This window comes from Arvicola amphibius, chromosome 15 (genome assembly GCF_903992535.2).
Source record: "Arvicola amphibius chromosome 15, mArvAmp1.2, whole genome shotgun sequence".
Classification (NCBI taxonomy): Eukaryota; Metazoa; Chordata; class Mammalia; order Rodentia; family Cricetidae; genus Arvicola; species Arvicola amphibius.
In genome coordinates this window covers 2,308,408-2,380,496 of record NC_052061.1, presented here as the reverse complement: position 1 = coordinate 2,380,496, position 72,089 = coordinate 2,308,408, and positions in this window count along the sequence as shown.

Genomic DNA, 72,089 nt, shown 5'->3' with positions numbered 1-72,089 from the left:
TTTCAACCCCTTTTTGAATTCTTGCTGTGCTTTTGTAATCTGTTTTCGTATTCATTTCTTTGTTCTTCATGCTGTTCCTTTCTTCCAAAAAGCCCTCCTGGTAGCTCTGACAAGTCAAGAGAGGATATTCGTTCCCTGGGTTTGTAAAGTAGCCTTGGGTAAAAATGTTCAAAGAGGCCCCAAAAGAAAGTAAAAAGCCAGTGGAACACGTGCTAAGATGTTGTGTTTTTCTCATGTTTACTATCACTGCATTTCAAAGGCAGACTAAATTGCTTGAGCTACAGCTCATGTTCAAATGCTTGGAAGAGTCTCTAATGTTCAGACAGTTGGAAGACAGCATATATATATATAAATATATGAAGTTACATAGGTCTTGTGCCATCTATGACTGAAGCCTCAAGATAAAGAACACTAAACTGAGAACATTTTGTATAAAAGATTTTGTTTAGATGAACAAAAGATCACAACAAACTTCAGATTGAAAGTTATTATAAATATGATAAAATCCAAAATAATTTTACATTTTAAAAATTACTTATGTTTGGGTTTGTTTGTCTGCATAATTGTATGTTCTGTATACATGTGTAGGTACATTAATTCCTTTGATTGCATATGCAAAAGAGAGTTTAAGGGATACCTTCCTCTATCACTCTTTCTTATTTTTAATTTTCTTTTATACAGGCTCTCTGTTTGATCCTATATTTACTATTTTAGTTATACTGGTTCTCTGGTAATATCCTAAATTCCCCTCTCTCAGCTCACACCCTCCATTCATGGCTGAATAATTCATCACTCTGCCTGGATTTTTATATGGGAACTGTTAGGAAGTCATTCACACATCAGGATGACTACCAATAACAATTGTAATGACATATAATATACCATGTAGTTCAGATATAATCTCTTAGCTAGTTCTAAAACTTATTTAGAGTGTTTCAACAACTAAATAGGAGTGAAAAGCTGGACTATTAGGGAAGAAAAACCATATTTCAAAATACTGTCCAGTAGAGAGGAAAATATCTTACTTTGTAAGTTGTATAAAAAACAAGACTCTCTGACTACAGTATTCAGCCCCCTGGTGACAATGATCTTCCTTTGTGTGTTATTGAATGCATCTCTTCCTAAAGTAATTCTGCTCAGCAAACAAAACACAGTCTTGTAGAACTTCACTCTCATTACACAATACAAAACCATTCTAGATACTGTATTGTTCTAATTCTCAACTATGCTGAAGGGAAAATTTATTATTATGATTCTCATAGTACCTGACTGTCTGAATACTATACAGGAGGAGTTTCATCCGATGGTCAGCTATCAAATGTAATTGGTTGCTTTTAATATACCCATGAGTGTACAGATTTATCCACTGTACATATGAAAATACTAAAACATAGATGAATAAATAACCTCAAGCACAAGCTGATGAAACTGGCATACTCACTATGGGTATCTGATTTAGTATATACTCTTAGTCATTATACTATGATTTCCCATTACTATTTTAACCCATTGGAAAAGAGGGTGATTTTTCTTTATGAGTAGGAAAAGACCCAGCATTTTAGAATTAATTCTCCCTTTCAATTTAAATCTCCCTTTGAATATTATTTATCAGATGATCTCATTACTTTTTGGTGGTCTTTAAATTTTTTCTCACTTTATCAGAACAGAAATATTTGGTTTCATTCCAGGGCATTGACCTATCTATCCTCAGGATCTTGGCCACTCAAGCAGGTCAGGGATGGACTGCATCTCATGGAGTAGATAGTAAATCCAGAGAGATACTGATTGATTACTCCCATAAGCTTTGTGCCACTAGACCACTCGCTTATCTTGTAGGTCGCCAGTATAAATGGAAGGCTGGCATCTGGGTTGGTGCTTACCTTTCTCTTTTGGAGTATAAAGTGTACCTTTTAGTATTATGAACACTAGTCATTAAGTGTGGAGGCTCTAGGTAGACACAGCTTGACTTCTCCTTCTTCAAGGTGTTACGTAGGTATTGGTCTTCAGTGTTGTCTCCATTAGTTTGTGGAAAGCAGGCAAACATCCTTGGCATTAGCTTTGGCTGTTTCAAGAACCTTTGGCCAACAACTTGATAGATGTAACCCACTCCTGGTAGTGAGGAGAAAAGAGGTGTCCTCAGTATTTTTGATTCCATTTAGAATCTTTTCTTTTATACTTGCATGTATTTTTCAGAATCTTTTTACTGTAATACGTTTCCTTAGAACCCCTCAAATGACCCTTAGTCTCAGCTTTCCTCCCCCAATTCTCTCCCTTTTTCCTCTCTTCCTTCCCTGTGTTTGAACTTCCTGTTCCAGTCATAGCCTTCCATCCATCTATAAGTATCTAAGTATTTATATTCTGTTCCTCTTCTTTCTATTGCTCACAGCACCTTCTTCTATACTTAAACTCTGTGGTTGTCTGGGTTGTGCTCACTTATAAAAGACTTAACAGCTAACACCAATATATAAGCAAATAGGTGTCATATTTGTCTTTTTTGGGTCCAAAATGTATTATTCTATTTCAATCCATTTACCGAAAATGTATAATTTCATTTAAACAGTTCAATAATATTTCTTTGTATATTTTACTGCATTTTTTCTCATTTGTTTATTAAAAATTTCCATTCTCTCCCCTTCCCCTCCACCCCATACCCCCCACTCCCTCCCTCTCCAGGCCAAAGAGCCATCAGGGTTTCCCTACAACTATGTTAAGTCCAAGGTCCTCCCAACTCCCCCCAGGTCCAGGAAGGTGAGCAACCAAAACTGACAAGGCTCACACAGAGCCCATCCTTTGTCATAGAGTCCAAGCCCATTGCCATTGTCCTTGGCTTCTCAGTCAGCCTCTACCATCAGCCACATTCAGAGAGTCCAGTTTGGTTGGATGATCCATTAGTCCCATTCCAACTGGACTTGGTGATCTCCCGTTAGTTCTGTCCCACCGTCTCAGTGGGTGAACGCACCCCTCATGGTTCTGACTTTCTTTCTCATGTTCTCCCTCCTTCTGCTCTTCATCAGGACCTTGGGAGCTCAGTCCGGTGTTCCAATATGGGGCTCAGTCTCTATCTCCATCCATCGCCAGGTGAAGGTTCTATGGTAATATGCAAGATATTCATGAGTATGACTATAGGATCTGGCCTTTTCTGGCTCCCTCTCCTCAGCTGCCCAAGGAACTAGCTGGGGGCATCTCCTGGATACCTGGGAATCCCTCTAGTGTCAAGTCTCTTGACAACCCTAAGATTGGCTCCCTTAATTAAGATATATGCTTCCCTGCTCCCATATCCACCCTTCCTGTATCCCAAGCATCCCATTCCCCCAAGCTCTCCCCAATCCTCCCCTTCACGCTTTTCTCCCCCCATCTCCCCTTGCCCCCATCCCAGGATTCATTCATTGATAGTCACCTAGGCTGTTTCTGATTTCTGGGTATTATGCATATAGCAGCAATGATCATAGTTGAGCACATGTAACAGCATTCTGCTCTACTCAAATATCATTGTATTGTTAGGACATCATCCGAGAAGCTTTCTCCAAAGTAGTTGGGAACAAAGTTAGAGATTTACAACTGGAAAATGTGTAGAGTGTGAGAGACAGTGTAACATTCAATTATAAACAAAATGCCTCCATCAAATCCCTCCCTTCAGTGCTTAAGAAACACTGCAGAAGAGAAGGCAGAGAGATAGTAAGAACCAGAGGAGATGGAGGACACCAAGAAAGCAAGGGCTTCTAAACACTGCAGACCAAAGCACAAATGATCTTACAGAAACTGCCAGCATGCACAGTCTTCACATGTCTAAGCCAGATTGAAATTCTTAAGTATACGACCATGATGTATCTGAACTATTTGAGACTTGAGTGTGTTCATCTTTAGTAAGTGGGGAGGCAGGAAAAGGTTTGAATTTGTGAATCAAAGCTTAATCATTCATCCAGAAATATAGCTCATTGGCAAAGCTCTTGCCTCAGCTGTTCATAGCTTTGGGGTTAATTTTCAATACTGTCTCTACAAAAGTTTGATATGGCTTTTGATTTTCTACTAAATAGCCTTGATGCTTGATCTAAGTTAGCTTTGTTTTTGGTCTGGTGTGTGTGTGTGTGTGTGTGTGTGTGTGTGTGTGTGTGTGTGTATGCATATTTATTCTTTTGGTTATTGACTTTATTTAGTTTTACCCTGATATTTGAGATTGGCATGGTTTCTCTAATCAGAATGTAGTCTCTATTTAGTTCTTTCTTCCTCTGTTTTTATTGAGATACACATGGATCCTTCATATTTCTGTTTGTTTTAAGGATTAGACTGTGATTATTTTTAAAGAAAGAAATACCAACAAAGCAGCAATTTAAAGATAGTGACACCATTTTCCATGACTATGGGAAACTATGGCAGTCTGGTGTCTGAACTGATTGCCAACTGCTTTTAGATAAAGAATGGACATTTTTCTGACTCATATTCTCTTTTCTTCCATGGTGTTTGATCTGACTACAAATTTCCCCGAACCTTGTAGAACCTTCAAGATCACATGTCACATTAGGTTCTGATTTCATTGATTCACTTATGTATCTGTAGCATGGGTTTTAGGTCTCTTTCCCAATCACTCTATCTAGCAATGATTCTTATTTCCTTTCCTTTCAACAATTTACCTCATATACTGCATCCAAGTTGGGAAAAAAATAGTGTCTTCCAATTGGTCATTTAGGTGAGTACAGTTGACAATTGCTATGTTGATGGTGTCCAAGTTTGCTACCACTGTTCTAGCCACTTGGGTCGTTCTCTCTTTCTCTTAACCTTTGTCACATTGCCCTCTATGCCTTGGGGGTGATCCTTACTCCCTACCCCAATGGCTTACAGACTTCACCACAGCATTTTACTCATTTCCTAGGAGATGGTATCCCTGGAGCCATATGCTTTTGTAGATCTCTGTGGGTTGACTTGATATTTGATTTGGTTTCCTCCTGTGTTTCATTCCTTCATTATACAGAACATACATTTGTCCATTAGGTTCGATTTTAAGTGTCTAAATATTCATTTTCTATTGGTAGCACCATTTGGAGAGATTGGGGAACCTCTACAATGTAAGGCCAAGTCAACCTAGAGGAACTAAGCCACTGGTGTTGGAATTTGAAGTTTATTGCTCATCTGATCTTCTATTCTCAGTCTCATCTTCCCTTTGTGCAAGAAGCCACATACTCTGGACATCGGAGCTGGTATCTTCTGTCACTGCTATGCCTTCTTCTTCATGGTGAAATATACCTTTAGATGAAAATGATCTCTTCTTTCAGCAACTTTTTTTGTCATGTATTCTGTCATAGCAATGAGAAGAGATCTCTGAAGAATGTTAATAAATGCTACTAGGACCTATTTTAAGTATCCATCAGTCCCATCATTAGGTATTAATTCCCCTGTGTAAGTTTTTCATAGATTTCCTTATAGTATGTTTGTTTCCACCGACTTATATTCATCCCAAGATTATCTTAAGAATTAATAAAACTTGGCAGGAATAATAATTGATATATTTTGCATATAGCACAATTGGACACTCTATGAAAATTTTGTAAACCCAACTTTGAATGCCTCATAGATGAGAATTTGGAGCTCTTAATAAATCCAAACTCACAGATTAGTTGACTCACAGTCAGCTTTCAAAAACAAGTCTTTCTAGTTTCTAAAGTGTTGATTATTAACTTAATATCAAAATTGTGATTTTTTTCCTCTGTTAACAGGGGTCTTAATATAGATACATGCTGTTTAGAACCTAAAAGTCACAGGGAGAAAAATCACTACTGAATTCCCAGCAGCCTTTACAGTGCCTGAACCATCACAGGTGCTTAACAAACACTTACTGGCTAAGCAAACGACATGGTAGTATAATAATAAGCTAGATTAGAAGTGAATTCGGTGAGCTTCCAATCTGTCAGTTTCCTGTTATTCCTGGAATTGGATTAACTTGTCATGAAGGATCTGGAAACAGTGGAATGTTTCTCACAGAAAGCTTGTCAGAAAAGCCAACTTTCAGCCCAAGACTTAGAGTCAGGGAATTGGCATCTAGTAATTTGTATGCAAATTTAAGGAGGACTGGCCTGTCAGAGGGAGTTCACTAAAGCTGAATGGCTTTGAACATCCTCACAGGCACAGGACAGATTCCTGTCCCCTTTACTTTCTACTTCCGTAGTAAAATACTGTGTGGTTTATTACTAGAACTGAGTTACAATCCTTTATGAGCAAAGACAGTGCTTGAAAACATGGAGAACCATCTTTTTTTAAAAAAACAAAAAGTTCTGTATTCTTTGTGATTTAGCCAAGGTATAACTTGCAGTGTTCTATCCTGATAGTGACATAAGACATTACGTAGGGTCAGTGCAGTGTCAATGGGGATTTTCTCTGAATACATTTTACCCCATCTCCCTTCTTCCAGGTTAACAAAATATTAATATCATGTACATGTGTGAGCATGGTATGTTAGAAAAAAACTTAACAAGTATTTTTTAATCTAAAAAATTTTAACAAGTTGTCATTGTAAAAGCTCAAATATTTCAATATATATATAATGTTATTATTGCTGTTATTTCTTCCACTTCTTTAATTATGTCATTAAATAGACATTTATTTAACCAATAAATCTAATTTTTGATTCAATATATTGATTTGCTGTATTTTTTATAATATCTGAGCAATCAGAGAAAATTCATGAAGTTAAATGCTGCTTGAAAGTTGTGGTCATTTTTGTTAGTATTAGAATAATACAAAATAGAGGACAAGAAGAGATGATTCTTTATCATGGATTCAGTACTTTTAAGGGAAAGGGAAGAGTAATTTCTTTTAAAATTCTCAGTAAACAACCACACAAAATTAGGGTGATAGGGGGTTGAAGCAAGCATAAGAAATATTTTATATCAATGCTCAGTTGATCTATTCTGATTCATAAAGGAGTATTGTTAGCTCTGGGAAAAACTGAATTCAATTCTGGTTACATTTTTTAAAGCATCATAGACATATTATAATTTTTTTCAACAAGGATGAATCAAAATAATAAAGGCAGCTTGGAAGAATGATATAAGGTTGTGATCATACTTCAAATGGGAAGGGAATATTCCAGAGATATGAACGTCTGGGTCTACTATGGAAAGAGGAATTCGACATCCTATGAATGACCTCATGCTATTGACATCTGTGGCTAAATGAAATTTGTCTGCAATAAAACTATCTAAAAGTGTTTTATTTATGTAAGAAGTAAAATGTTCTAATGTTCTAATGGTCCTTCATCCCTGGAGCCAGGGTTAGATGTTCAAAAGATGATCAGAAATTATACAAGTGTAAGCCTGTTATTTATTTAGTTTTCTCACTGGCCCTTGGTTTTTGACTATGAGATATTAACCTTCTCAATTCTTAGAATAGCTAGAGTTACAATACTACAGAAAGTGAATAGAAGACTCAAGGCTTTACTGTTTTTCCTGCCTTAAACATGATTGCATATTTTTCTAAATTTAATAGTTATATTGTACTTTCACAATTTTCAGCATATCTGAATCAAAACTTTGCTATTTTTTAAAGTTAACTATCTTTTAAATATAATAAATTAACCTGAAATAGAAACTCTCACATCAATGCATTGGAAACATTAACAAATATCAACCAAAAGTTAAACACGTTTTTACACTTAATGGTTATTCTTATTAATGTACATAGACTACTTGTGAAAAAATGTAAAAGAAAGTAAATTTCACAAAAATTCATTTGATTTCATTATTATTCTATCACCATAGAGAAGTTCATCTGAGAATGGTGGTACACACCTGTAACCCCAGCTCTGTGGATGATCAGGTAAGAGCATCGTGACTTCAATGTCTGAATGGGTATAAAACCAAGACTTGTCTCAAAAACAAACAAACAAACAAAAAAAAAAACAAAGAAAAGAAAAAAGAAAAAAAAATATTGTTCAGTTTCCAGTAAAATATTGTGAGATTTGAAGCTGGAAAGATGGCTCAACAGTTAATGCTTGCTCTCTTCCAGAGGACCTGATTGGAGTCCCCAGCATTCATGTACCCAAAAGTCTACAACTCCAGCCTCAAAAAACCCAACACCTCATTATCTCCACGGTCACTTGTGTATTCATGGCATGCACATAAATACATATAAGTAAAGAAAAACAAATAATTCTAAGATTGAGGGGAATATAATTCTGATCCCTGCTGAACCAGGATCTGGCTAGTGTCTTCTCTAACTTCCTCTGCTGCCCTTAACTTTCACAACAAACCCTGCTGATGAGTTTGGTCTGTCTTGAGCAAGTCTCTGCTCCATCCCTTGCACCATCATACGCGGCTGAACAGATCAGCCATTACTATCCCTTCTATGGTGGGATTTTTTTGGTGTGCCAGGAATGCATTTTGTGGTACCTTTTACTCCCTCCCCAAATTCCAACATTCATTCCACTTATAACATTGTTATTGACCAAAATCTTGGATCCTATTCTCCTGTGTCTAGATAAACTACATGGGAACCTACAGTAAAATGACTCAGTAGTGATGGATTTGAGGCGAATCCATCCTGTGCAACACAGGAACACAGCCCTTAGTTAAAATGTAAATCTCACGTCCACGTGGACCTTGTTTTTCCAGTCATGTGCTGTGTATGGGAAACAGGCAAAATGATTAATGATAGTGTTTTCGGGAAGAAGGGGATTGATGTGTTAGTGTTGAACATTGCGGTGATCAGTTCTTTTTGTTTGTTTGTTTGTTTGTTTGTTTTTGTTTTTGTTTTTGTTTTCCGAGACAGGGTTTCCCTGTAGTTTCTAGAGCCTGTCCTGGAACTAGCTCTTGTAGACCAGGCTGGCCTCGAACTCAGAGATCCGCCTGCCTCTGCCTCCCGAGTGCTGGGATTAAAGGCGTGCGCCACCACCACCCGGCTGCGGTGATCAGTTCTAAAGTTGACGTGTGTCTGTGATTTTTGCCTCATTATTAAGTTGTCATTTTTTTAAGTGAGTGTGTGCATGTGTGTTTCTGGGGAGGTGTACAATTATATAAATACATTAATCCTTGCCTCTGAAAATCTGAATAGGAGTCCATGGATTCTAACAGTGGGTTCTAGATCAATCTTTGAACCTTCCCCCCCGCCCCCACTGTTGATGTTTAAATACCCAACACAAAGGAATTGGGATGTATTATTTGCAAGTTTTACGTGTCTTTTACTATGGAGATAGAAAATAAAGCAGGTGACTCAGAACAGTTCCCCACTCCTTTTCTATTCTGAAGATGAAAACAACTGCAAATATCCCAAAGCCTGTTTTAATACACACTGTTGATCATTTAGATGACTACTCTAAACTTAACTTCTATAATAATTTTGATTAAATGGACAGTCATAATTTTCTTTTTTATATTGGAATGCTTTTGTTTTTATTGACCATATATAGCGATGTATCTATATCTCTAGAGAATATGTTGAAGAAAAACAGTGGGAATTGAATTAAGCTTATTTTAAAAATGCAGATATACACGTATGCATTTCAAAAATGCTCCTTGAGACTCTCTGATAGCTGAGACAAATTAATGTATATGGTATTGCTCTTTAGTAGTTCAGAAAATGGGATTTGAGATTAGTTTAAGCAAGGTGATAAAGACCTTTCAACCTTTTACTTTTTTGTTTTATGCAGTTTTATTTTTAATAATCATCCTTGGACTCACAATATACCCTAGACAGATATCTACCTGTTTGATATAATGAAGCAATGCTATTACTTGGCTACAACAGCTTCGCAGTGTAATAATAAGCCAAATAACGTCTTATTCACTGCAAATATCTATGTCGGAAGGGGAGAGAGAATTACATAGACTGGAGTTATTTCCCACCCCTCAGACTTCCATATCTGGGTGTCTTTTTTCATAGTTTAAGCTATAAATTGAATGGCATAATTTGATGTGGACACAGAACTACGTATTAGTTTTTATTTTAACAAAATCATTAAACATCACCTAGGTTGAAAAATGAATCACAAGGCCCTAAGCCTGCCTTAGAAGATTGCACTTCATAAACTGAATTGCTCACATGGGCAACATTTTGGTGGAAGTTATAGATTTTCTAGCATATCTCTGATAGATAGGACTAATATAACTTCAATAAAAACTCTGGATATGTCAATATAAAAATTTTCCCTACCATTGAAAGATGTAAGATACTCCAGCTAATAAATCGGACGACAACCTATTCCTTAAGGTACACTAACGTACATATTGGGTTACAACAAGCAACAAAATCATTGAGGCAATAAAGCTCAGTCACAGAGGGGTTATTGGGGAAGGTTTCTCTATGCTGCAGGAGCCCAGCATGATGACTGTGGACACGAAACACCCGTAGAATATTAATTCCTGGTAATTGAATCAGCACATAGCTGAGTGTAAGGCTTTAGCATTACAGAAATGCTGCACTTGTATTTCAGTACCTCACTTCTATTTATGACACTCCATATGAGCTATAATCACATGAAACACTGACCGGATACTTTCCGTTATGGGCCCTTAGTTGGGAAACTTATTAGTAAGGTACTTTGTCTCTAGCAGTTTCTTCACATGTATGAGATGGAATATCAAATATCGGAGTAGGTGACAGAAGTGGTTGCTGGCAGGAGGTGGGTCTGGGGCAATCACATTAAAGCTCATGTGTGTAGTAGATTTTAAAAAAAAACTACTAAAGAAAGTTTGTTTTGCATACTTTTTTTGTTTTGTATGTTTCTCTGTAACTTTGGAGCATGTCCTGGAAATCGCTCTGTAGACCAGGCTGGTCAGGGACTCACGGAGATCCAGCTGCCTCTGCCTCCTGAGTACTGTGATTAAAGATGTTTGCCACCACTGCCCAGCCTCTATTTTACATATTAACCAACAAGTCTTGGTTGCTGTGGATTGTTCATTCCTCACTACTGTTATTTGCAAATGGAGGGTGGTAATGAGTACTTCTTAGGGAGCTACGATGGCTACAGATTGAAGCATGGATCTTTTTCTGAAAACTGAAGAGATGGCATCACACACGAAGAGCCTTGTTTCCTTTGACATATCCCACTATCACTGCCTTAGTTGTAATCCCTTGCTTTCTCCTTTATCTGATTTATTTCGGGGGTGCAGGTCACCTCCTTTTCTCTTTGTGCTACACAGGGTTCCCCAGAGAAACAGAAACACTAAAATTTTACCGGCAACTTATCCTTATTCAGATTGATTTCAAAGAATCATGTCATGATTTTATTTTAAGAAATTGGCTCATGTGATGTTGGAAGCTAACGAGTCCAAAATTAGTTCCTTCAGCCTAAAGGCTTTCTGTTGGTAAACTGTCTTCTTGCTCAAAGGATCAGTCCTGTGTCATCATAGGCAAGCCTTCATCTGTCTAGATTACTTGTGACTTACAGGCTAACCTCCAAAAGATGAAACTGAAATAATATTCAAGTGGTTTGACTGGGTGAAGGCCTGTCATCAAGGGAGACATTCAGCTATCTTCCAAGTCTGTTCACTCAATTGTGACTCATAGTCCAAGATAACCTTATGCACAATAATAACTGGCAGTGTATCTTGGTATGCAGACTCTATATCATTCCATGTAAAGTTAACCAATACACATCTCTTCTACCAAAACCTGTTGTTCCATCTCCATATCAGATGTTCTATTGTTTGGAATCACATTGCATAGTGACCAGTCTTCACATATATTGGGGGTTATAATTTCTAATTTTGAATAATTGATTAGTAGTCAATTATTCTTTTGACTACTAATAACTAAAAATATAATTGATGTTGTATAGATAATATTTATTTTTAATATTATCTGTAAGCAGTAGAAGTAAATAGGTTTTCAGAGGTTCAAATTTATAACATCTCATATATTTTAATGCCTAAAAATACTGCGTTTTAGTCATGTTAAAAGGATTTTTATAACTTTCATGTAACCATCTTGCCAGAGGTAATTTATCTAGTATCCAGGCAAAAGCAACTGTTGTGTCAAAACCCTAACCTACATGCTTTCAACATGATGGGTGTTTTGTGATGGCTAGCTTAGCAATCCATTCTGTTCATTTAAAAATTAATCAGCTGCCTTAATATGCTTCTAGACACTGAAATGAATATTTGACTTATATTTATTCTCTTTAATTTTTCATGTTATTTAATGCATTTTTGCCTAATCTCTTTATTTGAAAATCGAACTTTCAAGGAGTATCTTTTAGGGAGGTTGTGAAGGTTAATCTTTGAAACAAAAGGCACAAAACTTGAGCCCAGAATATGGTGTCTTTATCTCCTTAACATAGTGTTCTTTTTCTGGTAACATCTTTTAGCTTTTTTTCTTGTTTTCATGATTTTTTTTTCTTTGAGTTACAGATATCTGGGGAAATGTAGGAAAAACTCACAAATTATGAGCGTATTTCTAGATTTAACCTAAGAAAGAACTCTCAACCTGGGCATTGTTTCTGGCAACCCCTCTGACCTGGCAACACCAGTCACCAATGAAGCAGCGTGCCTATCTTGTACTTCAGTTAAAGTTTCTGTTTCAGGATATGGAATCTTCTCTCAATATTTTAAGTTCAGTTAAGGAACAGAATCTATTTCACTGTCGTAGGCATTGAAAGACAACTGATTGGGAGAAATGTCCAGAGCACATGGGACTCAAGAATCAAGATACAACAACCTCTGGGATTCTAACTTAGAGATGAAGAGAGAAATCCCAACCAAACATGTCATGAATACATGGCTGTTAAATGCAAGATTTAAAATAGTGTGAATAGTTATGAAATCATAAACGCAGAAGTGGGTTTCCATCTGTGAGAAGTGTGATAGGGTCCCTTAAAGATGTCCATTTCATAATGTTCCAAAAACTGTGAATGTATTGCCTCATGAAAACAAATAGGCAATGCAGTTTATGGACATAATTGCATTATAGAACTTGACCTGGGGTCTTTGTTCATGATTATCTAGGGAAGTCTAACAGAAATGCAAAGGTCTTTCTAAAAGAGCATAAGTCTAGCAGACAGTTGATGCTACAGTATTTATTGTATACAGAGGTGAGGATTATAGCCCAAGTATGCAGGCAGCCTCTCAGAAGATGGTATAGACAAAAGACATCGATTTCTGTTAGCACTTGTCTTTGAGCTCATAGACTTCTGGCCTACCAAATTTGCATGTAGTAAGTTGAATTATTTTAAATCAGTTGACTTGTGATAATTCATAGTAACAGCAATAAAAATATGCTATTTATTTCATCTCTGTAACAATGCAACAAAATATCTGAATCTATTTTTGTCTCATAGCTTCAGAAGTTTTAGTCCACAGTCACCTGGTCTTGTTTTTGGTATGTGGCAGCATAATCCATCACTGTAGGAGAGTATTATAGACGGTGGGTAAAACCTTTTTGCTTCAAAGTAACTCAAAGGTATAAACACAGAGGAAGAAATAAGAGCAACAAAATCCTGTTAAGGGTATTTGCTTAACCACTTTCCAATAACATTAATGCTTGGGCCTATTCTAGAGACTGTTTCCCTTGTGGCAGGCAGGAAGGGATGGAGGTGTTGAGTAGAAGCTGAGAGAAGAAAAACCAACCATTTTCCTACTTTACCACATGTTAGTGTCGCTAGACTCTGGGATGGTGTGACACTGATTTTGATGTGGGATGTCCTTCTGCATACGTGCTGTCTCTGTTAGCTAAGGAATAAAGCTGTTTCGGCCAATGACTTAGCAGAGTAAAATCAGGTGGGAAACATGAGCAGAGATACAGAGACATAGAAGGTGGAGACAAGTCAGATACAAACCAGCTGACACGTAGAAAATGAGGTAAGCCCACAGCCACATGGCCATACATAAACCCGTAGAAATAGGTTAGCTTAAAATTTAAGAGCTAACTAGGAAGATGACTGAGCCATTGGCCAAACAGTGTTGTAATTAATGTAGTTTCTATGTGATTAGTTGGGCTAGGCGGCCAGGAAATGAAAGTGCAGTCTCTGTCTACATGATTTAGATATTTCTTCCTGTTTACTTAACTTTTTATTCTGGAAATTTACTCAAAGATATACCCAGAATATCCTGCCGCAATTTCTGAAACAATTTTCAATCTAGTTAACCATGCTCAAGATTAACCATCACAAGGCTGATTCTGGTGATACACAGGTATAAACATTCAACCTAATTTAAAATTTTTGTTTGTTAGTAGTGCCATCGGATCATGTTCAGGAGGGAAAAGCAAAGTTAAACTACCTTATACAATAATTTTCCTAAATTTCTCTTCCTTTTGGCACTTTTCACACCTGTCTATATGAGAAAAATAATTATTATTTTGAATCTTGTAGACACAAAAGGTGTAAAGCATTATTCATAGCACGTAGAAAAAATGAAGGTGGGAAGCAGAAAAATAGAGGGAGATACAATGCTAACACTTATTAAATACATACCAATTCTGCAACTTCTATTGTGTTTAATTAAAAACAATATTACTTTCCACAAAATTTACTGTATTTCTACTGTTAAGTCCTGAATAATAACAAAGTTTTTCTTTAACGAAATAATTCTTTCTCCTTCCAAGTAGATTTTGTATATATGTCTTCAATGTTCTTTTAGCAAAAGAAAAAAAAATATAAAGGAGACTAATACTGTTGCATACTTTCTCTGTTGGAAAGATGATCAAATCCTGTGATACCAAAACTTCCTTAAACTTACTCTAATATGATTTAGAAGGACAGAAATATCAGGCAAATGAGAAAACTCTGTGAGTAGAAGTATTTTCTACCAAGACAAAGGTTTCACTGTAGTTCCAGTGACCCACACACAGCGTGGAAGGACAGAACTGACACCTATAAGTTGCCCTTTGACGTCCACAGTCATGCCACACTCAAGCAAGCTAACACACACACACACACACACAGAGAGAGAGAAAGAGAGAGAGAGAGAGAGAGAGAGAGAGAGAGAGAGAGAGAGAGAAACATAAATAATAAATAAACTTAACTTTAAAAATTCTAAGGAGAGTCTACTCCTAAAAGAGTGTTAGGCACACTGAGTATGTCTAAGAAAAAAGCAAGGCATAATTGCTGAGGGAGTTCTAATTCTATTAAACTCGATGTCTTCACCAGGACAATTAACCTTGTCAACACTCATCAGAGTGCCTACAAAGTGGAGGAAGGTGGTTAATGACAGGCCATGGTGATCGAAAAGTGGGCCACCTCCATCTACTTAATGGTATGGCTTCCTGTCATGGTAGGGAATAGTGTGAATTGCCGGATATTAGAATAGTCATCTGCCAAGAGGAAGGATTGAGTGGTAAAATCCCCTAAAGTGGCGATCTAATGCTACTGTTTGTGTTCAAGTTACAGCAAAAACTTTACAAAACAAATAGAATTATCTCCCTGCTTACATAAAAGATACTCCACCATGGAAATTTGTCATTGGCTTATTATATATACAGACCCAGTAAATGCATTTTGTGCACAGACATATCAGATATTAATGCATAGGTCTTAATTAATTATTAACCAATATCAAAGCACTTTTACTAAGTGAATAATTAGTTTCTGCCACTTGCCTTTAATTTTCCTGTGTCCTTCCCATTTCACAGTCATTTTTAAATGTTATTTATGTTCAGTAGTTTCAAAGTTTGCTCTTAGTGACTTTGGTCTTTGCTAAAATTACATGGGTTTGGACTCTATCAGTTTATTTGATGCCAGAGCCTAAAGTTTTTAAATCTCTAGGCAAATCTACCTAGATAGGCTTGTCCTGTATATGCATATTGTGTATGGAATATATATATGTTTGCATGTCTCAATATACTTGCTGTAGTTGTGAATCATCATGCTGATGGCCACTGTCCTTCAGGCTGAAACTAAGTGACCTTGTACAGGAAAAGACACAGATAACTGAGATACAGGGATAACACAAAGTTAAAGTTTATATCTACTAAGAAAGGACATGAAGAACCAAGGTTGCAATTTAAAGCCTCATGTATCTTTCAAAGTGAGAAATGGATATGGAATTTTACTGAAGCAGGCAGAGCTTCCAAATTGAAAAAAATAAACTGCTAGACCTATCTACAGATTTTTTCAGCATTATATGTGTATATGTGTATGCCAGCATCTTCTTCTTTGCCATATAAACAACACATTATCTTTGCATAAAAGGAACTTTTCATATATGTAGTAGTAATTTCTTGCATATATTTCTTATGTTTGTTTTATGGATCTGAGTCTTGAAATGTATTTGTGAACTACAAATGCACTTTGCCCAGTGAAATAAAAAAGCAGTCAAACAGAATGGATGAAGGGAGGAAGGAAGGAAGGAAGGAAGGAAGGAAGGAAGGAAGGAAGGAAGGAAGGAAAGAAGGACTAATTTTGGCAATGGCAGCTTTGGATTAAATTTAAATATTATCAGTTCCTCGTCATTATATGAATAAAGCAAATGTATTATAATATAATACACTTATATTTTATAGTAGTGTTGTTCTATTCATACTTTCACATCTTCATTTTCCTGTTCTGTTTTTCTCCTTATCTCCAATATTGTTCAAATCTCATAAAGATTTCATGGGGTAAAGTTTAGTCTTTATAGCAGATGGTTACTTATCAACCCAAGGTGAATAAGAATGCACACTGAATGTGGGTGTTCATTAGTGTGCGATAGTACCTCTGACTTCTGCTGTGATTTGAATGAATTAATATGCAGCTGTTTCTGCCTCTGTGTCTGACATATCCTGGACAGGTGGTATTTGGCAATTAATTTAGCATTTGATTTGGACACATACAATGCTGTATAGATAATAGACTTATGTATATCGATTGACAATGTAACTGTTACTCTTGAGAAACTCAGAATATTAACAGGAAAAAATAAGATGTAGTCTAATAAGTAAATTCACTGTGTGCATACTATAAAAATAAGATGACATTCACTGGGAGCTACTACCTGCATTCTTTGATAATGTGGACCAGACCACTTTAATCGTCATTTCTCAACAGTGTCTCATGTGTTTATTTATAGTTAGAGTCCAAAAGACCTCACTGTGGCACACCCAGTACTCCACAATTTTCTCCATTCAGTTTTATCATTCTGATCGTCTACTCATCTTTTCTGCTCAGGCAAATCTCACGTGTTGATATTTCCAAGAAACTATACATCTTCCCTTTCCTCGGGCTCTATATCAATTATGCCTCTTCTGGGTGTACCCATCTTTGTGTGTTGATTTTACTAGCAGGGTCAAAACACAAATTAGTTTAATTTTTATTTTATATTACTTCTTTTATTATTTTAAAATTTTCTCTTCAAGATAGGGTTTCTCTGAGTAACAGTAACAGTGACTCTCCTGGAACTAGCTCTCGTGGACCAGGCTGGCCTCGAACCCACAGGGTTCCACCTGCCTCTGTCTCCCAAGTGCCGGGATTACAAGCATGTACCACCACTGCCTGGCTTAATTTTTATTTTAATTTATGGTCTTGGGCAGAAGAAGTTCTTATGAGACAGAGCTTCACATGATGTCATTTGGAAAGTTGCTAGAATAAAAATCATTAAGAAGATACTGGTGCTTCAGTGGAGAGGTAAAGATGAAGAAAGGCAGAAATGGTAACCTTCCTGATGTATATTACAGAATCTAGCAAGCGAATTCTGATATAAGATCTATGTTTATACAATAGATATACTATGTTTATATACTATGTTTATACAATAGATATACTAAGAAAGAGGAATGGGAGATAAAGGTTTAATCTTGTGTGTAAAGTAGATAAGGTATCTATATAAGGAAATCAACAAGTCCAGGGTCAGAAGTTCTATGATTCATGAGTTCTAGGAATAGAGAATTTGGAAAGACTATTAGTTAAGTTGTAGAGACATAGCATAGAGAGTCATGGTCATGGATCATGAAAATCTATCAATAAATCAAAGACTACAGAAAAGGAAAAAGGGGGTGTCCTAGAAGCATACATCTCGGGGGGAGATGCGAATGGAACATGTTTATGCTTTGTAGAGGTCTTGTCTACAGAGTCAGAGAAGACGAAAAAAATCTCCAATTAAATATCAGTATCCTGTGGGGACATGTCACAGATAAGAGGCTAAAGTCACATGACAGATAAAAAAACTGTTCTCAAAGAGCATTTATGGAATAGTTAGATAATTCTGTGTGATATTATAGGCATACATATTTGTTTTTTGTATGTGGTGTTTAGCCAATAAATTCTTTTTCCAAGTAAGCCCTATAAGCGCCAAAGTTACTCTGCCTGGAAAACACCTTAGAAATATTATCTGACCTATGATGTGTCATCGAAGTCATAAGATCTCATTATTCTACAATGAAGACCCTGCTCATTTTTTTTCTAAAAAAGCTCAAACCCAACTCTTTCTACACATGAGGCGCCTGAGTAGACAGACTCCACTGTTTTGATGTTTGTTTGCTTGTTTGTTTGTTTGATTTTCTGTCTACTAGCAAAATGCTGGAACAAAGAAGTCTCCATGAAAACTGAAGAGGACAGAGTTTGAAAAGCTCATAGTAATCAAATTTATAATCATCATCATCATCATCATCATCATCATCATCATCATCATCATAGATTCCTGATCTTCTGGTTAAAAATGGGTGGGATCTTCCAAAAATAAATGACACCAGACTCCAAAATACTTTATCAAGACAAAAAGTTCTGCTTCTGCAGAAGGATGCACAGGTACCCTCCCGAAAACAAATTTGAGTTTGTACTGCAAAGGGTTCTGTACCTCACTATGAGTAGTCAAACCTTGGCCTCAAATTCTTCCATTGTTGGCTAATTCAAAATGGAACAGCTAACAAACAAAGGGATTATGTTTGGGGAGAGGATGCAATCTTGAACATATATTTTGATCTTATAAAAATGTCAACTGGGAGCATATTTGAAAGATGGGGTCTTTACAAATTTCTTTAAAAATATAGAGCACATTTTATCACATTCCCCACACATAGGAGCTAAATATTCTTGCTGTTATCTCACTCCATACATTTCTTCACCTATTTCCTTTGTTAACACCTTTGTAATAAACTCACAAATGCAAACATAAGTATTTCCACAAGTTTTGAGAGTCACTTAAGAAAACAATACTTCCAATTATGTTTTTAAGGGAACTCTGAATTATATAGCACATGCAGAGGTATTAATTATATTTCCATTTAACTTCTAAAGTATCTGCATATATGTGTGTATGTCTGTGTGTGTCTGTGACTGGGAGAGATTCAATCTTAGGGATGACCTTGATCTGTGGTATCTGATTGTCAATGGGTAATATTGATAGACCTGAATTTGGACTAGAACATCATTCCTGCAGAACTCTGCTTCTTAATTGTCGGGAGAAAACCCTGTATTATTTAAGAACTTTTTTATGATGCAGGTAGTTTGTTTCAATAGCTATAAAAACAAATTCCTCCATTTATGGACTAGCTCTAAAAGAGTTTACATTCTAGGCTCAGAGGGATTGTCTAGAACAACAAATATCACCCAGAAAAAGCCTAGAGTATTTTGGAGGTTGCACGAGGATACACTGAGGAACCTTCACAATTTATACTAATTCTCTTACAGGGAGATTCTTAATTCTCAGGGGAGAAATGTGTGAGGAACACCATGACCAACAGTTTGTAATTTTTTAATTTCATTTTACATACTAACACTAGTTCCCCCTCCTTCGCCTTATCTTCCCCTTGCCACCCCCAACCTACTTCACAAAGCAGGTAAGACCCTCCTAGGGGAGTCAAAAAAGTCTGGCATACAAAATTGAGGCAAGATAAAGACCTTCCCCTTGTATCAGGACTCAGCAAGGTATCCAACCATAGGGAATGGACTCCAAAAAGCCAGTTCATGCACCTGAGAAAAGTCCTGGTCCTACTTCTAGCCTTCCCTCCCCAACCGATCAAGCCTCATTACTGTGACCACATTTAGAAGGTCTATTTCTGTCTCTTCCAGACTCCCTAGCTATCAGTCCAGAGTTTGTGAGCTTCTGCTAGGTCGAGTCAGCTGTCTCGGTGTTTTCCCACATAATGACATAAACCCTTCTTTCTCATGTGACCTTCCCCCCTCCCCAAACTCTAGAAGCTCAGCCCAGTGCTTGGCTGTGGGTCTCTGTATCTGCTTTCTTCAGTTATTGAATGTAGGTTCTATGGCGACAATTAGGGTAGTCACTAATCTGACTATAGGTGAAGACCCATTCAGGCTTCCTTTCCACTATTGTTAGGAGTCTTCGCTGGCTCATCCTTGTGGATTCCTGGGAATTTGCCAACCACCAGGTTTCTTCCTAACCCAGTAATGGCTCTCTACATCAAGATGTCTCTTTCATTGCTCTCCAACTCCATTTCTTCCCCAACTTACCCTTCTGGATCCCTCATGTTCCCATCCCCAATCCTCTCCCATTTAGCCCCACTCCCAGTTTACCCAGGGGATCTTAACTATTTCTTTTTCCTGGGACTCTTCAGGTGTGCCCCACTTAGGGTCCTCCTTTTGTTTTTAAATTTTTACCTAACGTCTATGGGGTTGTGGATTCTAGCCTGGTTTTTTATTATTTATGTCTGGTACCTACTTATGAGTGAGTGCATAGCATGTTTGTTTTTCTGAGCCTTGGATACCTCACTCAAGATATTTTTTTTCTAGTTCCATCCATTTGCTTGCAAATTTCAAGATGTCATTGCTTTTTACTGCTGAGTAATACTCCATTGTGTAAATGTACCACATTTTCTTTATCCATTCTTCAGTTGAGGGGCATCTAGGTTGTTTCTAGGTTCCAACACTTACATATAATGCTGCTATGAACATAGTTGAGCAAATATCCTTGTGGTATGATTGTGCATCCTTTGGGTATATGCACAAGAGCAGCATTGCTGAGTCTTAAAGTAGATTGATTCCCAATTTTCTGAGAAACTGCCATACTGATTTCCAAAGTGGCTGTACAAGTTTGTAGTCCCACCAGCAATGGAGGAGTACTTCCCTGACTTCATATTATAACAAGCATGAATTGTCATCAGTGCTTTTGAACTTAGCCATTCTGCCAGGAGTAAAATGGTATCTTAGTGTTGTTTTGATTTACATTTCTTTGATGAATAGGATGTTAAGCATTTTCTTAAATGTCTTTCAGCCATTTGAGTTTCTTCTGTTGATAATTCTTATTTAGATCTGTACACCATTTTTAAAATACTTTTTTTGTTATTTTGTGTCTAGCTTCTTGAGTTCTTTACATATTTTGGAGATCAGTCCTCTGTCATATGTGTGGATGGTGAAAAAATTTTCCCAATCTGTATTGTTCTGTCTTATTGAGCATGTCCTTTGCAGTATAGAAGCTTCTAAGTTTCAGGAGGTCTCATTTATTTATTGTTGATCTTAGCGTCTGGGCTACTCATGTTATATTTAGGAAGTGGTCTCCTATGCCTGTGCATTCAGGGCTACTTCCTATTTTTTCTTTTATCAGGTTCAATATAATTGGATTTACACTGAGGTCTTTTATCTATTTGGACTTTAGTTTTGTGCATGGGAATAGATATGAATCAATTTGCATTCTTTTACCTGTCAAAATCTAGTAATGCCAGCACCATTTGCTGAAGATGCTTTCTTTTTTTTTTCCAATGTACACTTTCACCTTCTTGGTCAAAACTGGGTGTTCATAGGTTTGTGGACTAACTAATATCAGGGTCTTAAATTTGATTTCATTGATCCACATGTCTGTTTTTATGCCAATACCAAGCCTTTGTCTTTATTACTATAGCTTTGTAGTAGATCTTGAAGTCAGGGATGGGATGGTGATGCCTCAGGAAGTTCCTTTATTGTACAGGATTGTTTTGGTTATCATGGCTTTTTAATACTTGGGAATCTGTGAACTTAAAGGCTCTAAGGCCTTTATGAGTAAAGATCCCTTAAATTCCCACAGACAGACAATTTTTCTTGTTGTTCAGTTCGATTAACAGACATAGATTAAGATACAAACTCAAGAGCTAGGTGGAAAATTTCGTGTATCCAATTCTTAGACATTCAAATGCTTACATGTATATTTGTAATCTCACACATTATATGACAAGAAGCAATGGGAATGTAAGAAGACCTAAAAATGGGGACATTTGATACAGGGTCATTAATATTTGAGTTTCTTTTAAGGGCGAGGCCTCCTAGTCTTCCCTGTCCAATTTAGCACTTCCACTGGCATTGGTGTAAGCTGATGCTTAAGCAGTCATCATGGTAAGATAATCGTTTCTTTGGTTCTGAGATTGTATTTTTAATTACAACATGCCTCCCCTTCCCTTTCCTTCCTCGAAAGCCTACCACACACACTCTCTGCTCCCCTTCACATTCATGGCCCCTTTCTTTCATAATTCAGTAAGACTTTGTGAATGTAGCTTCTGACATTAAGAGGGCTATATGAAAGAATTTGGAAAAAGGTAAAGGAAGGAAAAATGATGCCATTATTTCATAATCTCAAATATAAAAAGTAATAAAAAATTTCACCTAAAACCCAAGTAGAACTCAGCTATGGTCAGGGGGAGGGATGGGTGGGGCATATATAAAGCGGGCCAGCCTCACAGTCTCAAATTGCCACAAATACAACCTGAATGAAGATAATCGGGGTTCCTTTCTATCACCCACCAAACAAAAGCAAGCCCTCTCTAGTGGAAGATTGTATCATTTATTCTTTCTTACCTTTTCCCAAACCCATAGAAGCATTCTATGAATAATCACCAGGCGAACTTTCTCTGCTTCCTAATGTGGAGAACCACTGGAGGATCTGCCTTACTGATGAGACTAGCTGGATAACCTACAAAATCATGTTTATAAATCCCAGAAGAGAGCTAGGAATGCGAGGAAATCAAATGAACTAAAATTGAGAGACTTTTCGGCTCCATCCTACCAGAGAACTAACTTATGGCTCCTGTCACTCTGTGTGGAGCAGTGGGAGAGAAAAGAAAAAAAAGAGAGAGAGAGAGAGAGAAACTGGTATAGATGGAATGGGGCAGATAGATTGAATTAAATGAATGTAAAATTTAAGGGTGGACTGACATGGGCATTTAGAACTCCTGGGAGGCTCAGACAGAGGAGAAAATGTGAACAGACCTGCTAACCGCTGTCTCTTTGTGCTTCCCAGAAAGGAGTGAGACAGATACTCAGTTTCAGGCATGGATTGGATTTAAGACTACTGTCCCTGCATTTGCCGACCTTAACAGCACTGTGGAGTGTCAAGACTTTATTCTCGGAACCTTCTGCCTCTCCTATGCTTCAGGGTCTGGCATTCCTCTGGTTTCTTCAGTGTTTCTTGTTCTGCCATTCATGGCCAGGCACTGAGTTGATCATCACCACTCATACACCGTGTGGTCATGGTCCCACCCTTCAATTATCTGAAAACTAAAACAACATTCTTAGAGAAAATAAAATTTATTTTTATGTGCTAACTGCAAGTATTTTCAAATAATAATTATGAAAGCCGTGCAAATATAAGACTCAGAGAAACAAATTGTTCCTGAGTTATAAAACTCTTTATGTGTAGTTTCTCTACACTTAAATTTTTTTTGGAGAAAAAAATATCCACAGTAGGTACTTTCTTCCTTAAAAGAGTTCCAGATCCAAACCAGGGAAGAGTTATTAAAGTGATAAAATTAACGGTCAGCTTGGGAAAATAAAATCATTGCAAAATATTAATGCCATAATACACATTTAATCACAAAACTACCCAGTCTGCCTCTCCTCTGGTAAATACCTTCATCTCAAAGTGAATAAAACAGTTTAATTGAAAAAAACACATTTAGCATTCATATGCTTGGGGGGCTCTTTTCTCTCCCTTTTATGAACTAATGCAGAATTTGAGCCAAATTAGTCTATCTTTTCGATTTGCACAGATTATTCTGCATATCCCTAGTAAAAATATATATATATATATATACACGCCAGAGCTAAGTAAAAGGGAGGGAGGGGGAAGGCTGCTGAATGTCTCATGATCAGCATTTCTACCTCTTCTTGCATGTAAATACAAATGACACCCTGTCTGTGATTATGGACGATAGGTCTTACACACTTGAACAGTCTTGGCTTCTTCATGCTAATTTCTGCCCTGTGTGAAATCCCATAAATGTCACATCTGCTGCAGTCCTTTCCCCTAGTCTAGCATCTGTTTTCCATGGAACTGAAAGATCATTGTTATCAAATGACAGAAATGCATGTGTGAGGAAGGAATTTGGAAACCATAATCCCTTCAAGTAAACAGATAAGGGTATCTATCCATTAAAACAGAAGAGAACTTGGTTTCAGACCGAGTAACTTTGAAAACATGGTGTCACTATGTAGCCCTCATTGGCTTGGGAATTAATTAGGAGACCAGGCCCACAATGCAATTTTAAACTATGAAGAATTCCTAGGTACAAAGGAGCATTGTGTATTCCCTGTGTGCTTGTCCGATGAGTCTAGGCATTCTTTTGGTCGGCCTAGAGTAAAAGAATTTAAAAACTGATTTTATTGGAAGGTTGAGATCATTTTATTTTAGCTTAAAATAAAAGAAAGCAAAACAAGCACACAAACAAAAAGCATCTCTAAAATAGACTAGGTGTAAATCTAGGCAGCTTCCTGGAGGAGGGAGGTAGAGAGAAGAGGGAGAAAGACACAGCCATGCCACTCGGTAAGTTGGCATGGATGTCGGTCACATGTGGATAACTGCCACATGGATGGAAGGGGATCCCTGCAGAAAGTGAAGCTCAAAGTGTTAGGGAAGGCATACTTAGTCAAAACATAGGAGGAAAAAGGAAGATCATGGTTTTCTGAGTGGTTTCAAGAGGGGGTCAGGCTTAACATCTGTGTGACTCCATGACTGTAGTCCTTTGAGAAACTGCACCCAAGCCTGGGTATTCTGGGAGAAATAAGCATTTTATTTCATCGAAGAGATAATTACTAATACTCTCTCCTTAGGAAAGTTCAGAATGGTTCTGAGCCATTGAGGAATGGTTTTACTACAGCTGATTGACCAACTAAACTAGACTATCAAGTCTCCATCTAGGTCAAAGATTTTTTTTCTTCTAACCAGAAGTTTGTCCTGAGTGGGTCTTCTACTTGGTGACAAGAGGCTAAGACCTGCTTCATGGGAAAGTCTGAAGGACTAGGCAGACTAAGCCTTTTCAAGGACTAAGGAAGGTCACTGACATCATCTTACAATATTGACATTCTAACTGAAAGGTCAGCAAGCTCTTTTCTTTCCCACACATTCATCTAAATGTAATCTGTAAATAAAATAGTACATATTTAAGCTGTATCCACTAATAATTTTATATACTTACACAATGCCAAATAATTGACACAGTCAAGTTCATTAGCACATTGGTCGACTCACGTGCTGATCATTTTTAAAATGAAAATTCTTTTATGTTTGTTTTTTTTTTAAAGGAAAATTCTTAAATCTATTATTTCGGCACTTTTAAACTAAACAATTCAAAATGTCAAATAGTTATAGTATCGACAGTGGTGCATGTTAGAACCTCAGAAATCTGTGGTCATAGAACTGTTAAATTTGTACCATTGAGCAGGTTTTAAACAAGCAATACATGGTTTTCTGCAGTAGATATGATGTAAAAGATCCTCCTGGGATGAATGTTAGTAAACTTTGGTCAGTCCTGTCAGTTCTGCGGGCTTCTGCTTAGAAGATAAGGCAAGGATATTCTGTCACCAATCAACTATGTGGGACTAGACTGAACCCTGAACTCAGGAAATAAACAGCCGTAGATTTTTCTCTAAACAGGACCATTCTATTTAATTTCCTTTCCCTAAATGTAAACCTTTCCTCCTCCCCTACTGCGTCACCTTTCTTAGCCCAATAAATAGGGATATTTTACAATCAGGAAGGAGATGATCAAGCAATTAGGACGTTTAGCTGTCGTTAGCCACTGACGCTGCTGCTTCCTGCTACTCCACAATCCCCAGCTCTGTGGACGAAATAGCTGAAAACAATCACTGCAAGGGAGAACCCTAAGTAAAATCAGATATAAGCAGCTCAAATCCTGAGCAGCTCTGAGCCTTCATGAATAATTCTTGAGCAGCGGTGTGAATACTGCTCGCTCAACTCGCAGGCTCTTTCAAGTTGTTAGTTTCATGTTTTATTTAAGCCCAACATAAATGTTAACGCAGTCTTCATCAGATTCCTTTTATCTAACTTCGAAGACTGATGTGTTGATGCTGTAATGTGAGAAGAGGGCCTTGGGGAGAGAAGTTAAATGCCCATCCAGGTATTCTGAGAGGAGTCATAGAGAAATTTCTTTTCCAGGAACTCAGTTGTAATTTTTTTAATTTTTATTTTATTTTTATGTTTGGGTCTCAGAATGCTATCTTGGCATACACATCTGCCGATTATCGTTAATTGGTTTTCAAATGTTCCAATTGGATTTCTTAGTTAAGTTTTGTAGAGGGAGAAGCAATGAAACACTGGAATCAATTATTCTCTGAAAACATTTTGCTGCAAAGGTTAGTCAAAGAGATGCCATTCAAAGCTCACTATTTCAGTGTCTCCATTTCGAAAGAAAAGTGCAGTATAACGCTGTCATCTTCATTATCATTTTTTGCTATTATGTGTAGAATATTCCACAACAGTTATGATTACTTTATAATTCAATTAATCAATACTCAAGAGATAGTTAAGTCTTTGTGTCTTGCATACATTGGATCTCATGTCAGTTGTAGTAAATCAGTTGTTTATTGCTGGAAGCTGCTTTGAGGTAAAATATTCCATTTGGTAATGAGGGTATCTAAGTTACTCAAAGATTATAGAGAAACACAAGGTAAAAGAGAATTACAAAAACAAAGGTAGTTCATGGTATCTACTTGGATAAGACACTCCAAAACATACAGCTTAATTAATGGAAAGACATTTCTGACTTTTAAGTATGGCTTAAACAAAATCCAAAAAAAATATGGTGGAATACTTACTAATATAGCATTAACTTTAATTATTATAGTAGATAATTTCTCAAGATGGTCTAGGCTTGGTATATGTCCTAACTGCATATATATGTATATGTATATATATTATATATATATATATATATATGTATATATATATATATATATATAATCTCCTTAGGGAAACTTTGGAGAATTTTCCCCAGGACACAGATTACTGTATAGCAATGTGGGATGTTTATTAGGAAAATGGTCATTCCCCAAATATGCTCTATATATGGTGAGGGGATTTTCCTATAGACCAAATAGCTACCTGCCAGAAGATGTGGCTTCACAATTGTGTGCAAAAGAAATCCCTTCGTCTAGTAGCATTTGTTTTCTAGGGTTGTTTACTTTGATTCATCACATGCATTCAACTATGGCCAAATGCTTGCTTCCCTGTACCATGACTTACACTGTGGTTTTCATTTGACTGAACTTTACAAGACTGCAGAAGGATTTGAAATCCAATATGTCAAAGCAGGCCATCTGTCTATGTGTTCTGAAGCCAGAAAGACTGAACACTTTGTGTTCCCTTAATTTATTGCATGAGAATTGGCCAGTGTCTTATGGCTATTCACTGTTAGGAGCTAAATTAATTTACCATACATGGTAAATACATATACATATACACACACATTTTTACCGTATATGTATATTTAACTTATATATAATAAACTAATTTATCAACCCAGTGTTCTGCATCTAGATTCAAAGTAATAAAATCATTCATTTTTGAAATGACTGTACTTACAATATTAGTTGATAATATCTATTGAGAGCAAGGTTGTTCTGAAACTGTTAAATGCATCTTTTCCATACAACCTCCATAACAATTCTACAGATTTGGAAATACTATCATTGATATTTCCTAAACTTAAACAAAGAAAAAAATATTTCAGGCACAGAAATTAAGTGACCACCATTTCATTAAAAAGAATATGAGCCTTACGTTGAAAAAAAGGAACATTGGACTCGACTGCATCTCTTTGGACTTAAGAACTTAAGCTTACCATGCCACAATGAACTACAATAGAATTTAGTCAAAAAGGGTTGAGATAGTCAAAACCATTTGTAGTAAGCCTATTATCATCACTAAAATTCTGGGAAAAAAATAAAATTTTCTTTATTTGAAACATGAGTCATTTAGCTCATAACACAAAAGAAAACAAAATGAAACAGTTGACCCTGGAGGACATGAGAGATTTTTCCATTTCTGTTCCTCCCTTGCGCTATATGGACAGCAGAAATTCCTTCGACCTTTTGGACTACAGTGTTCTCATCTTTATAAATGAACAGAGAAGACTAAATTATGTTTATTTCCCTTCCAACTCCGACCTTCCACTTCTAACCAAACCGTATCTATTGTATGTATGGAGGGGAAAGATATAAAAAATAAAATAAATATGTGTAAACATGCTTGGAGTTTTGCTAACCTTGTACTTTGAATAGCCTCTCAAACATATTGTCTGAGACATCATCATGAAATTCCCATTCATTCCTGCCTGATGTATATAAATTTGAATTTAAAAAAAGGAAAAAAGTTTCTCTAACTCTTTTACTTCACCACATGACTCCTGGGCTCAGAGAAAGGGGTTATAGGCATTTAACAAATAAGGTACTATTTGAACTTAGTGACCTTGTCTTGAGCACTTTATTTTCTGTCTTCAGTTTCAATATTCATTGGTAACATGGCAACAAAAGAAATTTGAATGGCTCTAAGAAATGGAAAACTCTTCAAGTTTTTACAATGGTGTTTGGGCTTTCATATGCCATATTGCAAAGATATTAGATGCTCAAGTATAGAAGGCTGATTTCAAATAATCATGAAAAGTACTGAGACTTTTCATGTGAATAGGACATTCAGAGGTATGCTCATTTTTAAAAATAACAATAAAAACAGAATGTACCTCCCCATCCCAAGCTAGAACGTCATTATGTATCAAATAAATTATTTGGGACTAGTATAGAGCATGACATACTAAATGTTCTGACCGTTGTAGCATATGCATAGATAATATATGGCTCATGCAACTTTCATAACCCTCTCTGCTGATTCTCTTCTAATATCTCTCTAAAGACATTTGTGGTATCATTCTTCATTTATTTTGCATGCTGCTTTCACCCATTGTGGATAAACATGAATAAAAAATTCTGGAGGTATGAATAGTTATCTTTGTTGAAGCTTGGTGAGGTTTTAATAAAATATACATGACACCAGTGTGTGGGTATGTATTTGTGAGTCATACAGCAGTGAAGAAATCTAGAAATAATTATTAGCTTTTTTATGATGATGGAGGAATTAGCACTTCGGAAATAAGCAATGTAAAGTAGCATGGACAGAATCTCCTATTTGCCCTTGAACCAGTTCATGTGAATGCAAATAAGTAACACATACATTTCTAGTTTAGTGTTTAGTTTTAGGAATGCAGGAGGAAAAAATAAAACCTGAAGATTTATTTAAATCTAGAGGGAAAGTCTTCAGCTTAGTTAATGCATGTTTATGCCACCTGAAAACAAAGGGTTCCATAAAGAAAGTCTAGACATAGCATAACAAAGGGATTCCTTCCTCTTCCCTGATCTTTTTATAACTGTGTTTCATAGCTATGCATACAAAGTGAAGCTTTTCATATATCAAGAGTTAAGTTCTTTGCAGTTACTTTTGTCTGTGTCAGCTTTGTGCATTTATGAAATATGTTACGCTCATTTACAAAGACAAAAAGTTTATTCCTTCACATTTCTAGAGTCTTCTATACTAACCACAAGGTGCTGGCATTTGGTATGTATTTTCTTATTGTATACTGACATGACAGAAAGGCAAGAGAAAGCAAACCCATTGTCCTCACATACCAGAAGAGCTGTTCAAGGTGAACACACTTTTGAAATGCTTTTTTCCCTATAACAACATTAATCTATTTACAAAGGGAGAGCCCTCATGACCTAATACCCACCTCTGAAAGGCCACACTTCCCAATACTGTTGCTGTAGGGATTGAGTCAGGGAGAGATAAAACCATCCAAACCCTATCAGTAGATTATGCATGCCTGTAATTTAGATTTCTTGAATTTGTGAAACTATGTGAAATACATACATATAATTTTTGACTTCAGAAAAGCACATGTTTTTCACTGTGTCAGTCAATTTCAGCTTGATGAAAGATAAAGACAACGGAATATGAGGCCATGCTTACAACACTTAGCTGGCAAGGACTATCTCCAACCCTTAGGAGGAAAAGGGATAATTGTGGAACAAAATGGGGAGATATGTGTATTGCCATATTAGCAGTGGTAGCTTCTGGGTGATCAGTACTTCTTCACATTTGAAATGTTCCTGATATAAAAACTCAACTCAGAAATTGAGGAATGTATTTAATAGCAAGGTGATGGAATTAATTATGTCTCTGTTATCAATAAGTATACTTTATTTTTTACTACTGAATTTCCAACTTTGGGCAATGCCAGATCATACCCTATGATATTCCTTTGCATAACATAAAAATATATTTTGTACCAGATCCTGAGAAAGGCCTATGTATAAATTCACTCTAATCTGCAGGTATTTCTGCAAAGCAGACATTACTATTTTGTATATGTGTTAATTTTTATCTGTTTGGTTTCTACTATGTAAGCAAGAGAACAGTCAGACACATCACAACCCACATTGTCAATAACCACGTTCTTTCCTTTGTTTAAGGAAGATCTAAATCATAGTGGTCTCCATACACCCTTCTCTGCCTGTCCCCTGTCTGTAGTATGACCAAAACTATTACATTTACTTCATATCTATTTCTGTTATAGGTAAAGCTTTCTTGAGTTACTTGAAATGTAAGTTTATCTGTCTGTTTAAAAGCAATTTTACACTGAAAGGATGAATCCAGGCAGTTATATGGCTATAGAAAACAGTACATTATTTAACGATGCTCATTATCTGGAGCTTGTTTCTTGTCAGATGATGGAATATATTTAAATTTGTGCATTCATTTTAATAGTAAGAAAACTCTTTCTTTCATTACTTCGATACTTTGCTTCTATGTTTATTTGGAATCACAGAAAACTCGTATGGGAGAAATAATTCATCTATTGTAAACATTTAAATGCTCTATCCATGACTCATATAAGACACGATCTTCTCAGAATGCCTAACTTGAACATGAGCACACCTGAGTTATTTTATTGATTCCTCATAAATAGTGAATGTTGTTTACTTACTAGCTCTATTTATAGCAGTCACGATAAAGCAACAGTTAACAGTATAGATGCCAAGGTTGAAATGACTTATGTGTACTCTGGGTTTCAACTCTACCAGTGTATCTTTTTGACCTTGGTAAGATGACATGTTCCCTCACTGCTACCATCTTTAATGAAGCACTCGCCTTGTACCATTGCCTCTAGATTCATAGCTAAATAAAATATTGGGCATATCTTAAATACTGTGATATTCCTTGTTCATATGTTAATTATTATTCTTGCTTGTAGTTGTACATTTTTAGCCTTCAGAGACATTTTCCAAAGTGATAATTATCTGCATTATACACGTTTATGGGTCACATGATACTAATTTAATATAGGTGTACAGAGAATTCTTACCAAAATCTAGGGAATTATGCATCCATGTCTTTATTATTACTGGAAACTTTGAGTTTCTTTCCTTATTAATTCATAAGATATACAATAGTTTTCCATATAATATAGTCACTTTGTTTGGATGTGCCAATTTTCTTAGCTGCAGAAACATAAAAATAAAGCAAACAAATTGCAAGAATATAATGCCTTGTCTGAGCTTTCTTAATGTCAACCTGATTATGAAGAATATCATTTCTCTGAAAGATAAAGAATGAACTGGTTATGACCTCTGGTGCACAGTCCTCTTTATCACACAGTGAGGTCATTAATACATTGCACTGCAGTTTCCAGGCTCTCTTCTGTCTGTTCAGTTCTGAGTCCATTCAGAGTTAGAATCATAGCTTCTTCCATGCTTGGAACTCAGTACATCATAGATTCCTAAAAATATCCCATAAAATATAATCACTTTAAGGGATCAAGTCAGTTATAATTAGAGGAGGGAAGTACAAGTAGCTTGATCGCTTTCTCTGACTATGGTTCTTTAATTAATGTAACTTAATACACCTTCAGTAAATCTTTAAGCAAATGACACTGATTACAATTAAAACAGTAAATTCAATTGCCATTTTCTGATACAAAGGTAAGTCATTTTATAACTCGATTAGAAATACCTTCATTGTAAGACTGCACTCATATAAGGTCATTTTTGAATAAGAGGAATTTATAGTGACTGACCTGAGACTAAATAGGAGGGAAATGCCTCCTAGGGAATCTAAATACCTTGAATACAGTTGGTTTTACTGAATGGTAACTGCAACAGATACCCTGATTCATTTGCCTAAGTGAAGTTCAATTTAACACATACTGAAGGAATTAAAAGAAAATAAATATCATTAGTAAGGTGATGAATCCTCCACTCAAAGATTGTAATAGAAACTCGTCTATCTTTACTAAAGGAAAAACTAAACAAAGTCACTTGATGATGTTACTGTGTTATTATGTTTTCTTTTCCTAATATGAGAAAGTAAGAGGACGAGAAAGAGAGAGAGAGTTCTGAATGCAGAACTCGCCATGTTAGATTGTTGTGTCCTAATGTTCTACAACGTATTTGTAAGGAGTTCTGTTGCTGTGATAAAATCTAGTGGCTGAAAACAACTTGGGAAGAGATGGTGTAACCTGGCTTACCACTCCATGTGACTCTCTACCGTTGAAGAAAGTAGGGCAGGAACCGAAGTCACTAGCATGGAATCCAGAACAGAAGCAGAAATTAGCAAAGAATGTTGCTTACTGGCTTTTTCTTCATGAATTACTTAGTCTGCTAAGAATCATCTCCACATGGATGATACCTCCCATAATTGTCAGCTTTTTATATCAATCACTAATCAAGAAAAGGCACTCTCCGTGTACCCACAGACCAATCTGGTGGAATATTTTCTCAAGTGAGTTTCCCTCTTCCCAAATGACTCTAACTTATATCTAGTTGACAAGCATACTAACACGGACAAAGACTCATATTACAGTCTCCTTCCACTCCCAATTTTTGGTCAACAGAAACAACCCAAAACACCAGTGTCTGGTAGAATTAATACAACATCCAAATATCATGTGTCTATAGTTTGAGATTCAAAAATTAAAATAAGATGTAAGGTTCGTTCTAGAGCCTTAATTAATTAATTGCAGTCTGAGAGGCTTTTTCCTCTAGAGTACTTAGTCCTCCTCCAGTAAAAACAGAGCAAAATTTTTAAGGAAAGACTGTAAGTAGAGAAGACATGGTAATAAACCATAGAGGAGACTTGTGTGTCTCTAGAAGATTTTTGTTTTAGTGAAATAAAACTTAAAAAATACACCTTTTTCTTTAGATTTATATTTCAGTAAGCTTTTCAGTGAAATTAGCCTCTAACAATCAATGCGACCAAAATTCTTTGCATTATTGTCCTTAAAGACTATAGGCATATTTAGTTTATCCTAAAAACTTTGTTATAAACAGAGTCATGGGATTTTTTGATCAGTAAAACCATGTTCTAAAGCAAAGCGTGTGATTTGCAAAACCCAGCGGAAGCTAGACCTTTCACCCATGTGTCAGTAATTGTGAAGAAATGGTTTTCGGCTTGAAACACAGTTTCTGAGAATCAAAGGTGCTTGGCCATTTTAACTCTCTTTACTATAACACAAACAGAAAATATAATTATTTGTTCAAATAATGAGTCACAAAAGTGCAGTATCTTTTAAATTTGACACAAGTTCAGATTAAGAAATGTCAAGGTTCTCAAGTTCCTATTCATCACACAGTATATTTTTGTTCAGAACTCATCTGTTTGTACCTTACCTTCAAGAACCTAGGTTCCTCTAAGAAACTATCAGAGGCACTCTGGTTCTCAAATTGTTGATCTAGATCCCTTTGGGCTTGCATATCAGATAATTACACTGTGATTCATAGAAGTAAAAATATAAAGTTTTGAAGTAACTATGAAATAATTTCATGCTTGGGAGTCACCACAACCTGGAGAACTTCATTAAAGACTTGCAGCTTTAGGAAGGATGAGAACCACTCTCCTAGATGCTATATGAGCAGCTGGGAAGATGGCCCTCACCTGATTTTGAGGCTGAGAAGTTTCAAAGAAGACTTTAGAAGATTTGACTTCATGGCTGAGACAAATTTTTCACCCAGCTTTGATTCAGATGCTAGAGGTTACTAAGCAGGATCACAGGGACACTTGAAAGAGTGCTCATGGAGTTAATGAGATCATAGGGTGTTATTTTAACATGTATTTTTTATTATTGTTGCCTTATCTTTATTTGTTGTTGTAATGCTAAGGAAGAAACCTAAGATCTCATGGATGTATGTTTGTGTAACTAAGTGTATGTATGCATGTGTGTGTATCTATGTATATGTGTGTTTATGTCCCTATATAGGTGGTTGTTTGTGTCTGTGTATGTATATGTGTATGTATGTGTGCATTTGTTTATGTCTATTTATGTATATGTGTATGTATGTTTCTGTATGTATATGTGTATGCATGTTTGTTTGTGTGTGTATATGTGTATGTGTATGTGCATCTATATGTGTCTGTGTGAGTATCTCTGTTAGTGTGTGTATTGTTTGCTTTGTTTTGGTTTTGTGACATTGATTTGCTAAGCTTGGCCTGGAATAATTCATTCTCTGGTTCAAACAGGCCCTGAACTTGTGATTTTCCTTCCTCAGCTTCTTTAGTAGTCAACCTTCTAGTTTGCATTACTAACCTTGAATAAACACACACATTTTTTTGAGGCCACCCTGTCCTACAAAGGGAATACCAGGACAGGCAAGGCTAATCCACAGAAAAACCCTGTCACAAATATATTATAAAATATATATGTTTTGAAGAATATGAATGTCTAGATTTACAACTTTATGAGTATACCTTTTCATAATCAGTTAAAAATCAGTGTTGTGAAACAATAATATGTTGTTTTTATTTTTTACATATTAGCCCCAGTTCCCCCTCCCACACTTTCTCCCACCCCCCACCTCCCCACCCCATCCCTATCCACTCCTCAGAGGAGGTGACAGTCATATTGTTTGAAACATAATTAAGGAAATAAAATGGACTAAATCTCTCATTTGTTGACATTTGTGATAGCAAAAATAAAAAATTTAAGGATAGCAATCATATATTATATTTTGGATATTCTAAATGTAATTAAAATGGGTGTTTGGGGCCTCTGAAACAGGCAGGAAGAAGAATTATAAGATCATAATTTTAATTCTGAAGTTCTAGACTCCAATGTAAAATTTTGACCAGATTTAAATGTATCTAACTGAGACTGTTAGAAAAAAAATGTACAGATCTCATTGAGGTGATTTCCTGCCAGGAGTTAGAAAACACAATTAAGATTCCACAAGTGTGAACATCCTGATTGGTCATTCAATACAGAGCCCTAGGTTATGAATAAACGTTATATTTAATCGACTCAGAAGGTTGTATAATACATTGAATTATATATGTGTGTGTGTTTCTGTATGTCACTGTGTGTAGCAATAATTAAAGAAGAGGAGGCCTTGAATTTGGAAAAAATTAGGGAAATTGGACACAGATGAGGTAGGGGGGAGGCAGAGAGGAGAAAATATGTAATATATTTTAATAGATTAAAAAAGTAAAAAATATTCCAATAACTTTTAATTCTTAACAAATAATCACATTGATTCAATGTCCCTTCATGCTACAGCCACAATTTTGTATGAACAAGTATAAATAAGTGGCTAAAAATGGCCAGTCCCCTATCGTTTCCTATATTGCTCCATTTCTTTGCATCACCAACAATTTTAACCTAGACATATCCAGTGGTTATGAATGAATATCACTTCATTCTTTCAAATGGAATCCTTTGATATAGTTAGTAACAAATTTTAAAAAAATATTTATTTACTTATTTAGTGTGTGTGTGTGTGTGTGTGTGTGTGTGTGTGTGTGTGTGTGTCTACAGATGCTCACGGAAGTCAGAGGTGTGATATCCCTCAGAGCTGAAGATATAATTATTTGTGAGCTGCCTAATGTGGGTGCTGGAAACTGAACTCAGGTACTCTGCAAGAGTGCTCTTAACTGATAAACCATCTCTCCAGCCCTAATAACAATTCTGTTAAAAATAAACCTCTTATTTGACTTCCTAGTCAAATAATCTCAATTTTCCAACTGCTTTGTTTGAAGAATTTCTGGGTCTATGACTGCATTCACTATTTCTAATCATGACACCTAAGTGGAGGAAGAGACAAAGGATCAGTCATCATACTGCATTTCCCTAAGTGTATTCACCTCATAACAATTCTCATTGAGATGTGTACTGTGAAACATTGGTGGAAATACTGAAATATTTGCTTCTGCATGTATGTTCTCACATTGCATTGCCCTTAAATATCACTAGGACTATCATTGGTGTTTTTGATTTTAGCCATTCTGACAGGTGTAAGATGGTATCTCAACGTTGTTTTGATTTGCATTTCCCTGATTGCTAAGGAGGTTGAGCATGCCCTTAAGCGTCTTTTGGCCATTTGAACTTCTTCTGTTGAGAATTCTCTGTTCAGTTCGGACTTAACATAGTGAAGGGAACCCTGATGGCTCTTTGTCTTGGAGAGGGGTGGAGAGGGGGTATGGGTGGAAGGGAAGGGAAGGAAGGGGGAGGAGAAGGGAAGGAGATGGAAATCTTTAATAAAAAAATGAGAAAAAAAATATCACTAGGACTACACTACATCCACACAACCGTATCTAATTCATGTCTTACCCTCACAACGTGGGAAGTAGATCATGTGTGCTTGCTCGAACTGAATATACCCTGTGTTTTCATCTCTGTAAATCTTAGTGACGTTTACACTGTTACTTAGACTAAATACTTCCTTACCTCTACTCTTACTCTTTACTCTTCAAATTCAAGGTTTCAGCAGTTTTTTTCCTCCTCTACCCTAAATTCCAAATCATATAAGAAATGCATTCCCTCTACAGCATATAAAAGTACAAACAATCTTTTATCGGTATCTTTTAGACACTTATGGGTTCTCCTAATTGCTCTCTGGTCCCCTTTATTTTTCTTTATTCTGCTTCAATTTTTCCCATACAGTGTACAAAGAAGGTTCATTTTTAATCATAAATAAAACAAGTGCTATTGCTGCACAAGTCTCTGCTTGGAGTGTCTACACTGCTCACAGTGCAACGCCTCCCCTTCCACAGCTTACCCTTGCCTTTGTGGCCTGTTTGCTGCCATGCCTGGATATATGACTTGTCATTTGCTTCCCCAGACCATGATTCTTGCTCCTCATTGTCTAGAACAGTTTAGTCCTCCGTATTTTAGACACTGCCACTGAGAAACCACACAAACTCTTAAGTTTGTTTGTCATAGTCAATGCCTTTCCCTCATGAGTCTGCCTTATATGAATATTGTGTACAAAAAGAACATCTTATTGTGAATAATGTGTGAGAATAGCTTGATTGAAGAGTAAAAGTGGTTACTTAGGACTAAAGCAACACTTTGCTATCATTTTTTTTATTCTTTTAAATCAGGTCACACAGGTAATGTTGTAAGGGGTGGTGAGACTGATGTTTCCTTGTGAGCCATATGGGAATTTGCTAGCACATCCAATTCTACATCTATTTACAGCCTTGTCAATCAGCAGTGATTGCTACATCATGCCTTCTGAATCACGTGAGTGCAAGGCCTGAGCAGCGGCATAAGGAAAACTGGGTTGTTTGTTTTCTCTCTTGATCTCTATCAACACACCATGAAACCACAAGGAAGGTTCAAAGTTGCTGCTGTGCCTTTGCTACTCAGTGGACTGAGCATTTGTTAAAGTGAGAACTCCTAATCCTCCTGTTAGTACTAGGGGAGATGATGGAACCTTTCCTTGCTATCTTAAGGTAAACATCGGGATTGCTCTATTGTTAAAAAGCTAGGCTTGTTTATGTGCCATCATATTCAAGCAAAGGCAGCAGGGCAGAGACATACATTCATCTACGTCATACACTAGACATTCAAACCTGTACCTTCTCTCTGGGGGGTGCCTTTAACAATAGCCGTATTTGAGACAAGAAAAGATCATAGTCACATGAGCACTATCTGAATTTTTTTTTAAAAAAAAAGTTCACAGGTGTGAAAAACTTATTCAAATCTTTTAGGAAGAATTGGGGTGGGGAACTGGGATATGTGATACATACACTAAGGCTTTGTAACTGTCTCCTAAATATAGAAGCTGACCCAGGCCATGGTGCAAGGGACTATTGAAGTCCTGAGGCAGAGGACACTGCTGGATAAAGTTCCAGTGGAACTTAGCATGTGGCTTGTGCTTACACTTTTAGGAGCAGCTGTTTGATGGGGAGTTGTCTGCTTATGTAGTCCCCTGGGGAGACATAGTCATGTTCCTGGGGGAAACTTTGAAGACAGGTTCTTGGCCCGAAAGGAGAGTCACAGGATAAAGAGTCCTTCTTGTGCCTCAATCTACCAACATTGTAGATTTTGAGAAATTTTTGCTCATCTTTGGATCCAAAATCTCACAATCATACTCACTGCCCTACACTGGAGTCTGTGTAGAGAGAACAGAAATAGTGGAAATTGATGGGAAAGGAATGAGATAAGAGAATCTTCCTTTCTGGGAAAATATAAAAAGAGCAACCCCCTACTAAAAATCAAGGAAAAGAAAAATTCTTTAATCAGCCAGTTAAATGATTATTATGAGATATTTTGTAAAGCTTGAATTTTAGAAGATATCAAAAGATCCTACAGGTACTTGCTTAAGGTAAAAATAATTTCAGGCTGTCTAACATACTGTAACCACATGAGCAGCCAGCCTAGACACAGGCTGTAAAAATGAAAGGTCCCATGCCTTGTAACAGAGAAATTTGGACAGATTCTGTCCAAAGATGTTTTGGATACGACTGTCTGTTTTGTACTTCATCTTTCAACCTGGACGTTTAATGGGGAAGTGCAAAAGAGATCCAGAAATCTGATGCTTGCCAGATGAATTATGTAGATGCTATATAAATAGAGTCTCTCTGGTTGAGGGATAGCTGCTGAGCCCTCAGCCATACACTGTCCCTTTCTTCCCCTACTGATGGCATACCTCCTCTTTGGGACCTGAACCACCCTGAAGAGGCTGAATCCTGGCAATAGGCTAATCAATTGAATGAACTATCAGTATTATTTACATGTAATAAGTTGAACAACGCTTTTTGACTTTGCACACATTCTTACACTTCCATAATTAGAAATGTCTGTATGAGTTGTGACACTATAAGCTGACCATTTCAGGTTAAAAAAATCTCACATTATAAATATGTCCTTGAAATTTAAATGACCCATATGTCTGTCAATGTCACCTGGCTGTCCATTTATTTATCTCCAAAATTAAAAGATTTACATTGCCATCAGTTTATTGCATTATCAAATAGCAAAATATTATTCATAATGGAAGCACTAACCATAATTGCTATCTACTTATTAACATTGCCATTATTTAAGCCAAAGACATTGATATTACATATTAACTTGGTATAAAAAAAGGCACTTTAAGTGATGAAAAGACCTATTTTTTAAAAGAAAATGCTGTACAGATTAATGAAGTTATATGAGAGGCACTTTAGTCTCCTCAGAAGGATAGTAAAAGGAAAATACATGTTATTAACTAACTTAGTAACTGCTAAAACAGAACTTACATAGCAATTGCTATTTTAAAATGCTTGAGGAGCTTCAGGAATAGAAATTCAGATCAGGTCATTATATGGCAAACTTTCATTGGGATAAGTTTAGTGGAAAGGCTTCTTGTCCACTTTTAGTGTCAGATTCAAACATCATAAATCCCAGACAATCCCCAGTCAGTAGCATTGTAGGGTGACATGTATCTGTCGTTAGAGGGGATTCATCAGTTTGGGAGAAGAATGAGTACTTGAACAGTAACTAGAGGTGAGAATTCCTAGAGCATAATTTTTGTAACAGATTTGAGAGAAACCTACTGTTTTTATATTTAAACTAACATAGCTATCTTATGAGTAGAATATAAAATTTACATGTATTTTTCAAACAAATTCAGAGACTTAAAAGAACTTTTGCTTTTCCCGTCAGTTCAATGCCTCTGGAGGTTCTTTTTCAGCGACTCCCCTTTACTATTAGAATAATTCAGTGGAAATGTGTGTGAAAGCCTGCACCACCAACTCTTTGATATTCTACATGAAAAAATAATGAATTTATGCCAAAATGGCAGCTATGTATTTTCTATAGACACTTGATTATTCCTCTGTTGTCCATGCCAGGTCTAGTGCAATTTTGGGTTGGAAGATTTTGGTAGATAAAGAGCCCATTATGTTTTCATATTCCACCTTTTCTGTATTCCTTGGTTTTGGCACATACCGTTTCTTTCATTTTCTTCTCATTTTTCTGTCTTCATTCATTCTCTTTCCTTTGTCCCTTTCTTTTTTTCTGTCTTTACTTCAAATGTTTAGCAAGCACCTCCTGTCTTAGGTTAGGTGTGGTTAGTATTAGGTGGTTTAATGATGGGTATGTGAGTTATTAGACTGGAGGATTCTGCCTTAAGATCCCAGGAAGAATGATCTACATTTATCTATTCTTATGTTTGTTATTAGTAGTTTCCAACAATATATACACACACACGATACTCAACAAATATTTATCTATCAGAAAAGTTAAACTGATAAAGTAATAGTAAGTAAATATTTGTTACTAAAGTCTGTGTGATCTAGGTGATGTTATTACTTGAAGCTTTCACTCACCGTTAAAAATAAAGTGTAGAAACTGGAATACAGGTTTCATGCAACTACTTATCAGAGAGCATACATAGCACTTACTGTTAAAGGATGACCATAAACATTTGTCAAAACAGTGGGCACAGCATCCTAGGTGGATGGAAGAACACAATTCGGGACAGTAAGGTGCCCTGGAGATGAATTAGCAAGTAAAGTGTCTCCTCTTGCTCCCTGTCCCCAAGCATGAGTACCTAAGTTGGAACCCCAGAATTTACACCAAAAGCAGGATATAATAGGACACATCTGTAACTTGAGAACTATGATGTAAACCAAAAGATCAGGGGGATGTTGGGTAGCGAGTCTAGCGGGGACAGTGAATATTAGCCTCAGGGCGATCACACACCAAAGAGTAAGGTGTAGAATGAAGGAAAGAAGAAATCCAGAGTTAGCCTTTGACCTTTGAGAAAGTGCACCCTCAGACACCTACCTGTTCATGTACCATCTAGAACTACACAGACACACACACACACACACACACACACACACACACACACGCACACACACACGGGGAGGGGTCAGGGCTGAGAAATGATTTTATTTTTGTGTATCTAGTACAGAGGAGATGACTGTGGAAGTAAAGATAAACATGTTGAGAGAAAAAATAGAAATATTTGGCAAAAAACTGACTGCGTATACCACAGTGCTCATATATTCCTTCTCTAATATCTTTTGCCTTTCTGTTCCTTTGCCTCTTTCTATCATGATTCCACGGGACAATAAATTGCCCAGTTACTTTCTTCATACACAAAATGCATAGAAATGGCAGAAGCAGCAGTCTCAGCAAGAAGTTTCTCCGAAATCCTGTGTTTAAGTAGTATTAGGGTACTTGGCATATCTTTTGAAAGATGGCTTCAGTGATAATGTTCTTATCTAAAGAGCTCAGGCCAAGCTGATAGTTTCATTCAAGGATGTAGACTGATTGCCATCAGATACTCAAATTTTCTGAGTAGATAAAATTTCCATGCTGAATCATTTAATATAAAATAATATTCAACGGCAGGAGAAAAATAGAAAACCAATCTTGCAACAATATGAAACATTGCTATAAAGTTCATCATTTAAATTTAGAAGTTTGTAGTCTCTAAATCATAAAAACAACATGGATCTCATTATACAAAATAAGGGTAGCAAATAGGATTGCATCTTCTTATATTTTGAAGACTCTAAGGGAGAATCCATTTCCTTTCACTGCTTCGGAAAGATCCCATATTCTTTGGTTCATGCCTGCTTACTCCACCTTCAAAGTCAACAATAATGATTGTTTCTTCTATAATCAACAACCCTAAAACTCCATGTGTGTATTGCCCTCCACTTGTAAGGATTTCTACAATTAGATTGGTTCATGATTAGATTGGTTCAAGATACTCTCACTCTTTCTGTTCTCAAATTGATATATGTAAATTCTTTATTTCTCTTTCTTCCTTCCTTCCTTTTTTACCTGCTTTCCTTCCTTCCTTCCTTCCTTCCTTCCTATCTTCCTTCCTTCCTTCCTTTTTGTTTCTCTGTCTTTCGCTCTTTTGTGTGTGTGTGTGTGTGCGTGCGTGGTGTGTATGTGGACAGAAACATGCATGTATACATGTGTTGAGGTAAGAGGAAAAATTTTAATAATAAGAGTTGCTTCTTATTATCCACTTTGTCTAAGAAAAGGCCAACATCTCACTCTACTGCTTACACCATATTAACAGCTTGGAATATTCCAACCATTTCTCCTGTCTCCACCTTTCAAGTAGCCTATGAGTCTTTTAAAATTATTTATTGTATTTTTATATTTTTACATTATAACATAATTACAATTTTTTTTCTTTCCTGTCCTCCCTTGAAACCATCCTATATCTCTCTCCTTGCTCTCTTTAAAGTTCATGACTATTTCTAAATTAAAAGGTACTGATTTACAACAGGAAAAAAACCACTTGAATGTTTATGTTTTTTAATCATTACAGAGGCAGAGGTAACAAACTGAAGTGCATTTTCAGATGCATTATGCTTGCAATGCCCCAAACCATCATGTATCTATATCATTTTTAAAAGTTGAGAGAAGAATTATGTAAGAAAATTTGTAGAATAAACTTTGTTGGCTCCATGATTCCTCACAGAAATTGAACTAGAAACTACATAAAGATAAGAATTTCCTTGTAAATCATGCAGAAATAAAGCATGGCCTAGATTCACTTTAGTACCACAGACAGAAAATCTGAATTAAAATTGTAAGCCAGCATGTGATGGCACATTCAGAGTAATACCCAGATCCCATGGTTTTTATAGTAGGAAAAGAATTATAGGTGAAATTTCATCTTCCACCTCAGTCTGGAGTCTTTGGTAGAAAGTCAGTTCTAGTTTCTTCTAAAGAATATTTTTGAAACTGACAGGGTTAGAGACAAAAGAGCCAGTTAGTGACAAATAGTAGGGATGTGACTCACAACCATCAGATTGGTCCATCATTGAGGTCATCGAGACCCTCTTTTCCAAAGATAGAAGTCTCCCATCAGAGAAACTAGCTAATAGCATATCTCTGAACAGGCTCCAATTCACATGGCTGCCAGGCTGTAGGTTTTTGCTGCCATTCCCACTCAGATTTGGTACACTGCTTAAGGACTCCCTAAGTAAGAAAAAATCTGGCCTTCTAGCTTCTGTGAATAAGAAGAAATAGACTGCCCAACTAAAGTTAGAAAATGGAATACCTTCAAGCCCACTTCCTTGCTTAAATTTTCATCATGCCAGGAATAGCTTATATTGATGTAAGTCAATAAATAGGAATATCTGGTTGTACCTAAATCTGATATATTTCCCTCATCTAATTTGATTTGTCTGTTCTTGATTGTGAGACATGACCTCTAGCCTAGCACATAATGAGTGAACATGAACTCCTAGCCTTCAGCCAGTCTTAGAATCAAACACATGGACCTATCCAAACATATGTTTGAAAATTCAATCTTAACCAGTAGGGAGATTAATCTGCAATGCTGACTGGTAAGGTGTCATCATAGAGAGCAGCTAATATCCCTCATCTAGACTTTGAGTCTAATGAGTCTAATCAATCACCATATAAGACTATAGAGCAAGGGAATAGTCACATATTTATAAGCTTCATGACCGGCAGCAAGATGTCCAGCCTAACCAGAGATCCAATGAGTTTTATGAACCTATTTGAGGTTACTGTTAGTTGGTTAATCTGAAATTGCAGGCTAGCATAAACAGTTATGTGTGTTACCAACAAAAGTGAATCTTCAAAAGGAAGAAGATATTGTTTTCACATATGCATGAGAAATAATCAGTAAAATCTTATAAAAACAAAAGAAACTAGTGTATCTGCAATATTGAATCAGGAAAAATTTATGGTTCTTTATGAAAAAATCTGATTGTCTCAGCTAAAGTTACTATTGCTGTGACAAACACTGTGACCAACCAAATGCCATTTTGGGAGTAAAATGTTTATTTGATGTGGGAGGGTCTTCTGTTTTGTGTTGATTTCATTGGTTAATAAAGAAACTGCCTTGGCCATTTGATAGGCCAGCCCTTAGGTGGGTGGAGTAGACAGAACAGAATGCTAGGAGGAAGAGGGAAGTGAGGCAATCGCCATGGCTCTCCTCTCTGGGTCAGTCGCCATGAACCCAGCCACCAGGTCAGATATGCTGAATCTTTCCTGGTAAGGCTTGTGGTGCTACACACATTATTAGAAATGGGTTAGGCAAGATGTGAGAATTAGCCAATAAGAGGCTGAAACTAATGGACCAGGCAGTGTTTAAATGACTACAGTTTCCGTGTAATTATTTCAGGTATAAAGCTAGCCGTGTGGGATCTGGGCGGGATGAAAAACAGGCCTGCTCATCTCATCACTACATTTATTTCTAGATTATAGTACATATTCATAAATGAAACACACTGTAGAAACTCAAGTCAATAATCCAGAAGACAGAACAGATACAGAGGCCATGAAGAAATGTCGCTTACTGGCTTGCACCTCATGACTTGCTCATTCTGCTTTCTTAAAGAATCAGGACCTCCTGCCTGAGAGTGGCACCACCTGCACCCATCAGGGCCCTCCCCAACAGTCATTAATCAAGACAATGCCTCACAGGTTTACCCTCAAGTCAATCTTATGAAGGTATTTTCTGAAATAAGGTTTTTCTTTCCTCTCAGATGATTCTATCTGTGTCATGTTAACAAAAAACTAGATAGCACACTGAAAAAAATTGAGAATAGTTCCCTTATGGAAGGAACAAACAAACAAACAAACAAAATTCCATAGTTTCAAACAAAGGAGGGCAGTAGGGAGAAGGACAGAGGGAAGTAAGGGAGAGAAGTAGTTATAAACCAGTAAAAGAACTACAGAGTGAAATAGAAGTTCATAACTATTGATACTTACTTTCCATGTAGATGGACGTGGAGCAGATGAATGTATTGAAAATGCATTTGGTCTCTCTAGCCGATTATCTTTACTTAATTTTTAAATAAATCTATCTATCTATCTACCCATCTATCTATCTACCCATCTATCTATTTTATATCCCTGTCACAGTTTCCCTTCCCTCCTTGTCTCCCAGTCCCTTACCCTGACATCCTCTCTATTCCTACCCCTCCACACAATCAACTTCTCTATTTCTTTTCAAAAACTGGCAATCCTAGCATAAGTATCAACAAAACATGGCCTATAAATTTGCAATAAGACTAAGCTTTTTCTCATGTATTAACTAAGCTCCTTCCTATGTCTTAAGACTGAGAAAGGCGATCTGGTATGGAAAGTAGGGACCCAAAAACCAGTAAACGTGAGAGACAGACACTGTTTCCACTGTCAGTAGTTTCACAAGAGGACCAAGGTATACAAATGTCATATATATGTAGAGTGCTAGGTCATTCCTATGCAGGCTCCTTGGTTCTTGGTTCAGTTTCTGAGAGCTCCCCTAAAGTCCAGGTTATTTGCTTCTGTGAGTTGGTTTTTGTGATTTCCTTGACCCATCTGGCTCCTACAATTTTTATCCTTCTCTCCTGCAGGATTCCTTGAACTCCACCTAATATTTGACTTGGGGGGGTCTACATCTGTTTCCCTTCAGTCACAAGATGAAGCATCTCTTATGGCAATTGGGCTAGGCACAAATCTGTTCGCAGAAGATGGCCAGTTCAGGCTAAGTATCAGCTATGGCTTAGAGTCTTAGTTGGGGTAATTCTTGTAGATTCCTTGCACCAGGTTTTAACCTGACCTGGAATTGCCCCACTTTCCAGTAGTTTCTTTCAATACTCTCACCCTCCACCCCAACCTGATCACTCATGTTTCCAGCCCCACCTGCCCTCAGTCCACTCACAAAATCTCTTCTATTTCTGCTTCCCAAGGAGTTCCCAGAATGAAGCCTATTTGTTTCCTAGTGTCTCTGGGTAACTGGATTGTAGCATAGTTATTCTTTATTTTACAGCTAATATCTAATAATGGGTGAATACATTCCATGCTTGTCCTGTGTCAGGCTTACCTCACTAAGGATTTTTTTTTTGTTCCTTCCATTTGTCTTCCAATTTCCTGGTGTCCTTGTTTTAACAGCTGAATGATATTCCATTGTGTAGATGTACCACATTTTCTTTATCCACTTTTTTTTCAGGGAAATCTAGGTTGTTTCCAAGTTCTGATTACTACAAATAAATGCTGCAATGAACATAGTTGATAGAAGCAGTTGTTAAATTCTTCCAACCAAAAAAAAGTCCAGGGCCAGATAGTTTTAACACAGAATTCTACCAGACTTTCATAAAGGACCTAGTACAAATACTCTTCAAATTATTTCTCAAAATAGAAACAAAAGGAACGTTGCTAAATTCTTACTATGAGGCCACAGTCACTCTGATACCCAAACCACACAAAGACAACACACACAAAAAAAGAGAATTACAGACCAATTTCACTCATGAACATTGGAGCAAAATTACTATGTCAAATACTGGGAAACAAAATTCAAACACATCAAAAAGATCAGACACTCTTACCAAGTAGGCTGTGTCACAGAGATCCAGAGAGGGCTCAGTATATAAAAATCTGTCAATGTAATCCACCATATGAACAAACTCAAAGAAAAAAAAAAAACTCATGATCATCTTGTTCGATGGTGAAAAAATCTTTGACAAAATTCCAACACCCCTACATGATGAAGTCTTAGAGGGATCAAAGATACAAGGGAAATACCTAAACATAATAAAAACAATATACATTTAGCCCATAGTGAAGTGGAGAGCAACTTCCAGCAATTCCACTAAAATCAGGAAGAAGACAAGGTTTTCCACTGTCTCATAACCTATTCAATTTAGTGCTTGAAGTTCTAGCTACAGCAATAAGATAACTAAAGGAAATCAAGGGGATACAAATTAGAAAGAAACCCATGCATTGTTTGCAGATGATATGATAATATACATAAGCTACCCCAAAAACCTCCTACAACTGATAAACATCTTTAGTCAAGTGATGGGATAAAAGGAACCTTCATCAGTCCAAATATACAAAACATTAGCAAATGAGGACTACAAGTTGAAAGAGGCTATAGAAAGGATGAAAAGTGTCAAAATTAAAAACATTTCTGGGATAAAATTTCTCAATAAGATATTAAAGGATTGACTCTCAACTGTGAAGCATTAAACTCCAATAGCAGCATCATTTCCATTGACAACTGAGAGCTTTTCCCCTTTCTTACAGGGCAACTAGCTTCTAACATGGTTAGAACAAAAAGCAATCACAAAAGTGAATAAAGTAAATGCTACCTTAAGATGAAAGCACTAGTTGTCTGTGCCCAGATACGATCTTACAGCTATAGATAACTCTTATTTTGAGGTGTGAGGTACTAAACATGTATGCTTCTTACAGGTGTAAGATGAAATCTCAGAGTTGTTTTGATTTGCATTTCTCTGATGACTAAGGATGTTGAACATTCCCTTAAGTGTCTTTCAGCCTGAGTAAATTGGGAGCATGGGGACCTTTGGGGCGGGGTTGAAGTGGGGAGGAGAAAGCCAGGGAGGAGAGCAGAGAAAAACGTAGAGCTCAATAAAAAGCAATACAAAAAAAGAATAAAAATGTATGCTTCAATGTTACTGAGAGTGTCTCCCAAGTAGCTCAGCCCCTTAAATAAAATGGGTGCCAAATATGTTAATCAAGTATAGTTCATCATTTTATTTTGCATTAATGTATCAAGTTATCACATTCACCCCATAAATGCATACAATAGACTTGCCAATTTATACAGCACAGTCCATTAAAATGGCTCACAGAACATCCTGGAAGAGGGACAGAAAATTGTACAATCCAGAGGAAATGGTAGATGGCTAAAAGGAAGCCTCTTTCTCCAGACACAACAGAGCGGTTTCACACAGGAACTCACAGTGACTGAGACAAATGCAGAAGACGGAAGCAGACTCAAGCCAGAACAAATCCCAGCATGAATGAGAGAATGTGGACGTGAAACTCCAGCCCTGGCTGAGGAGCTCCCAGCAATCGATAGTTTCTATGTGAGGAACAGTCAATTTTCTTTAAAGATTTGGCTCCTGTATGTAGACTTCTGTCCCAGGTAATCTCCACATCAGTACTGACTTCTTGTGACAATTACATCCTTGAAATGTGGCTAGTGTTAGTAAAATAACTAAAATCTTAATTTGTATTTATTTTAATAAATTTACATCTAATTAAACACATATGGTAAATGGCACTCATAATCACCAATGTAGCAGTAGTGTGTAAAATAACCGATTATGTTAGGAAGTTCAATCACAACCAGTTTGTTACAACTTCTAGTCTTTGACAATGATGCTATGAAGTCATCAGTGAGAGTATCCACTTTTGGTTCTGCTTATTTTTTTTCTTACAAAATCTAATGCAGCGCTTTGAGTGGTGAATGAGAATAAATTCTCTGTCTGTGTTCTTTACTAAATTAATTTTATGTGTATACAAGAAATGGTACTCTGTTTTAATCTCTGAGGGGACTTAAAATGACACTTATATTTTATGATATTTGCAGTTTAAAAATTATTGAACTAGTACTTACAAGATGCAACATGTTCCTGAATAAGATAAATAAAATAGGGTCTTCTGCCTCAAACTTATGATTTAGTACAATACTGGCCATGACAATTGCTGTAATATTTATAATATTTATGTAATATTTTTGCCAAGGAAAACAAATCTCACTAGATTTCGATTATTTAATTACTGTAATGTTTCCTGTAATAAAGGATAGACTTCCAACAATGGATAGTATTGAAAAGGCATAAACTAGAACATGAAAGCCCATATTGAGAAAAACTGAGTGATCTAAGATCACTCACATCTCTCAGGAAGTAGCTGTTTGGTGACAAGAAGGCAGGTGGCTTTCCTAATGACGGAAAGCAATCAGTACAAATGACATCTAGCCGAAGAATCAAAGTACATGAAGTGGGGTCACAATGTCTTGACCCACACTTAAGGTATGAAATCTAAAGTCTAGATTGTGGAAAATTAGAAATACCTGAGGAAAAAGGTGGAAATTGAGCTTGTCTGAAAGAAAGGATGTTTAGAGATGAGACTGGGTCACCACCAGGGGAGAAATTAATGAGAATCAAAGGCCATTGCTTTATGTGTAAGAAAATGAGCATAAGAAAAAAATCGCATAGCTTCAGATGTTAAGGATAATGATCTCTCTTCTTTAACAGCCACCAAATTCATATTTGAGATAAATAACCCTACTAAACAAAGGACGGGGACATTAGAGAGGTTGTGCATACCACATTCATTTTAGTGGATATGAATTCATCCTGAGCAGAAAAACAGATTTTAATTATGTACTCCATGTAAAAATGTTTTGTGTATTTCTAATGTAATGACTACTTGATTTTTCAACTTTAATAATTAGTGACTACTGTTATCTCTGTCACATAATTGAGGAACTGCGTACCAGGCATGCAGTAACTGGCCAACAGTGAAGTGGCTCTCAAGTAATTCCTGCTTTCTTTTGTTTGGGTATTTTTGACATTATTTCAAAAGCTGTTTTCATTAAAAAACAAATCCAAATAGCAAACAAGCTATTTATAAACAAAGCTGTAAGTCTCAGTTTTCTGGACATCGATCTAGTCATTTCTCTTTGTAATTACTGGGTACTCAGTAATTGATTAAAAAAAAGAAATGCCTTCAGTGATTATGCCTGCAGTAAAATCTTAGCTGAGCACACCATGTCACCTGTTCTGAATCAGCTTCTGGAAAGTGGTGGTCTGTTAACTTCCAATGCGGCCCATAATTAGTTAAATGCCATCAATACGACTGATACTCCCATCCCCGGAGTGATATATTTTTATATATTGCTAGTTTTGAAGACAATCTCAAAGTGCTCAAATCCCCTACCTCAGACTCCACCTCCTTTTATGTTGGGCTTTCTCAGATCCTTTCTACAGCTTCCGTCTGTCTCATTACTTCCACTCTGCAGGTCTGGGCTCAGCAAGCAGGCCATCTTCTCTTTTCCTCTTCCACCTGAAGCCAATTTGCAAAGCATCAGAAACACAATAAACTCTCAGGTGTCAGGAGTTTCTATAACGGACGAATTCAGTTTTAGTAATACCTGTCTCACCCAACTACTTTGCTGTTGTCATAAAAGCAGCCAGAGGTAATATTTAAGCAATGGATAACAGCTCTATAATAATGAAAGAACTTATAAAATCTGGAAGACTACAGCGTTGGCTTGCTGACTCTGTTTGTTGACCCTGAATACCACTACATTATGCAAAGAAAACCTCCTATAATCAGAATAATTGAATTTGCCTTCTAATATTCTTTGGCCAGGTAGCCGAGGTCCTTGAAAATATACTCATGCTGTGACCATGAGGTTAGTGATATTCAAGACCTTATGCTTAAGTGAAATCCACAAAGAGAGGGAACATTTAAGGAACTGGGTTTGGGACAATGGCATGTACTTCATCTCTTGCGAGTACAATTATTTCTTTAAAACCTTTGAACATGAGTATGGCAATAGGTTCTGGACATTTCTGGCACCCTCTCCTCAGCTGCCCAAGGAACTAGCTGGGGGCGTCTTCCTGGACACCTGGGGACCCCTCTAGAGTCAAGTCTCTGCCAACCCTAGAATGGCTCCCTTAATTAAGATATATAATTCCTTGTTCCCATATCCACCCTTTCTATATCCCAACCATCCTATTCCCCCAAGCTCTTCCCATCCTCCACTTCACACTTTTCTCTCCCCATCCCCCTATCCCCCCCATCCCACCTCACCCCCAAGTTCCCATTTTTTGTCCGTCAATCTTGTCTACTTCCAATATCCAGGAGGATAACTATATGTTTTTCTTTGGATTCACCTTCTTATATATCTTCTCTAGGATTTTTTTTTACGAATTATTGGCTCGATGAAACTTCACCTGGCATTGGATGGAGAAAATGACAGAGCCCCACAAAGAAGCACCGGATTGAGCTCCCAAGGTCCTGATGAGGAGCAAAAGGAGGGAGATCATGAGCAAGGAAGTCAGGACCGTGAGGAGTGCGTTTACCCATTGAGACGGTGGGACAGATCTAACGGGAGACCACCAAGTCCAGTTGGAATGGGACGGATGGAACAGGGGACCAAACCGAACTCTCTGAATGTGGCTGACGGTGGAGGAGGACTGAGAAACCAAGGACAACGGCGATGAGCATGAACTCTACAGCATGGACGGGCTCACTGTGAGCCTTGTCAGTTTGGTTGCTCACCTTCCTGGACTTAGGGGGAGCTGGGAGGACCTTGGACTTAATATAGTGAAGGGAACCCTGATGGCTCTTTGGCTTGGAGAGGGGCGGAGTGGGGGTATGGGTGGAAGGGAGGGGAGGGAAGGGGGAGGAGGAGGGGAGGAGATGGAAATTTTTAATAAAAAAAATGAGAAAAAAAACTCACAATAAAAACAAGGAAACATTTGTCCTGGAAAAAAAAAAAAAACCCTTTGAACATTTGGGCTTCTCTCTTAAAGTACTTGATGGGATCGTTCACATAATTCTCTCTCTGGCCTCAAAGAGAGTAGTGAAAGAAACTATGAAACTGGTAGCTCTAAGAGGTTAGGAGAAGTGAAGATTCAGTTCCCTATACTCGGAGATGCAACAAGAAAGGAGACAAGGGGTCATGGGGAGGTGTTGATGCCTGGTGATAGATAATGATGTGTTACTGTGTTCTGGACCAGTTAATTTGTTTCAATCCTCTTTCAACTATTTATATTCTCTAGTCTTAGGGAAAATAGAAGTATGGATACTCTTCCTCCTAAGTTAAATGGTACTTTCTTTTATTTCATGTAATCAGACCTTTATCAAGATTGATGGGTGGGGGTATTCCTTTTGCTTCAACAAATCTTCAAATGCCAAATCTGTCTCACTCTCCTGAGTCCTCTGTGACATATGAGCAGCTGTGTCATCTGCCTTCCAAGCTATCATTATTCCAGTTAAAGGTGTGATTCTTTTGTGACTAATCACGGACTCAAGGGACTCTCCAGAAAATTTCTATCTAATTTGAAGATGGATAAATAACATTCTGGAATGGAAAGATGCAGTAGTTCAGAGTTTGATGAATTCTTCCTCCTTTAGGGCTTTCTGTAACAGCATGTAAGTTCAGTGGGTCACCCCATCATTAAGGAGAAAGCACATCTATCAAGGCACAAGACATAATCAGCCCTGATGATGAAATGAAGAGTCAAATTGGCATTAGTGTACTCTCTTCAAACTTGGGGGCCAACAGAAAAGAAAGAAATGAATACGCATGCTTTCAGAATTAAGAATGCTATTATTTCTGTTTTTTATTATTTAATTTTTACTCTCTGAATTGGTTGATGATCAGGGAATCTTTTTGTAGAAGCAATACTTAATCTGATATTAGAACAATTAATATAAAACACCAGACAAAAGGAGGACAATGAACATACTTGTCAGAGGCAATAGTATGAGTTAATTTCATAAGATGGGAGAGAGAAAAATATGAATATAAGATACATACATGACACCATGTAAGTAGTTAGAATATTTGTCAAACAGGTGTCATTAAATTGTTATCAACAAAAGAATGACATAGCCAGAATTGCTTTTGTGAATAATAACTCTTCAGATAAATGGATGAGAAAAAATAACAGTACATTAAGCAGGTTGAGGCCTACTGTCTCAGGTGAGTCTTGTCTGTCTGAATATTTATTTATTAAATTGTTTTTGTGTTGGTATAATTATATATATATATATATATATGTGTGTGAATTTTTAGAAATGGTCTATTTACTTGTGGTGAATATTAATATCTATTCTACTCTTAAACCAGAGTTGTTCCCTTCCATGTTCATTTTGTACTTCCTCCTGGGACTAGGATAGGTTAATGTCAGAATTTTGAAGATGAGAGATTTTCATGTCACTTCTGTACCATTTCTCAAGCACAAGTTCCCATGCAGGGTGGAATCCAGCTCTTCTTGGCACACTCAAAATGTTGTGTGTTCAATTTCATTATCATGTTTAAAATATTCTCTCTCTGTCTCTTTCTCTCTCTCTCTCCCTCCCTCCCTCCCCCCTCTCTCTCTGTGTGTGTGTGTATCATATGCATATACACATTAGCACATATGCAGAAGAGGACACCCTTGTGGAATATGGATCTTTCCTTCTGTCATGTGTAACTCGGGATGACCTCAAGTCACCTAGGCTTGATGCCAAGTGCCTTTACCCATCATGCCATATTGTTGGATCTTCATTAATATTTTGAACAGCTTTTTGAAAAAGAAAAACAGAAAATCCATTATTATAACCTCCAAAGGTTAAAAACATCAATAAACATAGGTAGCTTTTTCCGTTTGGACAATTCCTGTTTTTTTTTTTTTCAATTTAAACAAAGTGAGGTAATTCTGTGCCCATTCTCTTCCATTACCTTAGGACTATCATAACCATCTTTATACAATACAAAGTAGGACTGAATTTGGAAAAGTTCTGTCTGTACGAAAAAAAGTGGCTCACACCTTCCTAAATTTAAAATGCAGTATGACAAGTGATCTTCTCCAGAAATGGATGAAAAGATTGAGATTAGTATGGAAGATGTGTAGCAAGGATCAAAATCTGTAAAAGGAGTTACAGAAACACAGCGGAACTAGTGAAAGAGAGACATCAAATGTGATTCAGGCTTGTCCATGTCTTGAGTTAGTCACCGACCTGATCATTTTAAGTTATCTCCCAGTTCTGTGCAGCTCCTGGGAAGGTAACTCAAGGCCATCTCAAGTTCAGGCAGAATAAATCCTAAGTGCTTTCCTTGGTATAGAGTGGTTCTTAGAAACTGTTTATTGAGCTAAAAGACTGAATTATAACCCTGACTTTACTAGCCAGTCCAGAACATCTTTCCCACCATAATGATGCTCCATGATCTTCTAGATCTAGACAGTGTACTCCTCCATGAGCATCCTCCGAGTTTCCTCTGACATCTAGCAATGGTGGGAGCTACATGGACTTTATAGTGCATGTTGAATTAAAACAGCTCTCATAAAATAACTACATTCGCAGGTACTGCTTCCAGTTACTTTTTTGTTTTAATTAGGCAGAATTATTTATAGACTGGACAGTTACAAGGAGGTGTCTTCTTAAAGAATTTTAAGACATATGGTAAACATACTGAAAACATGACACAAAGCTACCTCCTCCAAATTTGTTCTTTCTCACACTCATGACAAATGCTGACGGTATGACATAGTTCAGAGACAGAAAGAGAAAGGACGCATAAAGGATAGGATTTTGATAAGATGTAGATACAGTGTGCTATTGCATAAATCAGCAAAAAGTAATTGTATAGAATGTGAAAAACAACCAATGTCCTTTGAATTAAGCTGGAAAAATAACGGTAGATAAATGCTGCACAGTTTTGAGGAGAGAAGAAGAATTATAGCAAGGTTTGAAATTGTGCACTATGCTGCTGTTTCAACTTGATGTATCTTAGGAAAGCATCAAGGGCATTTTATGATGAAGGCAGTTCTGTGGTCAATGGGATGAAAAAGGATTCAGCATTTGATAAAACAAATTCTGAAATTGCCTCTACTCATGTTATCATTCGCTGTTGAGGACTTCAGTCTTATCTTTTCTAAAACATAAAAGAAGGCTAATTCACTTTAAAAGCAGCGTTCTAGTTGTCCCACTGCAGTCCACTCAGGAGCTAATGTATTTAAAGAGCTTTTATCATGGAGCCAGCTTGATTCTTCCCTTCCTCGTGCTAAGTAAATTTCAGTGAATTAAACGACAAAAAGCCATCTGCTTTCTATAAATAAGCTCTTCTAATACCTGGCAAACCTTAAAAGTCAAACTGACAATGCATCTCTGTATGATCAATGGTCCAGATTGTATAATCCATCTTCTGCTGAAGAAATATGGGTTTCATTATGGCCAAGAGTCAGTAAGCATGCCCATGTTTATAATTTGGAGTTGAGTGTCCTACAAGAAATTTCCTTTTACACTGATAGTCAATGTCCGTGATATTCTGTCATGACTGGTCTCCTGTGCCATAGGGCTGAGACAGTTCTTATTCATTCCTAATGATCATATCAGGTGAATCTTCCCTGTGATGGGTGTTCTAATTATTGGTAAGTTAATTATTGACTTTATGAAAATAATTATTTATCCAGTAAATTTTATTAGGAACCTGATTATCAAAATTTAATATTCTACTGATTTGCATGTATTATTTATTTTTATTCTTTACAACAAAACATAATGATAAATACCAGCATTTTCTTTATTAATGATATGCATGCAATTAGAAAGAGTTTCTTTCAGATTTCCCAAAGACATACAGCATGTCCGGAGACAAGGTAACATAAAACATACAGCCTTTGTTACCATTGTGCTGTGAATATGCAAGTATGTAACTTTTATAGTATACATTATATGCTTGAATAAACTTGTATTCGATAATAATCAAGGTACATCTTAAGAAGAGTGACTCATCTTCCTTTTGTCCCTCTTAACTCTGACTCACAGTAAATATATCTTAAACTCTTCTGAAGCTACATCTCATTATTGTTAGGGAAATGGCTAATATTACAGTCTGCTAATAGGATTCTATTGATCATTTCATGTTCAGTTTTTTTTTCCTGTAATGCTTGACACATAGGAAGTATTTGCTGAAACATAAGTCACATGTAGGAGGCTGATAATGGTTACAGCTATTTCTAATTTTTGGTAATAATGCTTTGGGAGAAGCTATAAAACTTGATTTGGTACTTATTTTCTAAAATTAGCTACCAGGAAAAGGCAATGGATACTGACAGAATAGCCTTTGAAGACTAGAAGGGATCCAGAGAAAGAAAACCCCCAGAATATCCTTCTTGATATTGTGCACTCTAGATATCAAGAGGCAGGCTCCATGGGATTTTCCTGCATGTGTCCTTAAGCCATTTTTGTTCCCATTTTATTCTGCTTCACAGGCTCCAGAAAGCTGCTGACTTTCTGTCAAGGTCTTCCCTTCACTCTTATTTATCCAAAATGTTTATTGAGTTCATGGTTAGTGAGAAGAAAGGATCCAGATACCAGGTCAGAAAGAACATAGAGATGGCTAGGCTCTCCCACTTTAAATATTCTTCTTCGGTCTTTCATTGATTATCTCTGATTTTTAGTGTGTTTCTTTGGTTTTGTAGGTAGTAAGGATGCGATATAAATATACCCATTCTCCAAAACTTTGAGGCTTCCATTGTAGAGATTTTTAGTCACTTTGGTTAGGCTTATTCTTAGATGCTTTATTGTGTTTTTTGCTGTTACAAATGGAAGTATGCTCATAATCTTTTTGTCAATGTGCATAATTGGTGTATATAGGGCGAACTATTTTATGTTAACTTTGTACACCGACATATGGCTGAAATTGTTGATTTTTCTAGTATTTGTGTAGTGTAAATTTGAGGGTCTCATGTATAATATAATATTATCTTCATATGGGGATAATGTGAACTCATATTTTCCTATTTGTATTCCTTTTTATTTTTTTCTTTCGTTATTGCTACAGATAACTCTTCCATCATGATATTGAAAATGAGAGGATCAGTGACTCATTCCTGATTTTAGAAAGATTGCTTTGAGTTTTTCTCCATTTAGGATAAGCTTCATTGTAGATTTGTCATATTACATTCTTCATTGTATTGAGTTATGTTCCCTCCAGCCTAACTTTCTCTAGAAGTTTTATCATGGAAAAAAAAAAGAGCAAGAAAAGCCTTTAACTTCATTGATTGCTTTTTTAGAATTTTCTTTTTTTCTACTTCATTTCTCATTTTGTTTCTATGTCATTACTTAATTAATTAATTGCTGTAGTTTTATTTCTTCCCATTTACTGTGTTTTGATTTTATTGTATTGTCTGTTCATTTTCATTAATTTTGGGAATATTTTCATATACTTTTTAATTTTTTCCCATTCAGTAAAGAGTTGAGAAAGACATTAGAAAGTGGAATGACATTCAAGTTCATGCATCAAAGGAATTAATATTGTTAAAAAGGTCATCATATCAAAAATTTCAGATTTTATGCAATCCCAATCAAAATAATCACAACATTCTTTGGAGAAATTAAAAAAATGTTAGAATTTATATGGAAACAGAAAAGTCCTCAGAGAGCAAAAAACAATCCTGAAGAAAAAAGATGACTAGGGGAATGTTATTCCAGATTTCAATCTATATTACATAATAATAATAATAATAATAATAATAATAATAATAAATTATATTGCTGGTACAAAACCAGATGAATAGACCAATGGAATAAAATTAAAGATTTAAACATGAAGGCTGGGCGGTGGTGGCGCACGCCTTTAATCCCATTACTTGGAGGCAGAGGCAGGCAGATCTCTGTGAGTTCGAGACCAGCCTGGTCTACAAGAGCTAGTTCCAGGACAAGCTCAAAAGCTACAGAGAAACCCTGTCTCAAAAAACCAAAAAAAAAAAAAAAAAAAAAAAGATTTAAACATGAGTACTTTCAGCCACAACTATCTGATATTTGACAAAGAAAAAAAAACACAAGTGAACAGAGAACACTTTCAACAGATGTTGCTGGAAATCCTGGATATCCACATGGCGAAGAAAGGTGTTAGGCCTGTATCTTCCATACACACAAAAACTACTTCCGCAATTGTCAAAGATCTCAAGTTAAAACCTGAAAATCCAGAACTTCTTGATGAAAACACAGGTAATACCATTCGAGATGTAAGTTAAGAAAGGACTTTCTGAATAGGACAATTTTCAGAATAGCTAAAATCCAAAAAACAAGTGGCAGCTCATACTGGAGAAGACCTGAAGTCAGGGGAACACTCTTCCATTTGCTGGGAGGGCAAATTTGTACAGCCACTTTGGTAATCAATATGATGAATTCTGCAAAAACTGGATATTGATCTACCTCATGACCTAGCTTTACAACTCCTTAGTATATACCCAAAGGATTCCATACCATACCACAATGACACTTGTTCAATCATGTTAATAACATCCATAATAGCCAGAAACTGAAAACAACATTTTAAATGCCATATGCTTAAGGTCTCTGAAAGATCTGAAGAATACTTATCTAACTGAAATATATCTTTATATATCCAGAAAACCTAACTAACATGATTACAAGCTTGACTATTACAGATGACTATCTATTAACCTCTATTTCTTAATTATACATTGCATTTTTAAATGATCTGCACAAACATAATACCTTAATCAAGAGCTGAAATATACATATGCACAGTATAACAAAATTGACCTTAAATTTGTACCAATAAACCAAGATCCATACCAATGCATATGTCTATAGTATATCCCTCTTTAAATGTAAACATTTATAAACAGTATTGGGGAATTTGGGTTCATTCTATCTAAACAACTTCATTCTTTTTGTTGGGTAAAGTAAATTTTAGGGGTGTTCATGGTGACCTTTTGGGAGTTTTTGGTCCATCAAACCATATTAGTCTAGGATGATTCCACAGGTTCTCATCTTCTGTGGAAACAAAAGAAGAATCTCTTTTTCCAAAGCAACACATCCTTAGACTCAAATTCTGAAGTCAAGATACATTTAAAGTATATATGTTGGTTACTTAGGTCCTTCAAAGTCAAAAAATAGAAAGAAAACAATAATTTACATAATACAGACTCTCTGTGAATTTTTAATATTTACCTGGCTTATTTTTCTTTACTCCTTTTAATCTATGACTGTCTGTACTCTGTCTCTTTAAAGACAACTTCATTTTTAAAAGCAATTTACTTTGCTTCCTACTCTTTATACTCTTTTTCTTCTTCTCCCAACCCAACATACATTTGTTAAAAACACATTGTATCTCTTTTAGAGGTCTGTTATATCTTAATCTGTCCTGTTGTGTATCTGTAATCCTTTTCTGTTTTAGAGAGCTTTTAAAATGGAAAGCAGATTGGTCCCAGCCACCCTGAGTACTGGATCCACCTCCCTCTGCTTTTCAAAATGGAGAAAGTACCATTACTGCCAATTCTGGGACTGCCAGGTAGGAGCCCCACTCACCACTTTAACTCTGAGAAGGAGCATGCAGCACATAAACCCTTTTCATCTGAGCAATAGCTAAATCTGCCATGCACCACGATGCACAGTCTAGAAATATCTGTGTGTGGTGGCAGGAATTCGGCATGCTCTCCTTCCTGTGCATGCCTAGTAGACCTGATTCTACTGCCCAGGCAGGGAGCCCTGGTCTGTGGGCATGGTCTCAGCTACTTTGCTCCCAGCCCTGAGTGGGCACACAAGCAACTGGACCCACAAAGCCATTCAAGTGTTCAGCTTCCTGAAAGAGCCAGAGTTCCACAAGCCACTGCCATTTGAAACTCGTGTGATTTTTGTTTTGTTTTTGCTACAGCTGAATCAGGAATACCTCTGTTAAAGGAGCTTCAGCATGCTGATAGCATGCAGAGACCACCCGAAAAAAAATGCAGCTAATTTTGTGTGTGTGTGTGTGTGTGTGTGTGTGTGTGTGTGTCTAGAATTCCTTCCCAAGGCCTCTAAGGTTTTACGAGGATTTAGTCAACCACATTGGAGTGCCAATTTATTTTAAGGAGGCCACTTGCTCATTTCTCAGCCACACAAACTTTTGAACTAATCATACAGAAACTACATTATTTAAATCACTGCTTGGTCAATTACTTAAGCATATTGTTAGCTAGCTCTTACATCTAGAATTAACCCATCTCCATTGTTTTATATTTTACCATGAGGTTCGTGGCCTACTGGCAAGGTTTCAGCATATCTGTCTGGCAGTGGCTCCATGGCTTGTTCCTGACTCTGTCCTTCTTTCTCCCAGCATTCAGCTTAGTTTTCCCCACCTACCTCTAGTCTATCCTATCAGGCCAACCAGTTTAATTTATTCATTAATAATTACAGCATACAGAGGGGAATTACACAACATCCATACTATGAGAGGGAGCCTACCCCTGACAATGCCCGGAGGGCTAGGACACAGGCTGGATAGCCAGAGACCTAGTTTAGAACTAAACACGTCTGGCAAAAAGGAAAGTCAGTGAAATTATTCCCAAAGATTTTCTGCTATAAGCATAGGTCATTGACTAGCTCAGAAAGACTTCATCCAGCACTGAAGGAAGCAGATGCATAGATCTGCCATCAGACATTGGGTAGAGATAGGGAAATCCTGTGAAAGAGGGAGAGGAAGGACTGTTGGAGACAGAGGGTCCAAGGTCACCATAGGTAAAAACAGAGTCAAATGGCCTGCACTTCTGGGGACTCATGGAGATTGAAGTAGATAACTTTTACGGGACTGACCTGGGCCCTCTGCACGTGTGTCACAGTTGTGTGGCTTTGACCTCTGTGGGATTCCTGGCAGAGGGAGTGAGAGCTGTCTCTGATTTTCTTGCCTGCTCCTAGGACCCTTTCCTTCTGGGCTGGCTCACCCAGCCTTAATAGGAGAGGATGTACCTAATCTTGCTGCAACTTGATATACTATTATGGCTGCCTAATATACACGGGAGGCCTCTGCTTCACAGAAGGGAAGGGAGAGGGCTTCACTGTGAGGGTGTCTGTGTAGGTTAGGGGAAGAGACTGGGAAGAGGGCAGGGAGGGAGGGGAAACTGTGATCAGACTAGGAAAAATTAATTTATTGATTATTTTAAAATGTGAAACAAAAACACAGAGAGAGAATAAGCATTTTAACTTCCTGATTTGAGATTTGGAAAATATGGTATTTTCTTTTGGGATAAATCTTCTGGAAAATCTATAAGAGGAATGAATATAGAAGATTAATGAACAGAAGCAATTAGGTGCTGTTCTTTGATCAGAACTGCCACTCATTAGCAAGGTTTGGGGATATTCAGAAGACCAGAATAATGTTTGATAAGAGATACAGGAAAGCTCTTTGAGGCATAAAACTCCAGGCTGGGAGCACAAACCTGGTGTGTGCCCAAAGAAGACATAATGGATCCACCACTCTGTGCAAAGGGTATTCCTGATTTATTGTTTCTAGTCTTTAATGTATAATTCACTTCCACACTACCTAGCAAATGGCTATATATTAAGAAGGTCAATCAATAAAAAAGAAGAAAAATATTGACCTGTGTTGAATGCAGGGGCAAAAAAGAGTAATAAAATAAATGTTTGGGTTCAAACACTTTGGATAGATGGCTATTAATTTTAATGACATCTTCTTCAAAAGATAGTATGAATTTAGATCAAAACAGTTTTTCCCTCTACCATACACTATGTACAATGTGTACACACACGTGTATGATCGTATACACATACATTTGCAAACCCTGACCTTGGATTTGTTAATATACACTTGATAGACAGAAAAAGAAGCAATTTTCCCACTAAAAGAAACAATTTATACATAGCCCACATGTTTTGTTTTCTCTTCTAATTTTTAAATGATCTATAGGAACCCAGTACCCTATGCCATCATAGTGGGAAGTCTGGAAGGAAATTCAATTTTAATTAAAAAAAAATATTCCCAGTGGAGCAATTTTAACAAAGGGATAAAAGAAGACTCAGGAGACAGCATAATGAGAAATAGTAATAACCCTTCCAGCAATCATGGCTCGATGGGTGAACATAATCTGAGATTAGAGGACCCACCAGGGAGCTGCAAAGTTACAGGACTGCTTGATGAAATAATTTAATACCTACCAGCTGCAATAAATAGTGCGTACAAAGAAAGTCTTGGTGACCTGGCAGTCCTGTTAACTGAGAGCTCTGGGGAACCTGCCTGAGGCAACGATAGATCTCACAACACATCCCCCACCCTGGCCCAAGAGTCCCACAGGGCTTCTTTATTTCTCTTACCATTTGATTCTCCTTTCACACACACTCAGATTTTGAACAATTCCCAGTGCAATTATCTAGAAATTCTGGGTTTTTTTTTTTAAAGAAAAAGAATGATAACACTGAAAACTAAAAAAATAAGCTATACAAATAATATTATACTTATCAATCTCATGAATCATCAATACCATTTCTTGAATTCTTGAGATCAATATCTTTCAGCATCAGCTGATTTTCTAAAGAAGCCTTAGAGATAAATTTTTCGAGGAGACAATAACAATATTTATTATTTAATAAAATTAAAATAACATAACATGGGCTTCTTATGTGTTTACTTAGTGTGAGAGTCTTGCTGTGTTCATTATCTCTACTATGTTCTCAGAATAGTCATCTGAGGGGACTGGAGCACGGAGGCTTTGGTAGAGCATGCTACCAAAGCAGAGTTGCTAATATACATCCATGACTAAAACACAGACTATGTCTTTTGATCAATATTCCACGTTCGCCGTGTTAAATTGAAGAGTATATAAGGGTGAACAATTTATTTGCTCTAAATAAAACATCCGTCTAACTCTAATTTTTCCCATTTTATCAATCTTAAATATGAGGAGTTGGGTGTGTATCAACTGGACCATAGACAAATCAGCCCTCATGACCTCCTGTAGCTCAGAGCAAGTCTCATATCCAGAGCTCAGGATTCAGTAAGCATCACCCTTTCATTTGCACAGTCACCCTTCCGGGCAAGCGGGACAAGATACATTATCCCCTAAGTTAATACGCCAGATCCTCAGGACCCGAGGGCTGAAAAGCATGAACTGCCAGAACTAATCTTCGATTTATTTACATCAAAGCTCAAGATAGACCCAGATAAACTTCACAACGGTCATGCCCATCATGGGAAAGCAGCTGAGTGCAGAGTGGCAATGTAATTCCATTTTCAACTGTTGGATGCCTCCTTGAAATACCAGCAATTGGGCCAATTAGCCCTAGTTGTTCAGGTGGTATTAGATCTCTATCTGGTATCCATCAGAGTGAAAGCAATAATTCATTTCACATAGGCACTACAGTGCCATCAGATAGCAATGGCTTTTAGTTACTGCCAACTTGGGGCATTTTTTGAAATAGTGACCTCAAGATTTAAGCTGCAAACTTCCATTATCTATTCTCAAGCCAGCCACGGCTGAATTTTTGAAATATCCTATTAAGTTTTCTGCTCTGATAAAAATCCAGAGACTCCTTTTATATTAGTCTCCCCATGGCAAATACAATTTGCTGAGTGGTAGATTTAATTTGCTCTTATTTATATATTACTGTGTTTTGGAAAAAAAATAATAATTGCTCTCAATATCACTTTTTTAGCATTACTAGAACAAAAACATTATAAAGATTTAAACCATCACCTTATTTATTTCATTGTTTAGACTCTACACAGTAAATAGCTTATTCTTGCATTTTCTATCACTTTGACATTTTAATTAAAATATAATTGCCACTCGGAGTGTATTAATGTACAAGTTTAGGTAATTGTCTAAGTCAGGTCATTAAGTATATTTTTAAGAGAAAGCAAAAGCAACTTAAAATGTTCTACATATTTACTTGGGACAGGTATGTCTTCATATATTTTATTATTTCCCCTGGGGAACTTCACATTTTAATTATGTAATAAAATTGAGAAGTATAAAAGAGAGAAAGGGCTCCCTGTAGAATGTATAATAATAAAATATAAATGTTTTCATTGCTATGGATTTTGAGAAAATCTATAGGATCTTGAAAGAAAAGAAAATTGATGGCTCTTATTTCTATCAAAAAGTGAACAAAGAAAAATAAATGCTTTTTAATAACAGAAGAGAGACCAATGTTTCATGCCTACACGCACAGCCCACTCTGTACTCTTCATCCTTAAGTTTTGTCGTGAGTTGAACCTATTTCTATTTTATTACTTGGTTTTGGTGACTAACCCTGGAACTCACAAAGACTTAATTTTTCTGCTTTGTTTTCCTGATTGAAGAAAGTTAGAATCCTCACAGAAGACAAAATCATGTAAGGTATTTAAATAGCCCACAGTGTCTCAAATGTAGTAACTTTTAGGCAGAAAAGTTTGTTTCTTCTTGGTTGTATGGTAGATTGTTGCAGGCTAAGTTTCATATTGTTTCACTCTGGAAATCAGGCTTTGTAGCATCTTCGCCACTTTTGAGGCTGACTTAGTGGTAGTTGGACACACCATCTTTACAACCTGTGGTTTCACCACGATCTGCATCATATTGTTCCACAAATACTGGAAAACACTATGACCATACAACACCAACTCCTGAGGAAAATAGAAAATGCCATAGACAAGTCTAAAAGCAAAGAGCTATATGTTGTCTGTGAGCATCATTAATGAAGATCCCAAGTCATATCACTATTATTTATCTCATAATTCAGCAATCTGATGAATATTATATAAAGCACATTGCATGAGACTTGAGAGAAAAGATTTTTACTTATTCCATGAACAAAATAACATTAACTAACTCCACAGCTTGATTAAATCTTAGTCTTCTTACTAATAATACTTTCATGGTACATCTTTCCTGGGAGCATTTGCTTGAGAAAAAAATCTCATTTGTAAACTCTTTTGCTCTGTTCTTGCAAGATGAAATTCCAGTGTTTCACCTGACATACAACCCAAAATTGTCTTTTAAAGAGCTAACGGGAGACCACCAAGTCCAGTTAGAATGGGACTGATGGAACAGGGGACCAAACCGGACTCTCTGAATGTGGCTGACGGTGGAGGAGGACTGAGAAACCAAGGACAACAGCAATGAACATGAACTCTACAGCATGGATGGGCTCACTGTGAGCCTTGTCAGTTTGGTTGCTCACCTTCCTGGACTTAGGGGGAGCTGGGAGGACCTTGGACTTAACATAGTGAAGGGAACCCTGATGGCTCTTTGTCTTGGAGAGGGGTGGAGTGGGGGTATGGGTGGAAGGGAGGGGAGGGAAGGGGGAGGAGGAGGGGAGGAGATGGAAATCTTTAATAAAAAAAATGAGAAAAAAAAGAATCTGAGAGTCTTCCCTTTGAATGTAAATATCAATGAACACAATGGCCTTGCAACCTAGTATTTGTGAGCTACAGGAGTCACGTTAGTAAGTGCCCATTACTGAACACACAGGCCTACGCCCTTAAACAAAACTTTACTCCTAATGTTCTGCAGTTTTCATTGCCTCAACCTGCATTTAGAAGCAATAAAAGTTACAGAAAGACAAACTATGTATTTGAATAGGCATATGTTGGGTAAAATACTAGTCTTATATTAGTAAGATGATTGATTTTGAAATGGAAAGTTGAATATTTAATTCAAACACACAGTAATCACAATTACAGTACCATTATTTGAGACCAAGAGGTCAAACCACACAACTTAAGAGATTAATATAGTAGGAGGAAAAATGGGGTTATCATATTTTCTCTTCTACTAAAAATGCCAAGAACAAAATCAGAAGTAACAGCTCATGCTGGAAAGGATGTAGAAAGAGAAACACTCCTCCATGGCAGGTGGGAAGGCAGACTTGTACAACCACTTTGGAAATAAATAGGGTGGCTTCTCAGAAAATTGGGAATTAATCTACCTCAAAACCCAGCTATCTCACTCCTGGGAATATACCCAAAGGATGATCCACCATGCCACAGGGCCACTTTCTCGAAGATGTCCATAGCAGTTTTATTCATAATAGCCAGAAACTGCAAAGAGCCTGAGATATCCCCCAAATGAAGAATTGATTTAAAAAAAAAGTGACACATTTACACAATGGAGTCCTACTTACTTGTTAAAAGCAATGACTACAGGAAATATTTTGGCAAATAGATAGAACTTTAAAAAATGACCCTGAGTCAGGTAACTCAGACCCAGAAAGACAAACACACCATGCACTCACACATAATTGAATATTAACCATAAACTAAAGGAGAAGCATGCTACAACCCACAGATACAGAAAAAACTAAGTAACAAGGAGGGCTCAAGAGGAAACACATGAATGTCACTGTGAAGGGGAAATAGAATAGGGCTTTGAGGAGGGATCTGGAAGGGGTAATGAGGATGGGAACGGAAGGGATTGTGGGAAGATGCAGGGAGAAAGTTCTGAGAGAGAAATGCACTGGAGGGAGATGCGAATGAAATCAGCGACATCTCTGTGGTGAACTAAAAAACTAGAGCAATAGAAACTCAGGAATATACAAGGGTGAGCCTAGCTAAGGCTCCTAGCAATAGAGGATGCAGAGCCTTAACCAGCCATTTCCTGGAATTAGACAGAACTTACAGTGGAGGGGCTAGGACGCCAACCCAGCCACAAACCCTTCAACCTACAATCTGCCCTGTCCTCCAAGACGTGTTGGGGTAAAGATGACACAAAATTGTAGGGGTGACCAACAGATGAATGGCACATCTTGAGACTCTTACCCTGAGAAGGAGATCCCTCCCTGAGGGCCAGGACCCAGAAGCAGGATACCTCAGAGACCTAGGATAGAACCAAACGCTAACACATTAAGGAAAAAAAAGCAGTCAATGGAATCCTAATGATATTCTTCTAGTCTCTCAGATTGGTATTCAGTCCATCTGTCATCAGAGAAGCTTCAACCAGTAACTAACTGAAACAGACTTAGAGACCAACAGCCAAATATTAGGCAGAACTCAGGAAATTCTTCAGCAGAGTGGAAGAAGGGATTTTGGACCTAGTGGTGTCAAAGACACCAGAAAAAAAAAAACTAACTAACCTTGGCTCATGGGAGCTCACAGAAAGAAATTGAACAAACAACCAGGCAGCTTGCATGGGACTGGCCTACATCCTATGCCCATATGTTACAATTGTGAGATTTTGTTTTCTTTTGGGACTCCTAGCAGCAAAAGCAGAAGATGTATCTGACTCAGTTGCCTGCTTTGGGGCCCCATTTCTCCTGCAGGATTACCTCATCCAACCTTGATGGAGGGGGGTTGCCTGGTCTCACTGCAGCTTGATATGTCATGGCTTGCTGGTATCCATGGGATATCTACCTGTATCTGAGGAGACACAGTGGAGGAGGAGTAAAGGTGGCAGCGGAGGTAGAGGGTATTGGAAGAGGGGAGGGAGGGGAAGCTTTGGGTAGGATGCAAAATCAAGAAAGCAAATAAAAAAAAGAAAAGAAAAAAGTGTCAGCACATGCACTCAAACATGGACACACGCACACACACACACGCACACACACACACACAAATGCTTTCTTCGGTAATTTGAAGTAACAACACAAAGATATAATGTATATATGTGTTTTCAGTATGCATCTCAATAGTAAATAACATCTCTATTAAACAGCGGAAAAGAAATCCTGATGCAGGGACTGAGTAAAAGAACATGGATCAGGGCCACCAGTGAAACTGGACATCCTCAGAGCTCCTCTAGGCAAGAGCGGCTTCCATAGTCAGACTCAGCATCAAGACTGAGTGTGGTGTCCATTCCATCGATGCTGAGGCAGTGTCTCTACTGGCTGGCACGTCACCACTTGTTTGGAAGTCTGGAATTGATAGCCACCAGAGAAACAGGTGTGTTCTCCACTTTCAGGATTCTTTTTGGCTTCATCTATTAAAAGTCTCCTCTCATTTACTAGATATGAATTCATTTGTTTTATTTCTCAGATAATAACCCCCATAAAATCTATACCAAACTCTTAATATCTGTCATATTTTCTGACTGGAGTCAGCACCTTTTAAGGAAATCAATATTGCTCCTTAGCATGCTACTCTTTAATAACTTAGAAGCCTCAGCTTCCTTCCCTGTTTTTCTTGTTTTATGATTTTTATAGGCAATTGCACTTGATTGTTCTTAGTAGACTAGCACACTATCAGAAATTTGGTTTTCAGTGTGCAAATTTAACCAAGACAAAGGGAGAAACGCATGGCTGTTTCCCTATTGCATGACCTCTCAAACACAAGACAGATTAAGCCTCTGACTAATTTGTAAATGTCAGCACTGTGTATTATAACTATTTGCCTATAGAAATGTTTATAATCTGTATTATCCATTACAAGAGTCACAAGAGAGTTCTTTTTTATTTTTAAAACAATCATATTTTCCATACCAATCCCAATTTTCTCTCCCTCCAGACCTTCTCCTCCCACCTTTGCCCCACTCCAATCTCACTCACTCCTCAGACTTCTTAGGGAATTTATTGGGACCACTGAAACTGAGCAACTGATACAAACTTCCACATTGCATAGCCTTGCTATAAAACTAAAACATATTTGCAATGCCATATATCCAGCTTTTGTATATTAACCTCCAGTATCAGGCACTGCAATCCCCCTGTTGTAATGACACCTGAAACTACAATAGGAACTAAACATTAAAGGTTGTCAGGAGACAATGTCTGCACTAAGGAAACAGAAAATATAGGTGGGGAAAAAAATAAGCGTGCTTCTGTAGAATACAAGTGAAGGTTAGTGGACCCAAGAAAAGGCTGGGGTGAGAAAAAACTAGAGAGCTGACAGAAAATTCCACAACAAGCCAAGCTCAGCAGGCTGGAAAGTAAAGTTACTGACTGTTCCTCTTAAGGCATTGTCAACAATGGCAACTTTTGACTATTATGTATTTTACTTTATGTATTATTGAGTGTAATGGTGGCTACTGCCAACACTTGCCTCAGAAAGAAAGCCGTTTCTGCTCAAATACAGGAGAAGTTTGTATTTACTCACCTGACATGAAACTCAGCAGGTGCCACTTTCAACAAAAGTGCTGTTACATCCCACTTAGGGGAGAAATAAAGAATGGCAAGCACATGTGGGCTTTTTGTGAGCCATTCCTGGTTGTAGTGAACATCAAATCAGTTTATATTAAATGAACCAGTTACATGATGGAACAGAATAGCCTGAAAATGTCAATTTTCTGAAGATCCAGGAGGAAAGTGAGATGGATTGGGTGGCTAACCACATTTTCAGTAGCATGGCAGCTGTTAGCTAAGCTTATGATGAAATAATATTGTGAATCAATTGACAACACCCAATTCAAAGACCACTCTCAATTCCAAAAGACACTACAGCAAATTATCAGTAGATTGTACCTACCTTGTGAGACGATTCTGCCCTTTTCAAATTCCCATGCCTCTAGTTTGTTTCTTTTGACACCCAGAATTTGACATTTAGGTACTTAAGACACAGGGAAAGACAAGAAGCATGTGTTTAGCATTCAGGAAGCTGGACCAGACAGCATCTCGGAATCATGCTGTGGCTGGCGGGAAATCTGTTCATACTGTAAATAACCATGGGGAACATAGGCTATGGTGGTGAAAACAGAATCCCTAATGACCCAAGTTTGGACTCAGTGGAAATCCCCTATATAAAAAAGTGTCTTCACCACACACTCACACACATTCATTAGCACTCAGCATTTAAGCTTAATTACTAAAAACAGAGGTTGTAAGCAGAGATAAGTTTCATGTTTCATTTTAACTCTTCCTGTAAAGACTTGGGAAAGCTGCTTAAATCTCAGTGTCTTCTTACTATCTGTGAATGAGAAACCTAAGTTCTAGCACATTAAAATATACTTAATGATTAAATAGGTATGTATACATACATACACACACATAGGGCACAAATAACTGGTGGGTTGTGTGGTTTCTATTCCTTAGACATTTGCCATAATTCTTTGAGATTTCAGGTAGGGGATTGAAAAATGTTGAGTTTAAGTCAATTTTTATATTCAAATGGTATACATTTTTAGGTTCCATAACTATAAAGTCCATAACTTTTTGTTCTATAAATGATTTCTTAAGGTATCTCCAGAAATAATCTTTTCCACTTTTAATGTGGTCTCTTAACTGTTGTATGTTGAAATATTTTAAATATACTGAAATGATTTCCTCCATTGTAAGGCAAGCAATATTGATAGCTATATATTTGGAATGCATTGAGATTGGGATATTGGAAACTGAATTTAGAACACGTTATTTATTGATTGCCACATTCATTATCCCTAATATTGATAGTGATGTTTAGGATGATAGAAAATCACTTCGTTAGTTTATTATAATCATGTAAACATTAGCTCTATGGAAGAAAATAATTTCAAATCATTTGAATAAAAGCCTAATTTCTTTCTTCCTCTCTCTTTTGTCTTTCTTTCTTCCTTCCTTGCTTGCTTCCTTGCTTCCTTCCTTCCTTCCTTCCTTCCTTCCTTCCTTCCTTCCTTCCTTCCTTCCTTCCTTCCTTTTTTCATTCCTCTCTCTCTCTCTCTCTCTCTCTCTCTCTCTCTCTCTTTCTCCCTTTCTCCTCCCATCTTTCCTTTCTTATTCTCTTTTTCTTTCCTTTTTTTCTTTTAGAGACAGGTTTTTTCTGCGTAGCCTTAGCTGTCCTGGAACTTGCTCTGTAGACCAGATCTGCTTCTCATTCACAGAGATTCACCTGCTTTTGCCTACTGAGTGTTGGAATAAAAGGTGTGTGCCACCACCGTCCAACTTAAAACTCAATTTCTTAAAAGAAGAAAGTAAAGCTCATGATTTTTACTGCAGTATTGATAATTTTTTGCATTTCACTAATTGTTATAAATGGTGTTTTTCCCATTCCAATTATATATGACTAACTGCAAAGGAGAAATTAGATCAGTATCAATACAGGATTTAAACAATTAAACATGCAGAAAATCATTTTATATCATGCTGAATTTCAGTAATTAATAACTCACTGATAAAAATAGTGGTTAATACATTATGATTGAGTCTTTATCCATATAAGAGATACATAACTAATATTTAAATATATTATACTCTTGAAATTTCTACAGAGAACTCATGAACAGGAGCCCATGATATATTCACATTTGTTATAACCGTTTCAGATAATTTATTTGGAAGAAAACATTCTGCATTACTTACTCATTTATTAATTATTAATAAAATACAAACAGCATTAACCAACAGTTGTTCGAAATAACCTTTTATTCTTTAAACCAAGGACTTATTTATTCCCACCCTGAATTTTATAAAGATTAATCACCCTTTAAGTTGTAGTTCTCTGATTTAACCTGATGAAATCTTGGGGGATACATTTTTCTTTTTCTTTTCTTTCCTCTTTCTTCCTCCTTGCCTTCCTCGCTCCCCTTTTTCCTTCCTTCCTCTCTCCCTCTCTTCCTTTCTTCCTTCCTTTCCATGTTTCCTTCCTTCCTCCTAATGTATTATTTTTCCATCCTAGTGTATGCTCATGAATATTTACAAAGGTTTCAGTGGAAAAAGAAATCATTGTGTGATAAGGTCAGAGACTCTATATAAATTTCAACTCAACTGTCTGACATTCACTCTCTATGCTATAGTATTTGGTAAATTGGTGCCTGCAACTAGATCTTCATTACATAACACTGATAACCTAGACACAAGTTTCTTCCTTTAGTTTTATGTCTACTTTTAAGCCAATAGTTTCGGCTGCTAAAACAGTGTTGCTCCTGATATCATTTACATGACTTATGCTTTCCACTAAGAGGGAGCAGCCGTCGTTATGGGAAATGACTGTTTTACAATATAACAATTACTTGCATGGTGGATTTAATCTCATGCCGTTAATGAAGGTAAAGTTATCAGTTCAAACTTTCTTGTTTCTTTGAACTTTAGTTTTAAAGTGTGAAAACTTGTTAAAATAGTAAGAGAAGTTAATGTAAGATAATGTAAAATGCTTACATATCAATATCTCAGTACTGTTCTGTCTGACACAACTTATGATTTATCAGATGGATTATTGGTTCAATTACTGTAAGGGATGTTTATTGTTTCTTACAAATTATAGTATATTCATAGACTCGTAAGAATTTTGGAGGAATTGTTATTTCCACTAAAATGTTTTCTGATCACCAATTCTAGTGTCTTATTTCTCACGTTTTCATTTTAAATATTGAATATAACATTTTAACTGAAGGAAGTAGCTTTAGATCTAGTTATTTTTATTCTAGCACCATGTGTGTATTTGTATGTGTATGTGTGTATGTGAGTGTGTAATTATAGACCAGCACCGTTATGTATTCTACTATGGTGATTTCCCCCTATGTTTAATGTTATAACCCACCTGTTTCTCTGTCACCTTCTGAATTTATCCCCTTTTTAAAAAATACTCCTTATGTTTTTTTTTTTTATTTCTTTTTTGAGACAAAGTCTCACTATGTAGC